Source organism: Diadema antillarum, unplaced genomic scaffold (assembly GCF_040938485.1).
Source record: "Diadema antillarum isolate AM-2024a unplaced genomic scaffold, OU_Dant_1.0 scf00000201, whole genome shotgun sequence".
NCBI classification, from domain to species: domain Eukaryota; kingdom Metazoa; phylum Echinodermata; class Echinoidea; order Diadematoida; family Diadematidae; genus Diadema; species Diadema antillarum.
Genome location: NW_027271090.1, coordinates 3,208,361 through 3,262,899, shown reverse-complemented (window position 1 = coordinate 3,262,899; position 54,539 = coordinate 3,208,361). Strand labels below are relative to the sequence as shown.

At 38.9% G+C, this 54,539-nt stretch overlaps 2 protein-coding genes across 2 annotated transcripts; one reads left to right on the top strand and one right to left on the bottom strand.

Annotated features, from left to right (window-relative positions):
* Positions 1-377: 377 nt before the first annotated feature.
* Positions 378-32,605, top strand: LOC139723882 (carbohydrate sulfotransferase 14-like). Its single transcript, XM_071635091.1, has 4 exons — positions 378-598; positions 26,106-26,227; positions 27,443-27,477; positions 28,275-32,605. Exons 2-4 carry the CDS (start codon positions 26,113-26,115, stop codon positions 29,208-29,210), a joined length of 1,086 nt encoding a protein of 361 aa, XP_071491192.1. The 5' UTR covers positions 378-598; positions 26,106-26,112; the 3' UTR covers positions 29,211-32,605.
* An 11,230-nt stretch (positions 32,606-43,835) lies between these two features.
* LOC139723838 (degenerin del-1-like) lies at positions 43,836-54,279 on the bottom strand. Its single transcript, XM_071635044.1, has 9 exons — positions 53,303-54,279; positions 52,766-52,872; positions 51,032-51,195; positions 48,817-49,018; positions 48,002-48,074; positions 47,324-47,381; positions 45,802-45,875; positions 44,939-45,014; positions 43,836-44,134 (listed from the first exon to the last, which is right to left on the bottom strand). Exons 1-9 carry the CDS (start codon positions 54,277-54,279, stop codon positions 43,865-43,867), a joined length of 2,001 nt encoding a protein of 666 aa, XP_071491145.1. The 3' UTR covers positions 43,836-43,864.
* Between the last annotated feature and the right edge of the window lie 260 nt (positions 54,280-54,539).

Here is a 54,539-nt window from a genome sequence, read left to right as displayed (position 1 = left end):
ATTTGTGTGTACAATTATTAAGTGTGTGATAATGTCTTCAAAAAGTACTTCACCGTAGTAACATGAATCAATTTTTTTTTTTAGCCCATGGTTATCATCATGCTACCAAAATGATAATGATTTAAAAAAAAAACAAGCAGGGGAGCAAATAATAATGTGAAGGTGTTGGTGGCAAGTGATAGCAACAGGTGGCGTGGAGCAGCTTCGTTTGAAGCGTAGAGCAAATATGTCTTGATAAGTTGGTGGCAGTAATTCATCAAGAATTGTTTGATACGCCGCATTCGTGCTGTACGCTGAACACGATTTTTTTTTCTTTCCTTCTAAATAAATTTGGCCAGTGAAAATGACATGACATTTCAGCCTAACCACTTGACGGAACCGTTTTCGAACTTGAGAATACATGTACAACGGTATCGTAGGGGCATGGTGTGAGCAAATGCTTACATTGCTTGTAGTCCACGCGTTCTGGAATGACGCCACTGGTGCCTGATTCGTGGGATTGTGAATAATATTACCGGGAAGCATCGCAGTACTCATGAGAACTTTGGTCCCATTTCAAAGTAGTATACGCTTTTACCATACAAACACGGAAAATTAGGTAAGTGAGATTAATTGTTTTCTGCTTTTTCTGCTTTGCATTCATTCATCTAGCGTACCTAGCTAGCTGAGGACTATTTTTCTTTGTCTTTTTGGAGCTATCATAACCAGCAGAATGGTACGATGTCAATTGAGATTTGTGATGCTGTTAGTGATCTTCTTCCACCAAGACTTATCAACCATTCTCCGATCTAGCCCGTGACCTATGGGGTACGGAAAGATAATCCGTGCTTCGTCGTAGGGCAGTAGCAGAAGAAACATTCATGAGCGCTCATGAATGTATTCGAACATAATATTTCTCTCCAACCCCCTTCTCGTTCTCTGAGCGTAAAGCCATTGATTTTCCACAATATATCTTAATCATTACCTATATAATTTCCATTGGAGAAGTAACCGTGGTTACAAAGTCTTCGCATTCCAGTCCTTTAAATCTATTCAAATTTATGGCCATTTTTCGACAAAACCAGACATTTCACTTTGGTTGGTAACGGAAAGTAAGGGAAACAAGACAATACGAAATGAACAAAGTATCCAATAATAGCGAAAACTTGTAGTAATTACGCATTGTTATGAATATTCTAGTAATCAAAATCAAGTGAACCCTAGATATAGCAGGTCAACAAGTCTCAAGCAGTGCGCCCTTTTTCGTAAAAGCTCTGGAATCATTAATTTGTTCAATGTCTAGGAACAGAAGGTGCGTGAGATATGAATACATAATGGAGGGGAAAATTCCGGAAAAAAAAGAGGTATGTAAGGTGCACTGGAAATCTCTATGTCATGTTATCCATCTACACACGCTGAAAGTTTAAATCTCTATGTCATGTTATCCATCTACACACGCTGAAAGTTTAAATCTCTATGTCATGTTATCCATCTACACACGCTGAAAGTTTAAATCTCTATGTCATGTTATCCATCTACACACGCTGAAAGTTCAAATCTCTATGTCATGTTATCCATCTACACACGCTGAAAGTTTAAATCTCTATGTCATGTTATCCATCTACACACGCTGAAAGTTTAAATCTCTATGTCATGTCATCCATCTACACACGCTGAAAGTTTAAATCTCTGTGTCATGTTATCCATCTACACACGCTGAAAGTTTAAATCTCTATGTCATGTTATCCATCTACACACGCTGAAAGTTTAAATCTCTATGTCATGTTATCCATCTACACACGCTGAAAGTTTAAATCTCTATGTCATGTTATCCATCTACACACGCTGAAAGTTTAAATCTCTATGTCATGTTATCCATCTACACACGCTGAAAGTTTAAATCTCTGTGTCATGTTATCCATCTACACACGCTGAAAGTTTAAATCTCTATGTCATGTTATCCATCTACACACGCTGAAAGTTTAAATCTCTATGTCATGTTATCCATCTACACACGCTGAAAGTTTAAATCTCTATGTCATGTTATCCATCTACACACGCTGAAAGTTTAAATCTCTATGTCATGTCATCCATCTACACACGCTGAAAGTTTAAATCTCTATGTCATGTCATCCATCTACACACGCTGAAAGTTTAAATCTCTATGTCATGTTAACCATCTACACACGCTGAAAGTTTAAATCTCTATGTCATGTTATCCATCTACACACGCTGAAAGTTTAAATCTCTATGTCATGTTATCCATCTACACACGCTGAAAGTTTAAATCTCTATGTCATGTTATCCATCTACACACGCTGAAAGTTTAAATCTCTATGTCATGTTATCCATCTACACACGCTGAAAGTTTAAATCTCTATGTCATGTTATCCATCTACACACGCTGAAAGTTTAAATCTCTATGTCATGTTATCCATCTACACACGCTGAAAGTTTAAATCTCTATGTCATGTTATCCATCTACACACGCTGAAAGTTTAAATCTCTATGTCATGTCATCCATCTACACACGCTGAAAGTTTAAATCTCTATGTCATGTCATCCATCTACACACGCTGAAAGTTTAAATCTCTATGTCATGTCATCCATCTACACACGCTGAAAGTTTAAATCTCTATGTCATGTTAACCATCTAAACACGCTGAAAGTTTAAATCTCTATGTCATGTTATCCATCTACACACGCTGAAAGTTTAAATCTCTATGTCATGTTATCCATCTACACACGCTGAAAGTTTAAATCTCTATGTCATGTTATCCATCTACACACGCTGAAAGTTTAAATCTCTATGTCATGTCATCCATCTACACACGCTGAAAGTTTAAATACAAAGAACTCTCATCGCCAGCATTAAGTCTCTGGCTCGCCTGGCAATTAACCCTATAAAGCCCAAGGGGGGCACATTGTGCCCCCTACCAGATTTTCATTTGCCACTCCTTCGCCCTTAATCCGATTTCAACCAAATTTGGCGACTTGTCCTAAAATCTTATTGCAAACATTTTGCTATATAATTTAGCTATACTTGATATTGCTGGTTGCCATGGCAACCATAAACTGACAACCATGTCAGTCAGATTTTGCATCTTTTTTCTGTTCTCATTTCATTTAACAGCATATACAGTGTATGGAATGGGTGTTTCTTGGCTGAAATTTGTTGAAGGAGCAAAATTTGAAGTAATTATGGTTCTGGAAAGTTTTTCTTATTATTTCCTTTGTTTTTATGTGACAAAGGCATAAAACAATAGATATAATAGAGATAATTGAAAACAATAATATTTTCTAAAGATTGCCCTTCTAATTTGTGTTATGTTGATTCCTTCACCCAAGTTATGCCTCTAATATCAATAGTTTATCATACTATCAATTTGCAATCTCAAAATTCCACTATTATTCTTATATGAAATGTCATAACTATACATGTACCCATCCCAAACATTTCATCTCGGGTCTCATAATGTACTAGTATTTCTTTGTGTTGATATGAATAGTGCCCCCATGTGGTGACCTTGAGAAATTTCAACCATGACAAATAATAAGATTTCACTTGCTTATCATTTGTGGCAAATGTGAAAATGATTAGTCTATAATAAGACATACATAATGGGAATAAAGAAATTATACAGAAAAATCATGTTTTTAGCATATTTCCTATGTATTTCTTTATATTTTGGTATATAGCGCCCTCCATGGGTGACTTTGAGAAAATTCAAATGTACGGTCATGTAGAGTATGAGTTACTCTACCCATGTGCCAAATATGACGATGATACATCAAATAATAAAAAAGTTATATGGGGGGCACAATGTGAGGGGTCAAAATAGCTTGGGCTTAATAGGGTTAAATTGGCTCTTACTGAATGCAATGCGAGACGATGCTGACGAGATACTGAATATAAACAAAATATATAATTCATACAGAATTCCGCATCTTCGTCTTTTTTGCGGACACATTTACAAATCCTTACGTGGACTGTCATGACTGTTTATTTAATTTTCAGATTATAGCAAATCAGCATTCTAACTTAATTCCCAGGTATATGTGGAATGAGTGAATGCGATGCGATATAAGTAGAGCATATCAATGGAGTTTGAGGAAAATTGGATCATCCCTTCAAAGTTTTACATTTGTAAGTTTCCGCGCCGTGATTGCTAGATGAGAAGAATACCACAGTACATTTTCTAGTATGAGGAAAAACTCGTGGCTTTCCTTTTTTTTCAGATTGCAGGTGGAATAGTAGGCCTATACCCTTAACATATTTTAATGCCAGTAACAAGTCGGATGAATGTATGCTTTTCATAGAATAGGAATGGAGAAATCTCTTAATATTTCTTTATTTGAATCGAATTAATCTAATCTAATCTAATTAAATCGACATGTATATGTGGTTTTTACCCCCTCTATAGTTAACTAAACCTTCAAATATATAGGAAAGAAAGGCGAAGAGTGTCATGATCTTCAGAGTTCATACTTGCGGCAGCTTACGATTGCGTAACTGAAATGAATTTCTCAGTTGTTTAAACAACAGCTGCAGGCCTTCTGCTTGGCAAAGTTCTAAAGCGTACTGTAATTGCTGTTGTATCCCTATACATTAAGAGCTTCTTATTGAGTGATGCAGAGTAAACTGGACTCCACCCTCATCAAGTGTACTTTCATGAGGGAAAATCTAGCAAACAACACATACATGTAGAAAGTGCACAGTTGTGTTTTCTTGTGTAGCTCAGCTCGTGTTGCTGAGTTTAAAATGTCAGACACCTGGGGGGTGTTCATTAAGCTGCTCGTAAAGTTACGAACGACTTACGAGCGACTGGTGATCAGTTCTTGTGCTGAATTATGGAAATTCTGATAAGTATGACATCAGAACTGATCACCAGTCACTCGTAAGCTGTTCGTAATTTTACGAACAGCTTTATGAAACAGGGCCCTGCTGTTTATAACCATGGCCTCATGACCACGGCATTTTGTGTACGCATATATACATTACTTTACGGAAATGTGTGTTTATTATAAAATCATTCAGGCATTTGGGCTTATATCATAAGATTAATTTTAAGTTCAATATATCAATAGTGCATTTGTTTATTATCTTACAATAATGTTATTCTTTAATTTTCCCTGGTTACCTTTTATTTTGTTCAATCATTACAATGTTTATGTATACAATGCCAGTACAAACCTTGAAACATTAATTTCTGAGGGATCTGCAGTAAAAATGGAAAAAAATGCCTGAACGCAGGCATTATCATTCTGCTTATTTACTTTTGTATGAGAGTATTTTGCACACAGCGGAGCGAGCATTGGTAAGAATTACCCATATGCACGCCAGGTATCTTTGGAACAGTCTAACACACCCGAGGCGATAGCCGAAGGCGTTTGGTCTGTTTCGAAGGTGCAGTGCACTCCCTTTATAACGAGCACGGTTGTTGTAACGAAATTCCGGTTACAACGAAGTAAAAATCCAGGCTACAACATTATCCGCTCAATTCTTTTTTTATTGTTTCTAGCTTCAACGTTATCCACTCTATTATTTTAATTGTTTTTGTTCGGTTATAACGAAGACATTTCGGTACAGTGCACATTCGTTATAACTAATACTGTTATAATGAAATTCCGGTTCAACGAAGCAAAAATTCAGGCCGCAATATTTTCCGCTCTCTTTCTTTAGTGTTATTTTGTTTTTTATACTATTATTGTAACGAAATTTCGATATAACGAAAGAAAACTGCTGGTCCTGAGGATTTCGTTATAACGGGAGTCCACTGCAGGTAAATATACTACTGCCCGAAAAAAAACCCCAATGTGTATTATTTGCTTTATAAAATAATGAAGCAGATCCTATCATTGCGGGTAAATGAAACGATGGCATCTCGCCTGGTCACCATCTCTACATGAAAGTACTAATGACCGGTCATTATACTTTACTACTGACTGGTCATAAGCATATAGGCAAAATATATGCCTGGTCGCGTGTACGCTCTAAACCAATCATTTTGATAAAGATCTGTTCCATTAATATGATATAATCTACTGATACCATAGAATATATAGCCCAACATGTTTACTGAATTGTATTGGAGATTACGTTAGTAATATGTGAAGTTTGCATATGAACACAATGAAAGGAGGACCTTTTTTTTTTTCGTTTGATCGTTTGTTTGTTTTGGATTTTTTGTGGGTGATTGATAATCAACTTGACTTTACTGTCATACTCATGGCGCTCATGCTCATCGTGGGTCTTAGCACAGAGGGTTACCAATGATTATACTTCTTTGCAAGCTTTCATATAGCTTTGAAGAAGTTTGAGGATAAGTCAGTGTAAGTAATTCATATTTGGTTTATCATGCTGTATATGATCACACTTTGTAATATTCATTTTCATTTGTATAAAAATGACGGTTTTCACGAGTTAAGAAAATGCAGATCAAGAGTGTGTTACCAGGGTTCCGTTGCATAATTCCACATGGTTTCCCTATACTGCCTAAGACTGCTTAGGATATGTCTTGCTAGAATATAAGAATATCTTTAACAACATAACAATACTCAATCTCTTAATACTCTTCAATGATCTGGGAAAGCGAAAGGAACATGTCACTTCTGCTGAACCTGGAAAAAATATCGTTCTACCATCGTTTCTTTTCTTCAGAATTTTCAAAATATACCTGTATGGTATACAAATGTATGCATTGAGATTTGAATTCAACTCCACCTCGTTGGACAGGGTCCTGTTCATGATTTCCACCTTGCCGAACTATCGGTGGACTGGAGTAGAAAACGTCATTACCTGAACATTCTTGCAGCTGCTCAATGGTGGCATGTTCTGTCTGTAGCCTGACAGCAGCTGTGCAAACAGAAATTTACATACAAATTGCAAATAATCACTATAAGCACGAGTACTTTCAGACTGTTTCTATTCACTTTTTAATTACGCGTGTACCACTTTTCTTATTTTGATTAACCCCGTTGTGTTTTCATACTCATTCATCTCCCCCCCCCCCTCCATGGGAAGGGGGGGGGGAGATGGAATTGGAATTTTCAATATCGTGCGAAGTTAGCCCCAAACCTGGTTAAAAGCCGATCAAAAAGCCATAGCAAGCAAGTAAAGCGGGGTTCCCACTATCGTGCGATCTATTACGAACGCCACGATTGGACATTCGTAACTGACCGTGGAAGATTCGTTGAACTCGTTTGAAATTTCACGTTTGGATACGAGGTTATGCGAGTCAATACGTGTTGGTTCGCTTTGATGCGATATGGTCACGATTGGTCTCTTTGTCTATTTGTCACTATTGGTCTATTGTTTTATTTAACAGTGTTTAACAAAACCGATATACACACACAACAGAAAGGTAACTCTCCTAAAATAATGTCACTTTTTAACCCCCCCCCCAAAAAAAAAAAATCAAGAAAAATTATTTCACAGGGGTATTGCTACACTTATTGACTAACTTCTATGTGGGAAATAATGACGGTGATCTTTATAGTCATGAACGAGTGACCTAACATCCACGACAATGGTCACTTTTCAAAAGTCACAAAAGTTACTTTGTGGGGTATGTGAAACATTCTACTTCTGGTGGATGTTTCAGTGATGTCGTCATTTTATATTTCATTGTGCCACTTCTCCCTTATTCAGCCTCGCGGAATACAAAGTATCAGTGGCGTACCGTGGGTCGAGACATTGGGGGGGGGGGGCACCTCGTGGAAAAGTAATTTTGAGGGTGTGTATGCTTGTGCGTGTGTGCGTGCGCTGTCGGTCTGCAAACTTAATGGAGACTACAATACATTACGGAATGTGATACTTTCAACAGCGCAGTCATTGAGCAACATTGTAAGTTTTCCTTACATGGGTTATGGTTTGAGGGTGTGAAACGACAAATTACTGTCAGCAACATCAGGAGAATTGCATAACAATAATAATGCGAGCGAGCGAGCTTGAAAATGTTGACATTTTACAGTCCAAAAACTGCCGTTTGTAGCTATATTTTTTCGCTTTTGAAAATTAAGGGGGAGCGCACCGGGGCGCAACTGCTGGCAATTACTGGCAGCAGCATCAGGAGAATGGCATAACGCTTAAGTGCGAGCGAGCAAAGCGAGCGAGCTGGAAATTAAGGGGGCGCACCAGGCGCAACTGCTGGCAATTACTGACAGTAACATCAGGAGAATGGCATAACGATTAAATGCGAGCGAGCAAAGCGAGCGAGGTTGAAAATTTTGACATTTTACAGTAAAAAAAACTGCCGTTTGTAGCTATATTTTTTTTTTCGCTTTTGAAATTAAGGGGGGGGGGGGGCGCCACGGGCTCAACTGCTGGCAATTACTGGCAGCATCATCAGGAGAATGGCATAACGATTAAATGCGAGCGAGCTTGAAAATTTTGACATTTTACAGTTCCCAAACTGCCGTTTGTAGCTATATTTTTTTTTTCGCTTTGAATATTAGGGGGGGGGGGCGCACCAGACGCAACAGCTGGCAATTACTGGCAGTAACATCAGGAAAATGGCATAACGATTAAATGCGAGCGAGCGAAGCGAGCGAGCTTGAAAATTTTGACATTTTACAGTCCAAAAACTGCCGTTTGTAGCTATACTTTTTTTTTTCGCTTTGAAAATTAAGGGGGGGGGGGCGCGCACCAGGCGCAACAGCTGGCAATTACTGGCAGTAACATCAGGAGAATGGCATAACGATTAAATGCGAGCGAGCGAAGCGAGCGAGCTTGAAAATTTTGGCATTTTACAGTCCAAAAACTGCCGTTTGTAGCTATATTTTTTCGCTTTGGAAATTAAGATCAGATCAGATCAGCCACTGGTAGTCAAGGGTGTCGGTTTATGCTCATGATTGGGGGAGGTATGATCAACGAGGGGGCGTCGAAGTGATGACCAAGCGCGGGAAGGATGTCCAAAATCTGCACTTTAGAGCATCCCCTAATTATTTGCGTTTGTGTGTGTGTTTTATGTACATGGAAAAGTTAGGAAATAGCCCAGGTCAAGTCTTATTATTGGCAATGCAAGGCATTTTAATATAGACTAGTATGTAACGCAACACTGCAAAATCAATGATCTATAGCTTTGATATAACGAAGTGTAAGGTACAAAGGTGTACATTCTACATCACATTGCGCAACATTGCAGCAACTCTTTTTGCCGTTCGGATGTTCTGAGTACACTGCGCACATCCTGCTCATATTCAGAATGCCAAAAAGGAATCACGCCTCTTTAATTATGGTTGAAAGAAATCCTAGAGAAATATCTTATTTCTTGATCACCCTTTCATGTCGATTTCAAAAGCAATTTACTAACCCTTGAATTACCATTTTGGTAAGTTTTTTTTTTCGGCGGATTGGGGGGGGGGGGGGGGAGGGCACGTGCCCCCCCCCATGCCCCCCCCCCCCCTATTTACGCCACTGCAAAGTATATACGATTTGCAGGTAAAATAAGGGCTAAATAAATGTTCCAAAAAAAAAATAAGCAGAAGAATCGTGCTAATCGTAGAAAATTTTTGAACCGTCCAAAAAAATTCTACGATTAACGCGATTGCTATGATTGACCTCAAGATTTGATACAAACTGATACGATCTAATAAGATCACCACGATTGCTTCACGATTAAGACCACGATTTCAATCGTGGCGCCAATCGTGATAGTGGGAACCCCGCTTAAACGATCTTTATATGTTATCAGCCTGAGAAACTCCACGATGGCTTTAAGATGCCCTCACCAATAAACTGACTTTAATACGATCACAGCCGAATTTGATCATTTTCTTTATCTTGTGTCCATTTTTACTCAACTTCGGGACGACGTGACGTCTGCATTAAAGTTCACAGATACGATAATGAAGCAACATGAAATGTTTAGTATGTCGTGTGTATATCAGCTGTATTAATGAGGTCTCCATCACCATCAAAAGATAGTTAGGATGAAACAAAAAAACTCTTTAATTTTGTTTCACCCCTTGTGGAGCCGGGAAATGTGCAAAGGCGGGAAATGTGCAAACTTCTCGCCGGGAATTGTGCAAACGCCGGGAAATGTGCAAACATCTTGCCGGGAATGTGCAAACGCCGGGAAATGTGCAAATTTCATCGACGGGAAATGTGCAAACGTGACGCCGGGAAATGTGCAAAAGTTCAATTTTGCCGGGAAATGTGCAAACCATTTACTTTAGCAATACTGTGTATAAAGATGGTAGATAAACTCGCATGTCAAAACTGCGCATGAACCTCCACCTTTGATATAGTAGACCGGGGGCCCAGAAGATTTATTCAGCTGAAAAGGGTCACACTTTTTAATGGTCTCATTGTATAAGGATGTGGCTTAAGCGGGGTTCCCACTATCGTGCGATCCATTGCGAACGCCACGATTGGACATTCGTAACTGATCGTGGAAAATTTGTTGAACTCGTCTGAAATTTCACGTTTGGATACGAGGTTATGCGAGTCAATACATGTTGTTACGCTTGGATGCGATATGGTCACGATTGGTCTATTTCAAGCGATACGATCTGTCACGATCTGGTCTGCCGTTCAAATACGATCCGACAGGATTGTCTTGATTGAGTTCACGATTGGTACCGATCTAACATGACCATTACGATCAGGATCCCCGATCTGGTACGTGCAGCAACGTACTGATACGTTCCAATACGAATACCGCGAACCAATACGGGCTGCTGAGATAAGATACGATATCTTTTACGATCGGGATCAGAAGCGACCCCCATTTAAGGCGCGATTGGACCCGAATGGGAATATTATAGTCCGGCTGACGATGGATTTCATTGTTTCCCTTAGATTATGCAGAGTGATTAGGCCTATTAATTTTATCCACAACCATTGATGATGGCAAGGCTCGACAGGTTGACGATGATGACAACGTAACCTTTGCAGTATTGCTAATGACGATTATGTTATCAGAGAGAAAGCAGCACACAGGCCAGCCATAACCTCAGATATTCCCTCATCTAATATCAAACGTAAAGAAATTAAAAGATTATTAAATCGACATGCTCACCCTCCCCCCTCACAAAAAAAAATGAAATAACGAACCCAAATACATAAGATCAGATGATTGCCCCTCTTCCCCAGAAAAAAAACCCCAGCAAGACAAAAATGACCTTTCTCTCCAATACATGAAGAAAATAATTATATGATGAAATGGAAGCTAAGAAAGAGGATGGGATCATTTTGAATGTTGTGTAACATAGTATTATGTGTTATATACGCTCGATATAAGAAAGTTGGCCGAATGGATAGTATTGCTTATGTGTTCGATTTCATATTCGCAAAGTGTATGTATCATATGCCTTTTTATTTCAAAATGTCGTTATCTCATGGGTTATTAAAAGTTTGATTTATTCGGCTTGATTTAGTGTTTTACTTAACAATGTTTAGCATAACCGATACACACACATAACAGAAAAGTGACTCCCTAATCAAAATGATGTCACTTTTTAACAAAAAAGGAGGTTTTACGAAAATTATTTCGCAGGGTATATTGCTACACTTATTGAATAAGTAACTGTGAAAAATAATAACATACAAAAAAAAAGACATTGAAAAGTGTCAAAATAGGGGTCAAACGATGGCTGATGAAACAACAACTCTTAATTACTGTACAATACACAAACAGCAGGATACTGCACCCCCCCAAAAAAAATACTCTGTAATATACTTTTAAAAATTAACCATTTACCTTTGATATGTACCCATTCAAGCACAATTCATTAGATTATTCTCATCTTTGTACTTACGTTATAGTCAATACGTGCAGACATACAATTGTCATTTTATTTTTGCTCATTTTTTGTTTTCGTTACAAAAGTTATCCCATATCCTGGTTTGTGTGTCTGTATAATGGTAATAGCAACTCATTAATGAAAACATCATGAACATAATGTATGAAAACATCTAAAAGTCTGTAATACAACTTTCATTTCATGAAATCATTAAAAAAAATGATTTTGATAATGTACCTTAAAAATTACCACAATTAAACCCTACACCGTCATACAATTTACCGTTTGGAAATAATAATCTAAAAATGCAGGCTACCACCTATCAGAATACAAAATAAATCAATTTATGAGTAAAATAAGGGCAAATGGGCAAAAAGAAATAATAATGATGATAAGCGGAAGTGAAGTGAAAAAGTCGATCCCGATCAACACGATTAAGAAGCACGATTAGAAGAGATTTGCTGCGTTTGGATACGATCCTAGACGATCTGATGCGATGATCACGATCAAAAACTAATCGTGTTAATCGTAGAAAATTTTTGAACCGTCCAAAATTTTCCTACGATTAATGCGATTGCCACGATTGACCTTAAGATCTGATAAGACTATCACGCTTGCTGCACGATTAAGACCACGATTTCAATCGTGGCGCCAATCGTGATAGTGGGAACCCTGCTTAAGGGTCAATAAAATGAATTGCTGGCAAGTCACATCCTGTACCGTAAGCCTAGGGGCCACAAAAAGGGACCCCGAAAAATGGATTTATTCAGCCGAAGGGGGTCACGGACAAAAGTTGGTGGATATTGTTCCTTTGGGTGTACTTATCATGAAAACAGCAATGCCAGCTATTTTATCCTGTACGGGGCCCCAGACAGTAGCCCCAAAGAGCCCCGACAAATATGGTGTTATTCAGCTGAAAAGGGTCACGGCTAATTTCTTTTGCAATGGAAGTAGTTCCCATCAGAGTTATCCAAAACACCAATGCCAGCTATTTTATCCTGTACGGGGCCCCAGACAGTAGCCCCAAAGTGCCCCACCCCCATAGGCCATATACGTACAAACACACACAAACATTGACTTTATTCGGGCAGCTGAGAAGAGTCACGGCTAATTTCTTTTGCAATGGAAGGAGTACTCATCAGATATATCAAAAACACCAAAGCCAGCTATTTTATCCAGTAACGGGGCCCCGGACAGTAGCCCCAAAGGAGCCCCCCCCCCCCGGCACACACACACACACACACACACACACACACACATAGTTTCATTCAGCTAAAAAGGGTCACGGCTAATTTCTTTTGCAATGGAAGTAGTACCCATCAGAGATATCCAAAATACCAAAGCCAGTTATTTTATCCTGTACGGGGCCCCAGACAGTATAGCCCCAAACACGGGTAATTTCTTTTGCACTGGAAGAAGTACCTATCAGAGATATTCAACACACCAAGGCCAGTTATTTTATCCTGTACAGAGCCCCAGACAGTAGCTCCACAGTGTCCCATCCATTATACATGTACTGTGAATCAGCTGAAAATGGTCTTACAAATTCTTTTGTAACGTAAATATCATGGCCTACTGAACAGAGATATCACAAACACCACAGCAAGTCATCTTATCCTGTATACGGGGTCCTATAGGTTACAGTAGCAAAACACCCAAGAAATTTGCAAAGGAAGCATACTTCTGTATAGTGCACAACCGAGATGACCATATTACGAAAACCAGTCATTTCATCCTGTACTGGGCCCAGTACAGTAGCTATAAAGTGCCCCTCCCCCACATAATTATTATGACATCATTTAGTTGAAAAGAGTCATAGATGTTTTTCTTTTACAATCGAAGTAGGCCTTAGTTTACATCATAGATACCCAAAACATCAAAGCCAGTTAGGTTTTCCCAGCCAATTTCGCACTCTTGTCTGTTCATTTGATAGAAGGTTCGAATTCGTAAAATGGGTATTCAAATTGGCTGGTACCTATACGTTCACTCAAATTCGCCTTGACTTGCCGAAAAGGGTATTTCAGTCATTACATTTCGCGAAAGACAGTCAAATTCCAAACGTGTTCATTCAAATTCAAATCATGCTATTTCTTTGTTTCAGATCATTTTAACGTGTCTTTCTAATTGTGTTTTCGTTTCATCTATAAATTACTGTTATAAAGCAGTAAAAGTATCATATTTCTTATCTAGTATAACTGGATTTGGTTGTTCTGTAACGCTCCTTCTCTTTCATATACATGTCATTATAGGCCTATACGTGTACCAGTAATGCAGATTAACTTCATTTTTTATAGTCATGACAGTACAATAGATACAGACGTATATCTCTAGAAAACATAGAAAGAATTATTTAAAAAAAAACATTTGAGGATCATAACCTTGACTTCCTGGAACTGGCCGACCGCTCGTATTAAAGCGCTCGTAACGGCCAGATAATTTGTGGCTTCTTACTTCTTCGGATTCAAAAAGCACGTTAAAAAAAACTGCTGTCAAAGTCTCTTAAACGAATACGAAAACATGAAATGTTATGATGCTTACAAAACAATAACTACGATGAAAGAAAATAAGGAAAGAGGTCAAGCATGAACATATCTGTTTAATTGACTGCAGAACATGTTAAATAAGAAGGCCAGAAATTAATTTGAATGAACGAGCGCAGCATGTGATCACGTGACTATATCATTATGAATTTATGAATGAACAGATAGTGGAATGGTGCTTGTCTTATACATGGATTTCAGTTGAAAAAGTGTTATTTAGAATAAGGTTAGAGGTAATGTGAATGTTTCAAAGTGAATTTGAATGAAGAGATTATGACATTGAACTACCATGTCATCTAGGCGAAATTTTTGCTAAATTTAATTCAACATTAAAGAACTCGATTAAAAGAGGTGCGAAATTGGCCCGGATGCAGGGCCCTTGACAGGTATAGCCCCAAGGTATTCCCACCCCATATGAATTAAGTGTTTTTAGTTGAAAAGAGTTATGTATGCATATTTTCCTTGGCAGTGGAATTATCAGCTGAGATACGTAAAACACAAACCCATCCAGTTATTTTTGTTCTTTAAGGGGCCTCCAGCGAGTAGCTGGAAATTGCTGCCGTATTGTTTTATTCTAAGTGAAAAGAATCACTGCTATGATTTCTTGTGCAATGGAAGTACCATAGTACTCAACGAGGTATCAAAAACACCGAAACCAGTTATATAGCTGTACGGGGCCCCACGAAGTGTTCCTAAAGTGTCCCCACATGTAATTCCACTATCAAGATCTGCATCCCGATCTATTCAATCTGTCAGATCGGGAGAGAGCGGCAAAAGTGTACTGGGACCGGGAGCATCGTAGCAGCAGCGTTTGGGTGATGGGGTTGGATCTGGCAATTTTACAGATCGGGAAGAAATTTTGAACTGGTTCAAAATTTCTTCCCCATCTCCCCATCAAGATTGACCTATTTTGAATCGTAGCTCAAACGGGGAGAGAGCATTGACAGTGTAAATACCGTGGGATGAGCGTAACAATTCCAGGTTTTTCTGAACGTAGTAACAACGGCACAAGAACGGGAAGTAGTCTAAACTAGACACCGACGACATGGTCCCGCTGCTGCGCCGCTTTCTTGATCAAAGCACGACCTTCCCACTTTAACGACGCTCTCACTAAGTTCTCTACTCTCGTATAAAATCAAGGCCTATTCCTACGACGCTTCATTCCTGCTTCGATAACGCTGTTGGCCGCTTTAGCTACGCTGTTCCTACAATTTCCAAGACTCAATTACGCATGTCTTCCGCTCTTGCCGCTCTAAAATCGAACGTAGCCGATACGCTGGAAAATGTTTGCCAGAACAGCAAAACTGATGATGATGAGGAGGACGTTGTCGTTGTCGCGAAAATGAAGACGAAGGAGCGCATATTTAAAAAGAAGAAGAGATGCAAACAATAAAGAGAATAAAGCAAAGCAGCTACTGTCTGGGGCCCCGTGAAGGATGAAATATCTGACTTTGGTATTTTGGATATCAGATGGGTACTACTTCCATTGCAAAGGAAATTAGCCGTGACCCTTTTCGGCTGAATGAAACCAATGTGTGTGTGTGTGTGTGTGTGTGTGTGTGTGTGTAGGGGCACTTTGGGGCTACTGTCTGGGGCCCCGTACAGGATAAAATAACTGGCTTTAGTGCTTTGGATATCTCTGATGAGTACTACTTCCGATTACAAAAGAAAGTAGCCGTAACCATTGCAACACAGATATCAAAAACACCAAATTGCAACACAGCCAGGAAAACATGTGGTCTCCGGCATAAATTCTCTTTGCAGGATAAAACCGGTTGAGAGGTGCGATTCCTGGGAGAATCCGTGGTGATGTTGACACTTATTACAGGGGATAAGTGTGAAACTTGAACCTGTCTCCTTTTTTTCTTCCCACCCCTCCCCCCCCCCACACACGCACCCTCTCTCTCTCTCTCTCTCTCTCTCTCTCTCTTCTCATTACATGTGGAAAGTTTGCTATTTATATTTTATTTTGTATTTTCATCCAGTTACCATGATGTCCCTTTCCCAAATGCTGTGATTATCTCAGGGTCAGTTGTCTGTACTACAAACTTCATTTTAACACTTCCAACAAACAAATAAATCACACAAAAGGTAGCAAAATGAACATCTGTAACAATGACACCCTATGCAACCCCTCCCATCACTATAGCATACCAGCCGGTACATTAAAATGCACATGAACATTTTTGTTTCTACAATATTTAAAATACTTATCTTGGTTCTCTGACTGAAACATAGTTCCTTGTATGTAGTACCCCCTATAGACTTTGTTTAGTAAATAACTGGCATAGATTGTTTTTACATGACTTTGCATTAACAGGGTACATTCTGATGGTTTGCGTAAGAACAAACATTCCTATTTAATAAAAAAGAAAACATTTAGTTTTTGTTTGCACTTTGCACAAAAGTATTAGATTGTTTTCATTGATACAAAATTGTCATAAAATCATACATGATTTTATACGTGAACTTTTTGAATGTGGTTACTTGAACAGTATTTTAGATATCAGAAAAAAACTGCTGAAGAATTAAAAAGCTATAATAGGTACGTTTTGAAGGACATTATGAATGTCTATCTGCATTTGTGTGTGTGTGTGTGTGTGTGTGTGTGTGTGTGTGTGTGTGTGTGTGTGTGTGTGTGTGTGTGTGTGTGTAGGGGCACTTTGGGGCTACTGTCTGGGGCCCCGTACAGGATAAAATAACTGGCTTTAGTGCTTTGGATATCTCTGATGAGTACTACTTCCGATTACAAAAGAAAGTAGCCGTAACCCTTATCAGCTGAATAAAATCAATGTGTGTGTGTGTGTGGGGGGGGGGGGTGGAGAAGGGGGTAAGGGGGCAATTTGGGGCTACTGTCTGGGGCCCCGTGCAGGATAAAATATCTGGCTTTGGTATTTTGGATTTCTCTGATGAGTACTACTTCCATTGCAAAAGAAATTAGCCGTGACCCTTTTCAGCTGAATGAAACTCTTGTGTGAGTATGTGTGTGTGTGTGGGGGGGGGGGGGCACTTTGGGGCTACTGTCTGGGGCCCCGTACAGGATAAAATAGCTGGCTTTGGTGTTTTGTATATCTCTGATGGGTACTACTTCCATTGCAAAAGAAATTAGCCGTGACCCTTTTCAGCTGAATAACACAATATTTGTGGGGCCCTTTGGGGCTACTGTCTGGGGCCCCGTACAGGATAAAATAGCTGGCATTGCTGTTTTCATGATAAGTACACCCAAAGGAACAATATCCACCAACTTTTGTCCGTGACCCCCTTCGGCTGAATAAATCCATTTTTCGGGGTCCCTTTTTGTGGCCCCTAGGCTTACGGTACAGGATATGACTTGCCAGCAATTCATTTTATTGACCCTTGGCCACATCCTTATATGATGAGACCATCAAAAATTGTGACCCTTTTCAGCTGAATAAATGCTCTGGGCCCCCGGTCTATAGCCTTAATAAGATCCTTGACAGATTAAAAAAAAAGAATGGCAGAAAGCACCATTATGACAATGGGATTTCAATTTGTTTAGAAAAGTCATACCCCCCCCCCCCCCCGAAAAAAGGGGGGGGGGGGTGAACCTCAAAGTCCAAGAACTATGGTTTTATCAAAATTCGTCTGATATTCTATAACCAAATATAGAGCTTGGTTGGTGCTATAAAGACATTGATGACAGTAGTTCAAGTGTACTACAAATCCAGGGATGCGGGGCACGAGGCCATGGGGGTGGGGGAGGCTTCAACTCCCCTCCCTAGCCCCCTTTCCGGGGGGGGGGGGGGGTGAAGCTTAAGATTCCCAATTTCTGGAATTTTTAATCTTCTTCTGTCGAACCGAAAAAGATAGAGCTACGTTAATGCTATGCAGACACTATAGTTACTGAAATTTCAGGTTTAATGATGACGGATCCAGGGGTACCCTGATTTTTTTTTTTGGGGGGGGGGTGTAAGAGGGAGGAGGGGGATTTTCCACATTTTCTGTACGTTCTCGAAAAATCTTAAGGGATTTTCACCTAACTTGATATTGATTTGTAAAAATGATCCCCCTACCCCGCCGAAGAGGAGGGATGGGTGGGGGGGGGGGGGGGAGAGAAGTTGAAGCCTCAGAGTCCCTAAACTCTGGACTTTTTTATAATCTTCTGTAGAACCGAAAAAGACATAACTAAGTTAGTGCTATATATGAAGACATTACTGACTGAAATCTCATGTCTAATTATGACGGGTGCAGGCTGGGGTGCCCTGATCGGGGTTGGGTCGGGTGAGGGGGAGGAGGGGGATTGTCCAAATTTTCTCCATCTTCTTGAAAAAAAAAATACACACAAAAAAACCTATGACGAATTTTCACCGCCGAAACCCCAAAGATGGGAAGAGGTGGAGCCCCCCCCCCCCATCTCAGCCCCTCGAAAGGGGCCGAGACGAGGGGCTGGGGTCGTTCGGGTGGAATTCAGAATGTCAGGTATTTCTTGAAAACCCTACGCATGACAAAAGGAATACATATTTGAAGACATTTTCTGTACAACTAAGAGTAATAGAACACAATTTTATCACATTTTTGGGAAGGTTGGCCTACTTTGATGAAATTTCATGTCTGCTTATCACGTGGTGGCTACCCTCGTCTTAGCCCCCGCTGTGGGGAAAGGGAACAAATTGGACATGTTGCCCCTTCGAACAAAGTGGGATTCTAGTACCCTAGAGATGCTACCTCTCACGTTTGGTGAAAATCCGTAAGGCTTTCAGAACCCCATAACCAAAACAGATTTGCGTTTATCATCTGGTAAAAATTCCTTGAAAGCAGTTTGGAAAACCTGTTTCTGCCGAGAAAAAGAGTTGGTAAATGCACCCAAAAGATTTCTCAAACAGATGCAAAAATTGGTGTATGTGTGTGTGTGGAGGGGGGGGGGGGTTCATTTTCTCAAATTAAGATCATATCACCATAAAATGCAATCTGCCAAGTGTGTGAAAATTCGTTTTAGATTTTTCAAGAAGATGATGAAAATGTGGAAAATCCCCCCCTCATCTGGGCACCCCTGGATTCGCCATAATCAAATATGAAATTTCAGTCATTAATGTCTCCATTAGCACTAACTTACCTCTATCTTTTCCGGTTTGACAGAAGAAGAGTTTAGGGACTCTGAGGCTTCAACCCCCCCCCCCCCCTTCGGCGGGGGGGGGGGGGGCTCATTTTATCAGTGAAGATCATACTACCATAAACATGCTATCTGCCAAGTTTGATGAAAATCCGTCGTAGATTTTTCAAGAAGATGCTGAAAATGTGGAAAATTCCCCTCTTCCCCCCATCTGGGCACCCCTGGATCCGCCATAATCAAACATGAAATTTCAGTCATTAATGTCTTCATTATCACTAACTTACCTCTATCTTTTCTGGTTTGACAGAAGGAGATTTAAAAAATCCAGAGATTAGGGATCTCATGCTTCATATCCCCCCGCCCCCCCCCCCCCACCCCTTGGTGGTGGTGGGGGGGGGGGGTAGGACTCATTTAAACAAATAAAGATCATAACACCAAAAAGATGCTATTTGCAACGTTTGGTGATAATCTGTCGTGAGATTTACCGAGAAGATGCTGAAAAGGTGGACAATCCCCCTCCTCGATCTGCGTCACCCCCCCCCCCCAAAAAAAAAAAAAAATCAGGGCACCCCTGGATCCGCTATAATCAGAAATGAAATTTCAGTCATTAATGTCTTCAAAGCACCAACTTAGTTCAATCTTTTTCTGGTTCGGCAGAAGAAGAGAGCAAAAAAATCTATATAGTTCAGGGACTCTGAGGCTTTACCCCCCCCCCCCCCCCCTCCGCTGGTGGTGGTGGTGGGGGGGGGGGGGGCTCATTTTAAAAATTACGACCATATCACTATTTAGATGCTATCTGCCAAATCTGGTAAAAATCCGTTGTTGGGTTTACAAGAAAATGTTGAAAATGTAAAAAAAAAAAAAAAGGTAGTCGCTATACAGGTGGTGGCTAAGACATGTGGTAAAGGTAGTAATGATCCATCCGTAGGTTTGATTGAGAGTTTCTCTTTCATCTGTACATACATTACTATAGGTGAAATGAACGGTTTGCACATATCCCGGTGGCTTTTGCACATTTCCCGGCAAAATTGAACATTTGCACTTTTCCCGGCGTCACGTTTGCACATTTCCCGTTGATGAAATTTAGAGGTTTGCACATTTCCCGGCGAGACGTTTGCACATTTCCCGGCGTTTGCACATTTCCCGGCGAGACGTTTGCACATTTTCCGGCGTTTGCACATTTCCCGGTGTTTGCACATTTCCCGACTCCACACCCCCCCCCCCCCCACCTTGTCCATTCAAAAATCGAAAATACTTTAGAAGGTGGTGTATAATCGTTTACTTAAATTTTGGAATGAATATGATATTCTAGCTGATAATCAATTCCGGTTCCGGAAAAGCATACAACCACCCACGCTATATCATTACTCGTTGAGAAAGTTGCGAAAGCTATTGACACAAAGTGGCATACAGTCGGTCTGTTTCTGGCCTTTGACACAATAGACCACGAAATACTTTTGTACAAATTAAATCATTACGGTATTCGTGGAAAGGCCTTGGAGTAGTTCAGAAGTTTCCTTCCTGGAAGAACTCATCTATCAATTTGTTAGCCCCCGTTCCACTATGCCGTTCTCGCTACGATTTGACAATTTTCTCAGGTCGGGAAGGATCGGGTAAAACCTGAGCCGATCTGGACACAGTACGATGTTAGAACGCTCTAAGTACGCTGCAGTTACGACTACCAAGTGCTTGCTACGCTCTTACTACGATGATCGGGAATTAGACATTGCGATCTCTGCCGCTGCCGGTACGCTTTAGAACGATGTAGCTACGCTGTTAGTGCGATGTTGCCGATGTTATCCGATCAATGCACGCTGTATCTACGCTCTGAACGATCTATACGATCTTATCACGCTGTTACCCCGTTCAGAGAGCTGAAAAGTGCCCGATGTGCCCCGATGTACCCCGATTCGACTGTGGGTCAGCAGTCAGTCAACTTATTAGCATGCAGAACCGAAGAAATATACTATGGACCTCGAAGATTCATTCTTCTTTTTTTACTTTTGATTTTCAAAGTTGTTGTTGCTTCGTTATTCTCACTACTCTTTCTTCATCAGCGAGCCCGTGCTTCTGTGCCTCCAGTGCCCTGGTTATGACCCACCATTTCCCTCTCCTCTCCCCTCCTCCCCCCCCCCCCCTTGTCCACCTCGGACTTACTACCTTCTTCACTACTATATCTTTCTATCCTCTCATCAATTTTTTCCTTACAAGAGAGCCGCCATGTGTTTGTTAATGTGCGTCCGTATGTGTGCATGTATGTGTGTATTACTCTGTCTGTCTTTTTTTTTTTTTGCTACCGCTTAGGGAAATTTGTTGTTGTTGTTTTTTGCAATTATATATTTTTCTCTATGAGGGGACTGCATTCTAATACTACAAGCTCTGCTTTTTAGCAGTCCCCTCCATTTCCAGCAATATTTTGTATGCATTTACCACAGTGACGTAACTGTTATTTGTATCTCTGTTGATAATTTGCCTGCATCTCTTTTACAACGTTATTCTGTTCATCGCATTGTAGTACTGATTTCATGACGTCTGTGTATATGAGCGTTTCTTTGTATTTTTTATTATTTGTTTGTTGGAAGTGAAATAAATCAACTTGAACTTGAACTTGAAGAGCCTCCTCAACTCACGGTTCTTTTGCAGCAATGCATTTTATAAACAAAGACGTGCTGATTTTTCAAAGGATTTTTCTTGATGTCCTTGCTTTTATAGTCCGTCTTCCTCCAGTTGTAGATGATTTCATATTCTTCAAAATTCTGTTATGTCCTCTTCCTCCTCTTTCAGCATCACGTGCAGTCTCTCTTTCTTCGCCTTTTGGGTAGCTGCTTCGCTGCTTTCTTCTCTTCTTTTTCTTCATCTCTTCTTCTTCTTCGAAAATTACAGCTAAAATTACTTCCCGTTCTTGTGCCGATGTTACTACGCTCAGAAAGACCTTGTTACGCTCATCCCGCTGCGTTTACGCCGTCATTACGCTCTCCCCGCTGCGTTTACGCTGTCACTACGCTCTCCTCGCTTGCCGTACGATTAAAAATATGTCAATTTTGATCGGGGAGATCGGGAAGAAATTTTGAACCGGTTCAAAATTTCTTCCCGATCTGAAAAACTGCCCGCTCCAACCCCGACCTCCACACGCTGCTGCTACGATGCTTCCGATCCCCGTACGCTTTTGCCGCTCTCTCCCGATCTGCTAGATCGGGACAGATCGGGGTCCAAATCGTGATAGTGGAACGGGGGCTGTACAGTGAATAATCCCGACTCTGAAATAAACTCAATTTACTGTAGTGTTCCACAGGGCTCCCTTTTGGGTCCTCTTTTATTCATTCTATATATCAATGACATTCGCAATTCCTCCTCTCTGCTGTCATTTCTTCTGTTTGCAGATGACACAAGTCTTTTTTATTCTCACTCAGATCCTTATGTATTGCTCGATTCCGTGAATAATGAGTTGCAACTAGCATTTGAATGGATTCAGGCGAATGCATTATCGGTCAATATAAATAAGACTAATTATATGGTTTTCAGTAACACAATAAAGTCTCTTCCAGGTTTAGTATTAGTGAATGGATTGCAGTTTAATCAAATATATTCAGCAAAATCTCAGGTATTTATATTGATAGCAATCTTTCCTGGAAGGTTCATGTTGATTATATATGTAAGTTGTTGTGTAAAAATGTTGCAGTTATTCACAAATTGAAATATCTCTTCCCAAAGCCAATATTGCATTCTCTCTATTCAACTCTATCATTACCATACTTGAATTACGGGATATTGGGGGATATTGGCCTGGGGGAACTGCTCAAAGACTAAAATTGATTCGTTATTTTTAATTCAGAAAAAGGCCTTGCAGATTATAAATCGTGCACATTTTTTGGATCATACAAATGAATTGTTTGTTTCCAGTAAATTACTAAAAAGTTTCTGATTTGTATTTGTATCACGATGGAATTTTTATGTATAAATTGAATGTCGGCGAATTTCCTAGCATATTTTCTTCAATGATTGTTAAAAACAGTAAAATCCACATTAACCTACAAGACACAGTGGGTCATATCACTTTCCCCCGTTCGTACAGTTTTAGCCCTTAAGACAATTCAATTCAATTCTATAGTTTGTTTATTTCCATCATCAAAAAAGAAAAAGAGAACATGATTCAAAGCGGTACAATTTATCAATTTGTCATTCGTCTGACAAGGGCAGATTTTTTGTCAAATATAACATAAAGTATATGCACGAATGATGTCATAAAAAAGAAACAATGCACTTTTTCATGGCAACAAAAGAGTAAGTAATCATAACGATGGAAAACAGTGTTCCACTAAAAAGCCAAGCTTGTAAGAAGTGGAACATTGGAAACAAAACAAAATACCGACAGCACCAATTTGTTATACCAATAAGATATATTCATATTAAATTCTTCAATATACCATTGTACATTTGCTCATTGATATATGATGCTGATACTATAAAAAATACATACTATGATTTTAGAATGTAAACATTGTAAACTATATGACATAGCACATTTATGGCACAGACACCATTTGGCCGTGTATGCCAGGAAAATGTGACCAAAAAGGAAGATATACACGCTGCCAAACAAAACAATAACGACAACAACAACAATAACAACACAAAACACAGTGGTTCCGAATCGACGTATTCTCTTATTCTTTTCTTTAATCTGTACACGTTTATCTCAGTTATGTTCGGATGTACACATTGTATGTTTTATTGTTTTGAAAACAAAAAGAAATGACTGTATTTCATTTGTAATATAATATTCAATGCAGAAAATTCCAAATAGATTTATTTTGAATTGAATTGAATTGAATTGAATTGAAAAACAGAAATGAAGATAAATGCACACACACAGTTACTGGACATCGAAGAACGAGGAAAGAGGGGCAGGGAAGAAAGGACAAAAAAAAAGGAAAAGGAAAGGAATGGAAAAGGTCGATGGACACACTACAAAATATCAAGGACAAGTGAAACATGGCGGATTTTTCATAAACGGAATTAACTGGTATATATGGAAAGCAAATATTTTTAAGTTTATATTTGACTGTAATTAACTTAACAGATTCTTTTAAATCATTATCTAAGCTATTGCTTCTACCGGCCCTTCTTTCTAGAATGAGTTAGATTTAGCTTTCTGAGTTCCTTTAAGCCAAATCTAAAAGCCATTTTTTTTAAATCCTACGTTTAATCACTTGCCGTGATCACTCGATATATTGTGCTTATTCGCAATGATGCCTCGCTCGGGTGACTACATTTGCTTGATCAAAATATGCTACTTTACTTAGCATTGATACCTTGAGTTATCATGAACATTACATGCTATTTTGTACATTCCGTAGATTCTATCATAATTTCGACATATTGAATTCTGCATGTGTTTGGTCATCTTTCGTAACTAGCATGTTGTACTAAACGCTTATAACTTTGGAACCTACATCCTACAAGCTTTGCTTTTTAGAAGGTTCCTCAGAGTACACATCACTATAATATGTCCTTATACATTGTGCAATTTTATCTCAAATTGACTGTTGTGTTAAACATATTTTATATCGAAATCAAATGGAATATAAAACCTGAATATGAAATGTGGAATATGGAATATAAATTTTTCAAAAAAAAAATGTAAAAGAACGTGTTCCCCAAATAAACCGATCTTTGCTGTGGGATCACACTTGGTAACATTCCTTGCCATGACGTATCAAAGATGTGTGTTTGCATGTGGGAAATATGCAAATCAAAAGTATATTAGCACGGTTTCGTTTCAAAAGCCAAAATGGTTTCCATTTGGCACATATAGACGTGGCGTACACACGATAGTACCTGCCGTCGGCTGCTTTCACGAACGCACATGTAAGCGAGCACGTCAGTTAGGCTGCTGTGACGTCACGACATTCAATTGAATTTTGGCTCGTCAGCTCATTAGCATAACTCGCATCGAAAAAGGTGCATGTTTAGAATTCGATCACGAACTTTACTGCTGTGAAATTCTGTTCTTAGCGCAGCTTGGTCTAGTAGAATCAAGGAAGTACTAGGCTCGCCTATAGTACCTCGCCTATATATTGGTGTCGGTCTCATGGGCCTTGTTTGCTAAGCGTCGAACTCGTGGGCCTTTTATTTGCGTGGTGTCGAACTCATGGAGTACATGACTCGTGGGCTGTATGATTTGTAGATGTCAAACTCGTGACGTGTACCTGTGGAGTTTGAGGGCTAAGGAAGCCGGATCGTAATACAATCATTCAAGCTGGCGGGCAAAGTATAGTAGGAGAGACCAAAGCTTAAGTTTGCCTCGCCTAGGAATAAGGGGAAGTCTGTGAATCTATTCATAAATCATATTCTTGAAAATTGCTGAATTATTGAGCTTCATGGAAATGTAATTTTCAATCTGAAATCACGATAAAAACACGTGAATAGAGCATTTTTGACTTATCCCAAAAAGTGTCAACAGAGCGTTGATTTCCTAAGTGTTTTATCAGCATAACTCTACCTTTCCATGATGTACGAGAATTGGGTATGGTGCTTGGTGTTTTTCAAACTCACTTTAATACCTTCGGGTACTAGGATACTTTCTCTGTATAAAGGACAAAATGTTCGGGGCAAAGTTGTCATCTGTGACATCAGTGGTTAGTTTTTTTATTATTCAGTTATTTTGTTACCGCAAAAAGCTGGTGTTCTCAATATCAACTATCAGATTATTCAAATCCGATCAAACTCCCACTCGTTTTCTTTGTGTGTATACAACCCTGGTGAAGAACTGAAATGTTAGAGAACGTGCGGACGTGTTTCTCCGCCGGTCCCTTGGCCGTCATCATCCTGTGCGCCGTAAGTCTGGCGTACATCATGGCTTCGTTCGGCTCGTTGGCTTCCTTGCAAGGTAAGCGTTTGACATCATCGTGCAAACTTCTTATTCTCATGATCGCACATCCGGGTATCTAACGGCAGCTGGAGTGAAAACAAACCCACGACAGGCTTGTTTTTGAGACAAAATTATCCACTGTTCTTCATAATTGGCCTTTATATTCCATGAAACTGTCAGATATGGACCATCTTTATATTTCTGATAGCCACAAGAAAATTTAACGTTACTAACAAATATTGTACTAGGAATGGTAGATCGAGGATTTTTAACGCCGATCTGACAATGTGCGTATTTCCAGATGCCGATAATAATGAGAACGACAATTAACCAACTGCTTTTTCATCCCATTATGGAAACAATATCTTTTTGTTTAAAGTCGCTAATCGCTAAAATTAATGACAATATCTGATATTGAGAAAGAAAGATATTATTCAAAGGGGTGAAGGCTCAGGTTTGAGTTTCTTCAGTTTGTTTCCCTCTACAAATGAAAATTTGTTAAGATCGCAACTGCTGATCTGTAAATTAGCAAACATGTGGGAAAAAAGGAACCAATGGGACTCGAACCTGTCATCTACTGCTTTCCGGGCGGCGACACTACCACCAGGCTGTCCTTGGTTGCCGGCAGTGACACGATGAACATGGAACAAATACCCAAGCTCCGAGATTCCGACATTGTTATGTTAAGTAGTCCAAGGCGGACAAGGCATAGGATAAATGAAAGAAAGATATTATTCAGAGGGGTGAAGGCTCAGGTTTGAGTTTCTTCAGTTTGTCTCCCTCTACAAATGAAAATTTGTTAAGATCGCAACTGCTGATCTGTAAATTAACAAACATGTCGGAAAAAAGGAACCAGTGGGACTCGAACCTGTCATCTACTGCTTTCTGGGCAGCGACACTGCCTAATATCTAATATTGTTAGATACTATTCTGTGTCTAAAAGTTCTCTATTCCCTCCCTTCGAGATCATCGTCAGAGATTATCCACGAAACCGAAAACTGCGATCTACGTGTGATTGGTTTGCTCCACAATCATGTAGTACTTACAAGAATGATGATAGACAAGAAGAACGATTCCTGCCATTACTTCCATATGATTTTGACAAGATATGTTTATTTCATATCTACTACTACTGCTGTTACTGCTGTTATTACTGTTCCCATTTCTTGTAATACTCAGTAAAATCTCCAGATACTTAGGTAATGCTGATGAATTCATTCGTTTGTGTAACAGGCAGAATTCCCGTCAGAGCATCGTTTTTCCAGCAGGTGAGTACGGGAATGCCATATTACTTTAATATATTATATCGCCACGATATCATTTTACAGAGATTTATACATCTCCTACATTAAATTTCATGATAATTTTGTTTTGCGAATACAAGAATCATTGTTGTATGGTGTAAAGTTAATTGTCTACTTATACAACAGGTTTATCAACTTTAGATTCTGTAACTTTCAAAGAAATCTTCTGAAACGACATTAGATGTTCGTTACACCCGAAGGTTTGCTAATCCAAAAATGAAATAAGGTACCTCATTCCGAAGGTTTGCTTTTCCGAAAGACGCAAATTCCGTATACCCAGACGTTCGTTACAGTATTCCGAAAATGAAGCTGGTCAATCCGAACATAATATCGTGTATGTGGCGTTATTACGAATGGTCGTCATTCCGAAGGTTTGTTAATCCGATAAAGCAAAGAACGTGTCTTAGAACTTAATTTCGTTTTCGGATGAACGAACCTTCGAAACAACTAACCTTAACCGAAGTGGCTTACTTTCGCAATAAAAGTAACACACAAGCACACACACACACACACACACACACAATATATATATATATATATATATATATATATATATATATATATATATATATATATCGGGGCGGATCCAGGAATTCCGTAAAGGGGAGGCTCCTTTACAAAAAAAGGGGGGGCGCCAGAGGCACCCCATTTTTTCTTTTTATTTCTTTTGTTTTAGCAAAACTCATTTGTATAACCTTTACGTTCAGTCGGTTAGGAGAGTGACTATTCCCTTTTCTCTCTCGTCTCCACGCTTCGAACAGGGCAGTGAAAAATGGAGACCACCACAACCTGCGAACTTCCAGAACGCTAGCTGGTACGCCGACATGATGGTTGAACAGACCCGGCGACGAGCACTCGTTGATCAGGCCTGCGAACACGCGAACATGTCACGCAAACTTGACCTTGGTATCGACGGCAAGAATATCTTCAAAAGTGTTGGTCACCTACTCGTTGACGACAAGTACAAGATCCTGTTCGGCTTTATCCCAAAGGTTGGCTGCACGACGTGGAAGAGGGTGATGAGTAGTCTGCGAAGAACACACAGGGGGCACCAGTCTCAAGTCAGTACGTTAAAAGGATTCCGTGACAACTTAACAGAAATAACGTACCGTCTGCAAAGTTATCGCAAGGTTCTGTTTGTCCGAGAACCCATAACACGTATGCTGTCTGGCTATCTCAGCAAACTCCGCAATTTCAGGCGATTGCAGACTACGTGGGAAAGATATATCGGCCGAGCGATCGTCAAACGTTATCGTGGGTACAATCACGAGCAGAGATACGCGGATGCAGAGGTTAAACCGTGGATGAATATCACTTTGGCGGAGTATATTCAATTCATCACCGATATCGGCAGCAATATCGCTATGGACGTTCTCAATGATCACTGGCTTCCACTGAACGTTGTTTCCAATCCATGCCAGATTCATTACGACTTTATCGGGCATTACGAGAATCTCGCTGTGGAAGCCCCCTTTGCCATCCACTGGTTGGGCGTCGATGGTCTTATCCACTTTCCAGAGGTCCACGAGTCGCACGCCTCCAATTCCCTCGTAGAAGAATACTCACAAGTGCCGATCCATTTACTGAAGAAACTCTCCACGTACTACAGTTTCGACTATAAGGCATTCGGGTATAGAATAAATGATACAATTTCGTACCTTGTCAAAGGAATTTTTGATCAGGACGAAGATTTGTAAGAAAAAGTGAGCTGGTAGGCTCTTCTCGTCGTTCCTGTTTATCCTATACATCCCAAGGTATTAGAAACAAAGACAAATACTTTCCCAAAATCTCAGTTCGTCTTGTTTCACCGTGTATCTAGCATATACAGCAAAATGATAAACAGACAGATATATTAAAAGGAGGATTGCAGCGAAGTGTATGCTGGTGGGTTTGTAAGCTTGAAGGCAGAATACTGATCTGGCGTCTATAATGCACCATATTATAGATAGCTGTCCACGATTCTTTTATCAAGTTTGACACTCACATTGGTATCATTGTGTGTGTGTGTGTGTGTGTGTGTGTGTGTGTGTGTTAGAGAGTGTGTATTTATGTGGATTTGAAGGCAAACTACTGATGTGTAATAAATCCTTCGGTGAAATTTTTGAGTATGTGTTCCAGGTGCATGCGTGCGTGCTTCCATGTGTGTGTATATGTGTGAGTAGGTTTGAATGTGTCCGTCAGAAACGAACTTTGATATTTTACTATTTTGTGAAATTAATGAAATCTTCTGTCTATCGGATTTTCAGTATTCAATGATTCCCCAGAAAGGAGTACCCGGTACGCAGGAATTTATATAGTGAATTCTTCGTCACTCATTTTGACGAAAGCATTTCTGAAAAGGTATGAGATTCCATGAGCACACAAAAAAAGAATGATGCTTTTTTGATGTGCTTCGAAACACTCTCTACATTCAAGAGTTATCTTCTATTAGCGTCATTTTTGACGTATCAGTTCCACTCTTTATGCTATACGACTTATCATTAAATGCTAAACCAACTAGAATTTTCATCAACGCAGAAAGCGACCCGTGTAGCACTTTTATAGATTTGTGTATATACTAGGATGTTTGTTTTGATTTTGTACTTACAGTGAGTATGCTGAACTGGCTGTATGAGTGTCATGATTGATATACAAACATGTCGGACATGTGTTTTGTGGGCCTTGATGGAAGACGCTATGTAAAGTATGGATTCATTGCCTTGAATAATAGCATAAGGCTTACTGATAGGTATATACCTTTTAGTTTTGCACTTTCGTTTAGATGTAGTGTCCCTATGGAATATAATTAAAGCCTAGATCAAGATTGTGCACCTTGTTGCAGATCATTTTGTTTTATCAGCATAACACTTTGCGTACAATAAGTCATTACTATTAAGGAAATACTCTTCTTATTTCTAAAGGGCATATAAAACCCGCCAAAAAGTCATTATATAACACGCTGCATTAGGCTAGTCCTAATTCATATGTAAGAGAAAGTGTGACTGTAAAGCTGCTTGATTCGCAATGCATTCAGCGTGCCCATGATGGTTCCATTATATTGCCTACGAACACTATTGATAGAGACGTTGCGTTCCGATCACATGACAATACAAGGCATCATACGTCATGCATAATATGGAAGAATGGCGCCGTATCATGTGATATATGATTGTCTAGATCTGACGAAGAAATCTAGCGCCTGTATCTTTACCCGTCCCTTTGTCTCCCCTGTAGTCCAGGCTCAAACCTACTTCGAAAATACACCCCTAGGCCCTCCAGCATTTGCAAAGTATATAGGGTGTGGCGCGGAGGAGGGGTGGTTGAGATGGCGGTAACGCAGTGTGCTTATTTTGGGATAGTATGTAGAGGGTATACAGTAGTTGGCATATATCAGGGTCTGTATACAGTACATAAAAAGAAACGACTAAATGTAAGACCAGCTTAAGGACGTTTCTTTCTTCAGTCTGTAGGGTTTGTTTGCATTTACCTTAGGCCTACCTATTTTGGCAGAGCAAATGCCAGCGGAGATTTTAAACAAAAACATCAACCTGAGTGTATGCCTAATTCATCTTAATTGATGACGGCAGACGTCGTTTTGGTAATATGGAGTGTGTGTTGTGTGTGGGCATTGGTATTGCACATGCTCATACTACAACTCCGCCGAATCTTTGCCAGTGCACTGTTTACACTCTTAAAACATCCGAGTCAGAACTGACCCGGAACTGGGTCCGTTGGGGTCACACACCGTTCTTGGTCAGAAATGACAAGGAATGGGGTCAGATATGACCCATTCAGAGTCATGAATTGGGTCAGGGTGACCCAATTCGGGGTCTTCATGACCAAATTTCAAGTCATTTTTTTTTACCCTGAACGGTGTGTGACCCCAACGGACCCAGTTCCGGGTCAGTTCTGACTCGGATGTTTTAAGAGTGTATACGCTCATGCACACGTGCAAGGTGTGTGTGTGTGTGTGTGTGTGTGTGTGTGTGTGTGTGTGTGTGAGTGTGTGTGTGTGTTTTTATGCATATTTTTTGTCTGGTTTACAAAATTTATGTTGCTTAGAAATTAGAGACGGCCTAAAAAAAAAAGGTTTGAGAGTTATTTCTATGAAACCTATAGAATTTCAACGCTTATTTGAGATCTTAGAGAACTTCAATTTTTAAGATTACTTCATGGAGCGGTTTATACTATAAGGATCACTTATTAAAATGTGGTTTTGTTGCTGATAACTTATGTTCTTTTGTAATCAAATTTCAGAAACTTACTCGCATTTATTTCGGAATTGCGTTAAAATCAAAGAATTTTGGCAGGAAACATGATTGAGTACTTTGTAATAGCAGAATTAAGAATGAAGATTGGCAAGATATACAAGTGGGCATTGAAGGGAATTCTCATAAAGTAAAAGGGTGCAATACAGTTATTTTGATAACCAAATTTATTATAAGGCAGGGTTACAAATGAAATTACCGTCATTAGCAGATTTGAATGAATGCACTCCCGTTATAACGAACACGGCTATGACGAAGTTCCAGTTATAACGAAGTAAAAATTCAGGCCGCAGCTTTATCCACTCTATGTATTTTTTATTGTTCCTTTGTTCGGTTATAACGAAATTTCGATACATTGTATAAGTAAACGAAAGAAAACCGTTGGTCCCGAGGACTTCGTTATAACGGTATGATAGTCCACTGTACATTAGGTACATATTGTGAGGAAGAAAAGAAAATCTCAATTAGAAGAAATAAATTGGGTTTACTTTATTGAAATGGGAGTGTGTTGAACATTACAAATAATAGCTTAGATGTATCCCCCCCCCCGACAGGCAGGCAGGTGTTTTTGTGTCCCCCTTTTATGTTTTTAACAACGGCGATATTTAAGTGGTAAAATTGTATATGGGTATAGGGTGGGAAGGAAAGGATGGGTAATTATCTATGGGCGGAGTGGGGTTTCCCTTTATTTTTTTTTCTCTTTTTTTTTTTTGGGGGGGGGGGGTAGTGTAAAGTAGATTAGTAAATTATATGGTTAGGAAGGGTAGTGATGTTACTTTATAGGAGGATGTGTTTTATGAAGATATAATATGCTTCCATTTTTTTTCTTCCGTCATTGCTGTACTATTGCCATTTTATTTGTCATATTGAAACATTAAAATGTATAATTATTTCAGTTATCTTTACAAGAATTATTCCCTTATGTTTGTACAGTAATACCAACGAGTATTGATGTATATTGTATTATTTGATTGGAAGTGTGTGTGTGTGTGTGTGTGTGTGTGTGTGTGTGTGTTGTATGTATTCTTTACTTTAGCTTCAATATCAGATTTATCAACTGATGTTGTTACATCGAAAGCTTCTGTCCAGGGAGGTGCTAGAGAAGGAGAGGTAACTAAAGCTTTCCTTTGAAGTCATGCGCGGCACCGCCGAGAAGTTATGCGTTCAACTACAGGTGTTACCCATGTGCTTTGACAAAAGAGAGCATCAATAATCGGGACTAGCGCTCTCACATCTAGAAATATTTGCTCCTACTGCAATTCGCTCTCTCTTTCAATGTGATGGCAACAATGAATTTGTGTACCTTGAATTGGAGCAGCGAATCAAAATGCAGTGTAAAACTCACAATTTTAAGAGCAAATAGTTTAAAAACACGCTGGAACACGCTTTAACGGAGTACTTTATTTGAAAGATCAAAATATCCCCTTATGAACAGATAGAAAATGAACATGCGGAAATGTGCGCATTATAGAAAAAAAAAAATTAGTTTTTTTTTTTAAGAGGGCCTAATTTTCATTTCCTTTCGTTTTGCGTTTTTGCGAAGTACATGTTGATAATATTGAATTCTTTCCTAAACTAGTCTAAATCAATTCCAGTATTTCATTTAAAATTTTGCGGTGAAATATAGCTTGTAATTCAACGAAAGGTGAAATGCGTTCTTCGTCTCCGAACTTCGTCTTGCAACTAGAGCGGTGCCGAGCATGACTTCAAAGCGTAATGGAATGCTAGACATCCCATTGTAACGCCTTGAACCCAAACATGTGTTCGCATGAATTACGAAGAGTTGCCACTCCATCCCTATAACACCTCCCTGTTCTGTCTAAACCTTAGCCACTCTTTATACATGTACTATAGGTACTTGACATGCTGGACAAGCCTTTGTACCCATTAATATACAGCAGTTGAAACACACACAGATAGATTGTATGCTCTTTTGCAGGATATAAACAAGCCGCAAATTGACTCTAAGAAGGAATGAACTGATGGTAGACATATGAATTATGTTTATAACATTTACGAGTCCATTGAGAATGAAATCGTGTATAGACAATTACCATCTATGATCTTTACATGTATTTTTTAAAGGGTACGAAGCACCACGCACGCTCTCTCTCACACACACGCATACATCCAACAATATGTATACTGTATGTACTGCAGGGTACTTATCATACAAGCCCTAAACTCACTGGCTCAAATCTGATGGTTACATATTTTTTTTTTTTTTTACATCTTACTTGCCCATTGAGGATGAAATCGTCGATTTATAGTATCGATACCTGTATTATTTCATGTGTGCAGTTTCTATTTCTTCATTTTCTGTATGATCGATGATAACCTATAACCGTACAAACTATACATTATACTAGTATCAAGTCAGTAAGAAAAAAAAATACATGGTACAATACATGTAATTAAGACGTATATCATAAGCGTAAATTCTTGAAGAGCCGGATTCTGGTGTCGATTATTTACAAACTGACCATTACGAACGGAGGCATACTGGACGTATAGCTCCAACCATATTCACTGTTGTCAGTTGTTGTCAGTTGGGACCCCCCCCCCCCCCCGATCGATTTATCATGGTAACAGCTGGCCCGAGTGCAATATGAGACAAGGAATATACGTCAGCTCTCTCAAACATACCACAGTTTTCTCTACGCCCATAAAGAATGATTAATAATGAGGATGAAAAGAGACCGACTTAAAGTCGAGAAAATACTTGATAGGCAAGAGCTATAATATACACCTATGGCAGGAAGATTTAATGTATTGTCAAAAAAAATTAGAGGAAATTGAAGATGATATAAATCGATTTGTATCGATTTAGTATCAAATTTCATATCGCTTTCAAAATACAAGGAATATTGAACTCGAAGTTCAATCCCCCAATACAAACTTTTGTAAAAACAACACGCTATGCAGTTATACGTGGCTCAATCATTTAACAATTTACCAGAGAAAATCATTTAAGAATAAAGTCTCGACCTCCCCCCCCCCCAAAAAAAAAAGAAAAATTAGTCCCACCCCTACCCCCTTTTTTTATTTCTGAAGTGGCTGATATCATTTTTCCCATGTCAGAGCTATGCTTGTTTTCATTCTGTAATTTTCTTTTACGTTTCACTATTTTTATGATTTTTGTTATCGTATGTCTTTCCCATATTATTAACTGCATAATCATTATTCCCTATTAGATATGATTATAAGACCGTAATATATAATTCAGACTAAGTTTAACTACATATATTTTTGTACACAATATTTGCTTCGTTGAGCTTCGCTACAATTAGCTTTCATGGTTGGTTTATACGACCCTTGTCTATGCATGCATGGTGTAAATTCGGGACTGTTGAAAAACAGACTCAAAGCTGACTCGAGTAATTTTATCTACGTTTAAGAAAATTAGGCAAAATAAAAAGCAGAATAAATAGAAAGATAAATAGATGAATAAATAAATACATAAATAAATAAATAAATAAATAAATAAATAAATAAATAAGTAAATTAACTGAATAACCAACAGATATCATACCTGCGTCGGCAAATGTTTGCTCTGTGTGTGTGTTAATAGGTAGTAATGACCATCAATTTGCCTTGATGTTGCTCTACGCACGTATTAGAAATAATCAGCAGCATGATCAATGGCGCTACTGAATTATCACGTCTTGTGCCTCATTTGATTACCATGATTATTACGAAAAAAATTATCCTCTTTTGTTGTTAGTTCGGATCTGCATCAAAGGATGCGTTTATATGCTCCATTTGCGATCCAAAACACTGATTAAAAACTTCGTTCATTTTAATTTTTCCGAGCTCGAGAAAGAGCCGATTTCCGTGAACATGCACTGTGCATTGTTGGTATGTAAACTGTACGTGATTTGAGAGAATCGCCGATCGGCAAAGCGCACCTTTATGTTCGTTTTGAATCGGCGTTTTGAAACAGCGTTTACATTATAATATATCAAAGAGAGTGGTTATACGCAACAAATGACCAAATCACATTTCAAATCGCTGACTATGGCCCAAAAGAGTAACGCACCTTTTCACACACACAGAAACACACACTTATGTCTCACTCTTTCTGTGCCTATAAAATATATATTATTCAAACCAGGGAGTTGGGAAGAGATTCTCTTCCCACCTCCCTGTTCAAACTGTATCTCTCCCTGCATGACACTATTGTGATCTCAATAGTTTGCTTGTTTGCTTTTGTTGTTGTTAATGTCGCGCACAGTATAGACCGGGGGCCTAGAAGATTTATTCAGCTGAAAAGGGTCACACTTTTTAATGGTCTCATTGTATAAGGATGTGGCTAAGGGTCAATAAAATGAATTGCTGGCAAGTCACATCCTGTACCGTAAGCCTAGGGACCACAAAAAGGGACCCCGAAAAATGGATTTATTCAGCCGAAGGGGGTCACGGACAAAAGTTGGTGGATATTGTTCCTTTGGGTGTACTTATCATGAAAGCAGCAATGCCAGCTATTTCATCCTGTACGGGGCCCCAGACAGTAGCCCCAAAGGGCCCCACAAATATGGTGTTATTCAGCTGAAAAGGGTCACGGCTAATTTCTTTTGCAATGGAAGTAGTTCCCATCAGAGTTATCCAAAACACCAATGCCAGCTATTTTTTATCCTGTACGGGGCCCCAGACAGTAGCCCCAAAGTGCCCCACCCCCATAGGCCATACGTACAAACACACACAAACATTAACTTTATTCGTACAGCTGAGAAGAGTCACGGCTAATTTCTTTTGCAATGGAAGTAGTACCCATCAGAGATATCAAAAACACCAAAGCCAGCTATTTTATCCATAAATTCAGTACGGGGCCCCGGACAGTAGCCCCAAAGGAGCCCCCCCCCCCCCCCCCCGGCACACACACACACACACATAGTTTCATTCAGCTAAAAAGGGTCACGGCTAATTTCTTTTGCAATGGAAGTAGTACCCATCAGAGATATCCAAAATACCAAAGCCAGTTATTTTATCCTGTACGGGGCCCCAGACAGTAGCCCCAAACACGGGTAATTTCTTTTGCGCTGGAAGAAGTACCTATCAGAGATATTCAACACACCAAGGCCAGTTATTTTATCCTGTACAGAGCCCCAGACAGTTAGCTCCACAGTGTCCCATCCATTATACATGTACTGTGAATCAGCTGAAAATGGTCTTACAAATTCTTTTGTAACGTAAATATCATGGCCTACTGAACAGAGATATCACAAACACCAAAGCAAGTCATCTTATCCTGTATACGGGGTCCTATAGGTTACAGTAGCAAAACACCCAAGAAATTTGCAAAGGAAGCATAGTTCTGTATAGTGCACAACCGAGATGACCATATTACGAAAACCAGTCATTTCATCCTGTACTGGGCCCAGTACAGTAGCCATAAAGTGCCCCTCCCCACATGATTATTATGACAACATTTAGCTGAAAAGAGTCATAGTTGTTTTTCTCTACAATCGAAGTAGGCCTTAGTTTACATCAAAGATACCCAAAACATCAAAGCCAGTTAGGTTTTCCCAGCCAATTTCGCACTTTTGTCTGTTCATTTGATAGAAGGTTCGAATTCGTAAAATGGGTATTCAAATTGGCTGGTACCCTACGTTCATTCAAATTCACCTTGACTTGCCGAAAAGGGTATTTCAGTCATTACATTTCGCGAAAGACAGTCAAATTCCAAACGTGTTCATTCAAATTCAAATCATGCTATTTCTTTGTTTCAGATCATTTTAACGTGTCTTTCTATGTGTGCTTTCGTTTCATCTATAAATTACTGTTATAAAGCAGTAAAAGTATCATATTTCTTATCTAGTATAACTGGATTTGGTTGTTCTGTAACGCTCCTTCTCTTTCATTTATACATGTCATTATAGGCATATACGTGTACCAGTAATGCAGATTAACTTCATTTTTTTACAGTCATGACAGCACAATAGATACAGACGTATATCTCTAGAAAACATAGAAAGAATTATTAAAAAAAAAATTGAGGATCATAACCTTGACTTCCTGGAACTGGCCGACCGCTCGTAATAAAGCGCTCGTAACGGCCAGATAATTTGTGGCTTCTTACTTCTTCGGATTTAAAAAGCACGTTAAAAAAAAAAAAACTGCTGTCAAAGTCTCTTAAACGAATACGAAAACATGAAATGTTATGATGCTTACAAAACAATAACTACGATGAAAGAAAATAAGGAAAGAGGTCAAGCATGAACATATCTGTTTAATAGACTGCAGAACATGTTAAATAAGAAGGCCAGAAATTGATTTGAATGAACGAGCGCAGCATGTGATCACGTGACTATATCATTATGAATTTATGAATGAACAGATAGTGGAATGGTGCTTGTCTTATATATGGATTTCAGTTGAAAAAGTGTTATTTAGAATAAGGTTAGAGGTAATGTGAATGTTTCAAAATGAATTTGAATGAAGAGATTATGAAATTGAACTACCATGTCATCTAGGCGAAATTTGTGCTAAATTTAATTCAACATTAAAGAACTCGATTAAAAGAGGTGCGAAATTGGCCCGGATGCAGGGCCCTTGACAGGTATAGCCCCAAGGTATTCCCACCCCATATGAATTAAGTGTTTTTAGTTGAAAAGAGTTATGTATGCATATTTTCCTTGGCAGTGGAATTATCAGCTGAGATACGTAAAACACAAACCCATCCAGTTATTTTCATTCTTTAAGGGGCCCCCAGCCAGTAGCTGGAAATTGCTGCCGTATTATTTTATTCTAAGTGAAAAGAATCACTGCTATAATTTCTTGTGCAATGGAAGTACCTTGGTACTCAACGATGTATCAAAAACACCGAAACCAGTTATATAGCTGTACGGGGCCCCACGAAGTGTTCCTAAAGTGTCCCCACATGTAATTCCACTATCAAGATCTGCATCCCGATCTATTCCATCTGTCACATCGGGAGAGAGCGGCAAAATGGTACTGGGACCGGGAGCATCGTAGCAGCAGCGTTTGGGTGATGGGGTGGGATCTGGCAATTTTACAGATCGGGAAGAAATTTTGAACTGGTTCAAAATTTCTTCCCCATCTCCCCATCAAGATTGACCTATTTTGAATCGTAGCTCAAACGGGGAGAGAGCAGTGACAGTGTAAATACCGTAGGATGAGCGTAACAATTCCAGGTTTTTCTGAACGTAGTAACAGCGGCACAAGAACGGGAAGTAGTCTAAACTAGACACCGACGACATGGTCCCGCTGCTGCGCCGCTTTCTTGATCAAAGCACGACCTTCCCACTTTAACGACGCTCTCACTAAGTTCCCTACTCTCGTATAAAATCAAGGCCTGTTCCTACGACGCTTCATTCCTGCTTCGATAACGCTGTTGGCCGCTTTAGCTACGCTGTTCCGACAATTTCCCAGACTCAATTACGCATGTCTTCCGCTCTCGCCGCTCTAAAATCGAACGTAGCCGATACGCTGGAAAATGTTTGCCAGAACAGCAAAACTGATGATGATGAGGAGGACGTTGTCGTTGTCGCGAAAATGAAGACGAAGGAGAGCATATTTAAAAAGAAGAAGAGATGCAAACAATAAAGAGAATAAAGCAAAACACTTTGGAGCTACTGTCTGGGGCCCCGTGAAGGATGAAATATCTGACTTTGGTATTTTGGATATCAGATGGGTACTACTTCCATTGCAAAGGAAATTAGCCGTGACCCTTTTTGGCTGAATGAAACCAATGTGTGTGTGTGTGTGTGTGTGTGTGTGTGTGTGTGTGTGTGTGTGTGTGTGTGTGTGTAGGGGCACTTTGGGGCTACTGTCTGGGGCCCCGTACAGGATAAAATAACTGGCTTTAGTGCTTTGGATATCTCTGATGAGTACTACTTCCGATTACAAAAGAAAGTAGCCGTAACCATTGCAACACAGATATCAAAAACACCAAATTGCAACACAGCCAGGGAAACATGTGGTCTCCGGCATAAATTCTCTTTGCAGGATAAAACCGGTTGAGAGGTGCGATTCCTGGGAGAATCCGTGGTGATGTTGACACTTATTACAGGGGATAAGTGTGAAACTTGAACCTGTCTCCTTTTTTCTTCCCACCCCTCCCCCCCCCCCCACACACACGCACCCTCTCTCTCTCTCTCTCTCTCTCTCTCTCTCTCTCTCTCTTCTCATTACATGTGGAAAGTTTGCTATTTATATTTTATTTTGTATTTTCATCCAGTTACCATGATGTCCCTATCCCAAATGCTGTGATTATCTCAGGGTCAGTTGTATGTACTACAAACTTCATTTTAACACTTCCAACAAACAAATAAATCACACAAAAGGTAGCAACATGAGCATCTGTAACAATGACACCCTATGCAACCCCTCCCATCACTATAGCATACCAGCCGGTAATGCATTATTCTCTTCTTATTCTTTTTTTCATTTTTTGAAAAAAAAATGATAATTAAGGTCTATTCAGATATCCAGTGGAACGGATGAAACATCTGTGTGCTATTCTCATGGCTAGCTTTTTATGTGATATTTAATAATGCTATAACAAGTAAACCCACACAAATCATCATCAAAAACTGGGATACAGAATTGAAACAAAAATGATATGTATTTTAAGCAACAGCTGGCTGTCTGCTTATTACTATAATACATCATCTAACTGCGGAGGTACATATACATGTGTACCTCCTTGATCTAACACACCCTTTACAAGTCACTGTAAAGCTAGATATTTTCACAGTATGAAATTTTTGTGAATCGCCACTAGCACTCAATGCATATAATGTAGATATTAAAGAACTTTCGCATGGGTATTCTAATTTCCCAAAACTTGGCTGTCTCTAAATTCACGACATTAAAATGCACATGAACATTTCTGTTTCTACAGTATTTAAAATACTTATCTTGGTTCTCTGACTGAAACATAGTTCCTTGTATGTAGTACCCCCTATAGACTTTGTTTAGTAAATAACTGGCATAGATTGTTTTTACATGACTTTGCATTAACAGGGTACATTCTGATGGTTTGCGTAAGAATAAACATTCCTATTCAATGAAAAAGGAAACATTTAGTTTTTGTTTGCACTTTTCACAAAAGTATTAGATTGTTTTCATTGATACAAAATTGTCATAAAATCATACATGATTTTATACATGAACTTTTTGAATGTGGTTACTTGAACAGTATTTTAGATATCAGAAAAAAACTGCTGAAGAATTAAAAAAGCTATAATAGGTACGTTTAGAAGGACATTACGAATGTCTATCTGCATGTGTGTGTGTGTGTGTGTGTGTGTGTGTGTGTGTGTGTGTGTGTGTGTGTGTAGGGGCACTTTGAGGCTACTGTCTGGGGCCCCGTACAGGATAAAATAACCGGCTTTAGTGCTTTGGATATCTCTGATGAGTACTACTTCCGATTACAAAAGAAAGCAGCCGTAACCCTTATCAGCTGAATAAAATCAATGTGTGTGTGTGTGTGGGGGGGGGGGGTGGAGAAGGGGGTAAGGGGGCAATTTGGGGCTACTGTCTGGGGCCCCGTGCAGGATAAAATATCTGGCTTTGGTATTTTGGATTTCTCTGATGGGTACTACTTCCATTGCAAAAGAAATTAGCCGTGACCCTTTTCAGCTGAATGAAACTCTTGTGTGAGTATGTGTGTGTGTGTGTGGGGGGGGGGGGGGGGGCACTTTGGGGCTACTGTCTGGGGCCCCGTACAGGATAAAATAGCTGGCTTTGGTGTTTTGTATATCTCTGATGGGTACTACTTCCATTGCAAAATGAATTAGCCGTGACCCTTTTCAGCTGAATAACACCATATTTGTGGGGCCCTTTGGGGCTACTGTCTGGGGCCCCGTACAGGATGAAATAGCTGGCATTGCTGTTTTCATGATAAGTACACCCAAAGGAACAATATCCACCAACTTTTGTCCGTGACCCCCTTCGGCTGAATAAATCCATTTTTCGGGGTCCCTTTTTGTGGCCCCTAGGCTTACGGTACAGGATGTGACTTGCCAGCAATTCATTTTATTGACCCTTAGCCACATCCTTATATGATGAGACCATCAAAAAGTGTGACCCTTTTCAGCTGAATAAATGCTCTGGGCCCCCGGTCTAGTATGTCATAGTGTTTATAGTACTTACAACATTTTGTTAAGTTCTAAATGTAGAAAACAATCAAAATGATTTTCTTATGAAACGGGAAAATAATAAAATCATATGAATGTGTAAAATGTCAGTATGTCCACTGGTCCACTGGTCACTTCACACTCGTTGTGTCCATCCACAACTGAAAGAAGACTTTAATAACTGACAAAAACAATGCGCTTGAAGGGCCAAATATAAGGATTCTCATACTTTTACTATACATTGATAAGTCTCGTTGTATGCTAAACCTCTATGACCGAGTAAAGCAACACACAATCTGCGAACACTATAAAAATGGTAGGTCACTGGCTTATAAGTCGAGGTGTAAGACAATATACCAAGTCTAGAATATACAAGTACGAAATTGTTGACAATTAATGGATGTCAAACGGTAAATAACAGCGCAAAGCAATTTTAACTCGCTTAAGTGGCTTAACATCTCATTACATAAGGGATATTGATGGTCTATACGTGTTGAAGAAAAAGCAAGGCCATCGTAATACGGTAGAGGTCGTGATTGAATAGGTGCCTATATCTCAGTCCACGTAGAAATGTTATTGTGCCGTTGTTGATTACATCCAATTCAAAGAGGGTGTCATGATAATAACCATACGAGAAGTTTTCACAATAAAAGTCCTTAAAACCTAGGAATCAGTAAGTACACAAACACACTCATCTAAACACGCAGGCAGAGTGTTTCAATTATCAATGTATTATGTACACTAAAACATGCAATATCCGTCTTCAGTGTTTAATGTGGCTGTCAGGTACGGGGTATATCATTTTACTTCAATGTTCACATCTTAACGCAATGTAGACTATTGATATCAACTCAAAATCCAATTCAAACAGCTTAGAATCTCAAACTTATCAATTGCTCTTAGTCACATCATAAGCCACTCAATGAATAGAAGCGACCAAACTTTTAGTGTACTGTACCAAGGAGGTAGTAGGCGTTGATGTTTAGTACAAAGTAGACTATATCTACTCACAAACACAAAACATTGCAAAGATTGAAGTTAAATATCATTTAGTGCATCGGCAAGCTATCTTCTAGAATATCATACGATATTTATTTAGTTCGATTTCTATTTTGCCGTTATATAGGCCTACATGCATATTTCCTTTAACGAAACTGCAGCACAACTCATTGATACAGACGATGAATTTATGTAAAGTCTTTAGTTCTACGGTTTATTAGCGCCATTTCCACTGTGTTATTGTCAACTTCTGCTCCAACTCGCCAGCTTTGACATACAGGGTTGCACTACCACTGAAATACCATTTAAAACGAAAAGAGCAAAAGAGCTCAGGGCATATTATCAGTGTGTTAGAAGACTGTGTCTGTATATCATAAACTTTTATTGACATCGAGAATGGGAGTTATCGATCACAGTAGCACTGAGTATAATAGTATATCAATATTCCTACGTCGAAAACAAGTAATTAATCACCGGAGACAAACGATCAAATACATACAATCTGTTTGTGGATCGTGAATGGAATCAAAAGAAAAAATGATGCAATGTTGGACAATGCTGACAAAGATACGCTTTCAAACAGAGCTGAAAATCTCACGTCTATAAGGCAAAATGATTAGTGCATTTTTATAGCAATAAAACTGGAACTTGGGCTCGTCATGTTACCGTATTATGTGAGAAAGAAACATGATGTATCAAACACATGTTTGTTTGTTTTTTGTGATCCCAGTAAGAGTTTCGAAAGCTGAGCAAAAAGATGCAGAGTGTGAGCTGTGGCAGTACAGTCTGTATTCACCGAATTAGGAAAAGAGTTCGAAGAAGAGAGAGATGGAGGGAGAGAAAGACAGAGAGATAAGAAAGAGAGAGGGAGAGGGAGAGATCAGCCTTGCATCATCAAATGGCGTTTCTCTTTTCTTCGGGATTACATGGAACATAAAACAGATGATACACTTGGCAAGCGACAATCATGTCAGCTCTCACGTTGACTCTTGTTGCCAATGGTTACAGGTCAACCCTTGGACAGTCGTCATCATCTCCACGTCCACTTCGACGAATTGGCCGATTGCTCAGAGCCAACGTGAGGCGGCGCCCCATTTTTCCGATCCTAGTTTCATGGGGGACGCCCTCTTCAGCCTCAACTGGTTCAGTGAGCTTTCCCACCAGCAAGCCAGCAAGTTGTATAATGAAACCGGTCAGTTCGAAGAGGGTGATCAATGACATGCCAGCGAAGAAGCCCATGATTCCTCCGATGCCTCCTATTAGGCCCTCAAACTAATTTGAATACAGATGAAAAAGAAAAAGGATAAAAAACACCGAAATCACATCCTCAAAAACCGTGTGAACGACCATTGCTTTAAATGAGAATTCCGAATCAGTTAAAAGTTGTCTGAAAAGAAAACGTGAAATTTTGCAAGCAAAACAGCTAAAATTTTTACAAAACTGGATAAGATTATGACAGTTAGGAAATTTTGAAGTTTCGATAGTTTTTGCAAAAGAGTTATCAAACAGTTCAAGCCCCTTCCTAACATTCAAATATGAAAAAAAAAAGCTTTAGTCCTTCAAAATAGTTCTAAATGTGAGTTGGGGATAAATATAACCAATATGAAAATGTTTATCAGTACAATCAATGTTAAGCATTGTTAGATATAGAAAATGTGAACAATAGTTTCATCAAATGGCATTTCTACATTACGCCGTCACCATAACGGTTTATTGAGATTTATCTCCTTATATTTGCGGCTTTATTGCGAAATCTTTGTACGGTATAGGGTGTTTTGTGATACAACTGAACTATACATAATATGCATCAAATGTGATAGTTCGGATATTTTTTAATCACTGCTCCCAATGTTGATTCATTATTACAATGATGAAAACCACAAAAGGATAAAGTTTATTGTTTTTTTTTAATAGTACCGGTATATTATGGCTATGGCTCTTGATTTTAGCACATATATACTTGTAAACCCTCAATTCATAGAAAAATAAACCATCTGTCCAACAGCAATAACAAGGATACAAACAGACACTTATATCTTCTTTCAAAAAATATATGAAGATCTAGTGTTGTCTTACTGTGTACTTCGCTACTTGCTTGTACGATTCGTAGTTCAGCTTTTCGTAGAAGATTTCCAGTCGTACCATATTTTTCCTTTGAAGTGAAACGTGAAATATAGTGAAAATTTAATAACATTTGTAGCAATAACTGTCTCTTGTTATTGTCCCATCTACGTCTTTGTTTCCCACGAGCGTCTCTGCGCCTGTGTGTGTGCTTCCGTTCCTTTACGCTTTTTGTATTTCTACTGTAAGTTCAATTATTGAGTGGACCACATCTCTAAAAGTTGGTCTTTTACGTGGACCTCTCTTTTCCATAAATACAATTATTTTGAACAAATGGTTTTATACATGTATAAGTATACATTTATGTTGTTGTAATACATTGTTCGTTTGTTTCCCTTTGAGTTGAATCGAAATCAGTATGTAATATTGGAAATGAATTTAATTTGAATAAAAAAAAAACACACGTCATTTCAAACCTCAGAAACAGAAGTGCATCGCTTTCAAATAGCTGATAACTTAAAACATAGGCCTATATTAACTGAGGGATCCTCTGCCCTGTACTCACAACAAAATACGCACTTTGCCTATAAACAAGACATAATCACACCAGGAAATCCCTTCATTGTATAAGTGTGCATGATTATGTCTATTTAATTAGGACAATTCTCAGGACTGGGGTAAAACAAAGCGTATCAGCCTAGAGTGTTGTCATGGTTGTGCTAGCAAATTATACGATCACATGTAATGGAAAACATTTGTATTGGATGATCATTAACGATGACGTTAGGATCATGATATCCTGAAATCAAATCAAAGTTTTTACTCTTGCCATTTCTAGTGAGTCTCTCTCAAAGAAATAATAAAATAAAAAATTATACCTCCTGAATGCCGTATCCATTGTCATATTCCCCATCTTTCGGGTTTTCTTGTTCAGTTTCTTCCTCAAATGGCGCTAGATTCAACATAAATTGATTTTAAAAAAAAGAGAGAAAAAGACAAGAGACATGGAATGTATAATGAGTACATAATTTCCAATCAATGCGTGTATATGTGATTGTAACCATGTATATCACAACATGTCACTTGCGTTGAAAATTTTACTCGCTTTATTTTTTATTGACAAAATAAAGATAAAGAAATCTCAAGAGTCTGTTTTTGTAAGTATAGTATATCACTATCTTCTTCTTTTATTTCTGAATTTATAGGTGACAATTATGAATTGATGATATAAATTGTCAACTAAATTGGAGTAGCACTGTCAATACTTTTGTCATTTATGTAGTTGATACAATTCCGACCGTCTCAAATGATCTGAGTCAGCGACCATTAAGGTTGCTGCATGTGAGTACAAATAAATGACAATCTAAACAGAAGGAATATGAATTGATTCTTGCCATCATAGTAAAAGGGATCGTATAGTTTTGGTTGAGATCTAATTTCAGGTTTCTAACATTTTTTGGTGAGATAATGAGAAACCTCTTATGAAATATGAAAGAGCATGTAATTCTATGAAGAATTCAACGTTTATTTGATGAAAATTGGTTTTGAAATGGCTGAGATCGTATCCAAAAAAGAGCAATTCTATAATAAAGTGTGGGACCCACACTTTATTACGATCGCTTTTTTTTACTCTGTTTTTGGATGTTTCAGTCATTCCAAACCCGATTTTCATCAAATAAACTTTGAATTCCTCTTAAACTGGTATGTTCTGTACTATATCATAAGTGTTTTCTTAGTATCTCGCAAAAAGTGAAAAGCCCAATTCTCATCTCCACCAGTACTGTACAGTCCCTTTAACATACGGGTGGGGGAAGCCGATATGAAAGGCGTGTACTCGATGAACTTTCAGCACCACGGAGCTAAGAAACTGGGGTGCACAGCACGAGTTCCGCACCCGCGAATCATACAGCCATTTCTATGTCATTTATTTCATTTACACAAATTATAATAAAGCATGACATTTGAAGATACATAATCAAACGAAATCAAAGAGGCTCATTTTTTTTTAAAGAGAAAACGTATAGTGTAATGAAATAAATCGTATAATGCGACTTTACTGCATATAAAACAAACGTAGGTAGAAATGGAGGGGACTGCTGAAAGCTTGGCTTGCAAAGTACAGTCCCCTCATGAACAATAACTAATCAAGATAATAATGTACTGAACTAGCGAAACTGAAATGAGGTAAAATGCCTGAAATTAAAACGAAAAAGAAAAAGTGAAAAAAAAATAAATAAGGAGAAAAACAATAAAAACAATGAGGCCAGTAATTAACGTTTGCATTATGGTGAGCATGTTTAGATATTGTTACTTTTTTGTACATTTCAGTATCATGTTACTCGGTCTTTAAACAATGTTTGGCTATAAAAAGTGACAAACAAACTTAAAAATAGAACTCACGTCTGCACTGTCGGTTGGCCACTTGGAGAACGAGGCAAACCTATCGTAGTCTATTTCCCTGCATAAAGAAAAAGTATTTTCTTCTTACTCAAAGAAAACAGCAGTTTAAGGGAAGTTTCACCTAGGCCGGTGTAAGCGTATGCTGATTCGGCAAAATTATCAATGCAGAAAATTCAGTATAACACATCAATCAAATTTGGGAGAAACGTAAGCTATCCATGAAAAAGTTTTTCATGTGCAGCCCTCTACAGATGGAAAATCTGTTAACACTGTTGTTTACGATGTCACAACAGAACAAGGATATCAAGAAACTTGCAGGCACCTTCGACTTCTTCATGATATTGCAAAAACGAGATTGTTGCCGACACGTAATATTCTTGAAGCTATATTCAGCCAAAACCTCTTAATATGTAGCAAGTCCGTGCACTCGACAGTGCGATCTGTCTCAAATGAATTTACTTGCACAATTATTTGTTTATATCAAATTCTGAGTATCCTCTCTAAATATCACTATCTTTCCAACCTCAATTTGTGCTCATTAATTATAATTTTTGATTAATCGATTAATTGACAACAAAGCTCTGTCACAGAGCCCTACTGTATACATGAGATGGCTGTATGCGTTCTTATATCGCTACTCAGATATTGCAAGATGTTCGAATTTCTGTCACAGTTTACCTGCATGGGGTTGGACAGTCACACTTCAGCTCACTTTCCATTGCCATCCGATCGATTTCATGTAGACAAGATTCTATTTGCAGACGAAAAAGAAATGAAAAGAGTGATAAAAAGAGCTCTCTGTTATCTGCCGTTAAAGACTTAGGGATTTTACGCCATTAAATTTACATTTCGCATGATGCTTATTACTTATGACAATATAGGAATGAACAAAGATGCAAATGCAAGAAGCAAGCGACAGCCCATCCTTTTTCTCTATCTCCTCATAAAGGGAATCACAAAAATAAAAGTAAAGACACTTTTTACTTGATATCGAAGTGAGAATTACACACCTGTTTTCAGTTTGAACAATATATACTTGCTGTCAATGTATGTGTATATAAAAAGTCGAGGATTCAGATGGTCGACTTACATTTAAAGTTGCGAAGTAGTTTAAAATGGGAAATCATTCCTCTCTAGAGATCCAACAAGGCAAGGGATGTCTTAGTCGACATTGCTTCCATTCACATGATAGATTTAATATGTTCTATTGGACCAAACACTCATCCCTACTAACAGTATAACACTGATGTCAGTGTCAGGACAGCAATGAGAGTTAGTGGTTATCATTCTGATGTCGCGCCGTATTAATGGACTATATAAGCGATGTTGCCGCTTACGCCATTTTCACTACCAATGTTGTGACCTATGCAATCATCACCATCATCATCACCACCACCACCACCATTCTTATCTACCACACACACACACACACACACACACACACACACACACACACACACACACACGGCATGACGTCACGTGACACTGATCACCTTGATATGAGTCCAAGGTACTGCACTGAGTGGTATCGGCCATGACGTCACTCGCGCAGCCGCACTCGTATCGCAGCTTCTTCTGGTAGCAGGCATTGAGGCAGGCCCGAATGGTGTAGTCAAAACCATCGATGGAGGACTGCGAAGGATCCGAAGTGTCCCGACATTTTCCGAACTTGTTGCCGAGTCGAGTGATGTTCCGCTTGTCGAAGATACAACGAGGACTTGAATTTTAATTCAAGTTATTCAACATACAGTACATGGATTCCCTACCGACGACGATACTTGACATGAAGTGAAACAAGAAGCACTAGTTATCATTTTTTTAAGTTTCACTGCGCATCTGCTTTTCCAATTTGCGTGTTTTTTTTTTTTTTTTCGTGAGACAAGATCACACTCGCATTTATGACAACAAAGGTTGACAAACAGTACAACGCAAACGAAGATACGACGTCGCTTAATCTACGAGTGCCAAAAGATAGAAAATCATGAAATTTTAACAAATCAAGTCAATATACGTGATGTCAGGTCTTCCATTCTCCTACTTAGCTGCATATAATATTCTCCTATCTCCAGATAAGCGAAATTAGACATAATAGATCACATTCGATGGCATCTTCATGTCATCTAAAATCCATATGACGATATTTCCATATGCTTCCATATCATTTAATTTAGTTTTGTCGATCCCAGTAATGATGATAGCAACCCAAATGATGCAGCATTATGGTGTACGGGGCGTCGCCTTGATTGGTTTATTAGTTACTTATCAAATAGATATCAATATACTGTTCACGACTCTCATTCATCTACTTTGCTTCCGTTAACATGTGGTGTCCCCCAGGGATCTATTTTAGGTCCGCTCTTATTCCTAATCTAAATGATTTGGTTGATGTGTCAGATTCATTGCAATATATTCTATCTGCCGATGATACGAACCTATCCTTTTCCCATGCTGATTACAATTTTCTCATTTTGAAACTTAATACCGAACTGGCAAAATTCTCACCTTGGTTCCAGAGCAATGTGCTATTCCTGAACTTGTCGAAAACAAGTTTCATTCATTTTAAAAGTTAAAGATGAACAAGTCATGATCCAGAAAATGTTTGATTCATAAATGATATTGCAATTGAACAAAAATCGTGTATTAAATTTTTTAGGTGTTATGAATGAATATTCAAATTGGTCTGATCATGATAGATATAATTATATTTACACACAAGTTTCCATAGGTTAACCCCTTCCATACTAAATTCTGAAAGCCCCATAGACTTAATACACATGCCATCAGGTTCCCGTAGGAAACGGAAATAAAAAAGATATGGTATGTATACGGACACAACACGGGGTGAAAAAAAAATGCGACAGTAATGAACAACGGAGCAAGCTTGCAGACATGGAGAGGTAACATACCTACCAAGAAATGCTAATAAAATTAGCTGATTAATGTAGATAAAAAGTACTTATAACTCAGACAAAGTCTTATGTACCAGGTGACGACTATGTCAAACCAAAAAGGATGGGAAAAAGCTGAATACACAAGATATCATGTCACGTGATCTGTGCGGCGTAGCCCCCTCTTAGAATTTAGGCCAACGTTAATTTACCTAGGTGATATAAACATGTGTAAGAAAGGCTGAATGATGTCTTTTCTACCGAAGATTGTTCGGGTACGCGGAAGTGAAATGCATCTTTCTGTCAAGTAGAATAGGCATAAATTAGACTACTTCTTCCGATTATGATGGATATGAACAGAATTCGTCAATTTATGCATACAAATGCGCATACTGTAAGGAAGCGAGTATGAAAATTTCAACATTATATCATGAAAGAATTAATTTGTTTGTGTGGTAAATAGAACGACGGGGTCAATTATCCTTATTTCGGTGAATGTTTTTAAGTTGATTTGATTGAAGAGAGTACAGTAATTCAAACAAACAATCAGAATTTATAGACTTTTTGTGAAAACAAGTGAATATTTCGAATTACCAAACTTCATCAATGATTTCATGTAATTTCATTTTCTCATTTTCATTTCCAGCAATAAAGAATATAGGTGTGCAAAACATTATTCATGAAAACAATAAATCAGTTTAACATTTTGAAGGGTAGGCCTACTTTGATATTGTTTTGATAATTTTACTGTATATACTGAATTATATTCGAACCTGGAGGGAAATCTAAAATTTAAAATACAAAATATGGGTTTCCTTACCTGACGAAGTCCGATAGACGTAAGCGTGCCTGTCGATGCTGTGATACCGTCGTCTTCGGGAAATGGTCGTACATTGGGCTGGTGAATAGCCACCCGCACGCCGGACTGATGAGTGAGTAACCCGATGTATTCCGACTCTTCCGTAAATAAAGTAAGGTGTAAACCTACACGAGTATAAACGAAAGAGATGAAATCTCAGCTCTCTGTTTCACCTGCTAAATACTTCGAATATATACATTATATATACATACATAATTCTGGTTAACACCCTTTTATCAATTACGTATAGGCGCGTAAGTAGTTTGTTTACCTTTTCTCACATGTGGGTGAGTTCATTTTCCCAACACTTTACCAGTTTACACAGTAATAATCAAATACACACACACGCACACACACGCAGATTATACACACGGATTTTCGTATATATATACATTATATATACATACACAGTAATAATCAAATACACACACACGCACACACACGCAGATTATACACACGGATTTTCGTGTGTTTTTTCCTTGGTGTTTATGGATTTCACTCAAATCGTTCATGAATAATTAACCCATTCTGTGCAAAAAATCAAGAAAGCAGTACAAATACAATAAAAAACACAAACAAATCCATTTTCGATATAATTAATGCTGCAAATAATCTCTCTCTTCAAAATGGATGATAACTCAGTTATACATCAATACTACTGGTAAATTCTTCGCGAGAAAATATTGACATAATTAATCTTTATGCCAACATAACTATATAAATATTGGATAATCATATTGGATCGTATATTTCACTTATAAGAGTATATGTTTTTGTTTTCATGTATATGTATTCCACTCATAAGAACACATACATGAAAACAAAAATAAACATACATTAAATCTGGAATAAAATCATTCATATTATAAGCCCAACATACACACACACGCACACACCACCCACACACACGTGCGCACACACGCGCAAACGCGCAAATTTCTCTTATAGTAATTACACCCGTCAAATGCGGATATCATTAATAGTTGTCCTCCAACACTCTCTATAGGATAGAACAAACCTTGTTTTAAAAATTAATTCGAGTTCGTACCATCATACGAGATCTATTACACAGAAATGAGAATAGGATCTTATTAGGTAATGAGTAAGTCTCATTTTTGTCAAAACTAGATAAGAAAAGTGAAGAAACAAAAATATCAAACTGGTCGATTTTCTTGATATTTCATCGGTGTGACATAACATATACGATTGAAGATATAGTAAATACGGGTGTTGCAAAAAATAATCCATCGATCAACAGCAATGATTCAATCATTAAATAAGAAAGCTAATCAAACAATTACAACCAAATGCAGGATTAATACATTATATGGATCACTCTTCTCCCGAGGGGCCATGTTTATAAAATGTGTTGGTGTGTCCAAAGTAATTTAAAGGGCATTCAGTAGTATTGTCAGTTGTTAATCGAATAGTCATGACACAGAAGAGAAAAGACCATACAAAACTTATCGCAATTACCACAAGCAGATGACAAGGGCGCAGCATTCAAACCCAATTTCTAAAAGCTCACGTTCCGTTGATGATCCCATTTTAAAGCACGTTTGAAAATGCGTGTACATGGAAAAAGCACTACATGTATATAAAATTAACGTATTTCAATATGTTACCTCTTGTATATTATTACACATCTAAAAATACGACGTTTTACTTTTCTTCGGAGGACATTATGAGTCTTACCGTACTGAGATCCTGTTTTTCCCGTTTCCAAAACCGATTTGTTTACATCTGGTCGATTAAATGTGTAGCAATTTCCATACTGCATAGTGTAGAATCTGCTGAAATTCCTGGCAAAGGTTATGAGTGAAAAAGGAAGAAAGTCATAGGAGGGGTCTGTCAAAAAAAGAAAAGAAATTACATCAAATATCACCATGGAAGTTTATAGGGTAAAGGCGTCTTCATTTGTATCTACCTATGCCCTGTTGTTATTGCTTTTGGTCATATTTTTCTTTCATATTGGCAACAAATTTGTTAAGACGTGGTTTGTTACTCACCCAATAACTGCGGCAATGCCAAAATACGTTTGTGTACTTTGGATAGAGTGATATGGTTTTTGATTGAGGTATAACTGTTATAGGAGATACTGGGAGTGATAATTTAGTGATGTGTTGTATACATAATGAATTCCACAACATAATTACATAAGCTCAACGCCCGTCATCTTATTCGTCTTTCAAAATGATCTAGAAAAAAAAAACTGATTGCCACAACTCATACCTGTAGTCGCATTGGAGCTGATTGAATGAACACTGGATTATAAAGTCTTCGGCCTGGTGGCCGAGCACGGAGAGTTCTCTTCGGGATGGGTTCACGGAGCCGATGAAGTCCCGGTAGTCATCCGTGGCGGAGAGCTCGAAGAGCCGCCCCCAGTTCGAGTGATCACTCTCGGGATCGGCGCCAATGAGGGGAATGTAGATTGAAGGAAGGCCGGGGGCAGCAACCACATGACGGTGTGCTCCGGTCTTTCCATACGAGGTGGATTTGGGAGGATCTGCGACTTGCCGTTTGCGACGAGGCCCGGATGTAGAGGGTTGAACTTCGTCATCAGGAAGATTAGCAGATAATGGATCTACCGTCGTGTTACCTGCATTCTCTTGAAGAGTGGTACCAGTGGTGCCATCATCTGTTGTACCATTGGTGGTCAATCCTACCTCCACAGTGCCCTCCGTTGTCGGTGATACTGTCTGATCAGGGGCGATTGTTGTGCTCGGCCTTCTAGGGCGTGGTCGCTTCGTTTTACCACCGCTCCCTGTCTCCTCTGGGATCTCGTCTTCGAGACCAAGATTGTAGAGAGACACCTGTCGATCTAAGTCTAGCAGCTCCTGGAAACGTGTTCCTGGAAGCTTCGATCTGCGAAGCCTGTTCATGTTACACACAGTGACGGCGGGAAACTGGAGTTTGGTGTTTGTCACCAGCTGGATGTGAGTAGTCGACGGGTGATTGGTGTACTCATCAACCAGGAGAACCGCCTGCCACAGGAGGATACATAGAAAGCCTAATACGGTGACAAACCAAAGGAGCCTAAAAGTTATGCGAGTGGAGTCAACCAGTCGGCTCACTCCATGCATGGTAGTGGACTGACAGAATCGCTGGACCACGGTTTGCCACGACTTCACCAGATTATTAGTCGGAGGCTCACGAGTTTGTGGAGCCGCTTTTTCAATCTCTGTTGCAGAATTTGAATTCTCCTCCATTGTGAAGAACAAGTTTGAACAACTCAATCGCAGAATTGATGGGGGAAAAGGTTATTCAAAATTCCTGCTTTGAAACATAGACATGCACACTACACCATCACAAATTGCTTATACACTGTCCATGATTGTGAGAACAGAACGTTTGAAATGTAAATGGTAGTACCTTGGCAGAGACAATCCCCAACCCAAGGACTGAGAACATCAGATGAACTTCCATCCAAAGTGGTGAAAGGCGTGTACTCGAGCGATATTCAGCGTCA

What these genes read in the sequence shown, in the direction of transcription:
- LOC139723882 (XM_071635091.1), top strand. Translation starts at nt 26,113, where the DNA reads ATGTTAGAGAACGTGCGGACGTGTTTCTCCGCCGGTCCCTTGGCCGTC. An exon ending in CTCGTTGGCTTCCTTGCAAG is followed by an intron (nt 26,228 to 27,442) that starts GTAAGCGTTTGA and finishes TTTGTGTAACAG; the next exon opens with GCAGAATTCCCGTCAGAGCA. An exon ending in GAGCATCGTTTTTCCAGCAG is followed by an intron (nt 27,478 to 28,274) that starts GTGAGTACGGGA and finishes CGCTTCGAACAG; the next exon opens with GGCAGTGAAAAATGGAGACC.
- LOC139723838 (XM_071635044.1), bottom strand. Translation starts at nt 54,279, where the DNA reads ATGGAGGAGAATTCAAATTCTGCAACAGAGATTGAAAAAGCGGCTCCA. An exon ending in CAGCTCCAATGCGACTACAG is followed by an intron (nt 52,873 to 53,302) that starts GTATGAGTTGTG and finishes AACCTTTGCCAG; the next exon opens with GAATTTCAGCAGATTCTACA. An exon ending in ATGGATACGGCATTCAGGAG is followed by an intron (nt 45,015 to 45,801) that starts GTATAATTTTTT and finishes TTCACTTCAAAG; the next exon opens with GAAAAATATGGTACGACTGG.